This window comes from Stegostoma tigrinum, chromosome 16 (assembly GCF_030684315.1).
Source record: "Stegostoma tigrinum isolate sSteTig4 chromosome 16, sSteTig4.hap1, whole genome shotgun sequence".
Taxonomy (NCBI): domain Eukaryota; kingdom Metazoa; phylum Chordata; class Chondrichthyes; order Orectolobiformes; family Stegostomatidae; genus Stegostoma; species Stegostoma tigrinum.
This window is the reverse complement of record NC_081369.1, coordinates 64742057-64814145: the sequence shown is the minus strand read 5'-3', so window position 1 is coordinate 64814145 and position 72089 is coordinate 64742057. Positions and strand designations below refer to the sequence as shown.

The following is a 72089-nucleotide window of genomic DNA, read 5'->3' as shown; positions in this document are numbered from 1 at the left end:
GTCAGAATTACATCCTGTGTGACTGAGATTAAGGTCCCAGTGCAGCCCATCTTCAATGATTATTTGGTAGATATAATGCCTGGTATGTTACCAAATCTTACCACAAGCAGTTTAATGTTCTCAAATGCAGTAGGAGACAGGGACGTTTGTGGAGAGTTACCAGGGGCTTTTAATATCCATCACTAAGAGTGACGCGGCAGCAGTAGTACTGATCGAGCTGGTCAGGTCCTAAAGGACATAACTGCTGGACTGCGCCTGCAGCAGGTGCTGAGGGAACCAACAGGAGGGAAAAACATAATTGACCTCATCCTTACCAGTCCGCCAGCTGCGGATGAATCAGGCCAGGACAATATTGGTAAGAGTGACCGCACCCATTCAACTCCCAATATAGCCTTAGTTCAAACATGGACAAAGGAGCTGAATTCCAAAGTCTATCTGCTTTTGGCATCAAGACCATGTTTGATCAAATGTTGCATCAAGGAGCCCTAGCAAAACTGGAATCACTGGAAATCGTGGAGAAAACTCTCCACACGTTGGAGTTGAACTTCATACAAAGGAAGATGGACGTAGTTATTCAGTCATTTCCGCTTAAGGATGTCTCTGCAGGAGTTTTTCTGGGTAGTTTCCCTGGGCCCAACCATCTTCAGCTGCTTCTTCAATGCCCTTCCTATCATTATTAGGTTAGAAGTGGGGATGTTTCCGCCTGATTGTACAATATTCAGGACCATTTGCAGCTCCTGCGATACTGAAGCAGTCCATGTTCAAATGCAACAAGATCTGGACAATAAAAGGCTTGAGCTGACAAGTGGCAAGTGACATTTGTGCCACACAAATGCCAGGCTATGACCATCACGAAGCAGAGACAATATAATCACCATCCCTTGCCATTCAACCATCATTGAATCCCCCACTAGCCACAGCCCAGGGGTTACCATTGACTGGAAACTCGATTGGACTTACCTCATAAACACAGTGGCTATAAGAGCAGGCCAGAAGCTGGGAGTACTGCGACAATTAACTCACCTCCTGACTCCCCAAAGCCTGACCATGATCAACAAGGCATAAGTGAGGAGTCTGATGGAATACTCCCCATTTGCCTGGATGAGTGCAGCCCCAAAAACACTCAAGCTTGATACCATCCAGGACAAAGCAGCCACTTGATTGGCACCACATCCACAAGCATTCACTCCCCCTACCACCAATGCTCAGGGCAGCAGTGTGTACTATCTACAAGATGCACTGCAGAAATTCACCAGAGATCCTTAGATACACCTTCCAAACCCATGACCACTTCCAACTAGAAGCATAAGGGCATCAGACATACGGGAACACCACCACTTTCAAGTTACCCTCCAAGCCATGGACTAGCCTGACTTGGAAATATATCACTGTCCTTTCACTGTCGCTGGGTCAAAATCCTGGAATTCCCTCGCTAAGGGCATTATGGGTCAACCCGTAGCACATGGATGGCAACGGTTCAAGAAGGCAGCTCACCACCACTTTTCAAGGGCACCTAGGGACTGGCAATAAACGCTGGTCAGCCAGCAACCCCCATATCCCGTAAATAAATAAATAAATAAATTTCTGTAGCCCTGACTTAGCCTTGAAAGAGAGAATCAGCCAGGATTGAGTCGGTTGGCATGAGTTTCCGATAGAATTCTGTTGTGGTATTTCCTTCCATGGTTCCACTTTGTGCAGACACTTAATAACCTGATTCAGGAATTCATTCAGGTGAGATAAATAAAGAATTGACCTTTGTAAAGAAACTACCAAACCCTGGATGCTCCAGAACTTTTATGGTGAATGGAATGGTTTGTAAGTTCTGTCCACTTCTCAGAATGAGTCACCCATTTCAATCGTGTGACCAGATAGAAATTCATATTCTAAGGTAGTGTACTTTTCAGTCTATCTCAGATATTCTGAAAGAGGAGGATATCTCATAAGTTGGAACAGCAGGTGAAACTAGCTGTATCACTTAGCTATGAAACAGTAAGAGCACGAGAGTTGATCCCCATTAACAAGATGGTGCCATCAAAGCAAACAGGTGTTCTGCTTATCATATAACCTGCTGAGGTTGTGTATGAATTTTGGTGCTCATGTCATGCCAGATATGTGCATACATCCCAAATACTGGTGGATTGTATGAAACAGCATGTCCCTTCAGATTGCATCAAGCTTGCATTATAACCCATTTGGGAAAATGCAGTGATGCTCATGCATTGCTTTTCCCAGCGTTGTCACAAAGATTTGATCAAAGTAGGTAAAGTTCCTATTTTACCCAAGTGCAGAGGGAAGTGGGTTGGCGTGGGGGAGGAGAGCAGAGATGTCACAGCACTTCATAATGAAGCAATCAAGTGATGGCAAAAGGCCTGGGGAGGGGGGGTCCAGGTGGAGGGGGCATACTGGAGATGGGTGATTGGGACTCCTATTGGAAGAGTACAGAGGTGAAGACGGTGGAAGAAGAATGCAGTGTCCTATTGGGCCTGAAATTCATTGAACTGGGGATGAAAAAGGATAAGATTGAGTCCTTTGCTGAGCACAGATCCTTCAGCTTCAGTGTTGAAGGTCAGAAATTATGGTGGCTACGTAACAAGATGCAGGTGGGACATAACGGGCTGGGAAGAAGGATCCAGATGTATCAGTAACCTTGATAATTTGGAGCTTCTGTTGCTTACCATCTTGGAACCAGACAAGGAGTTTCTTGATAATAAAATGTGAGGCTGGATGAACACAGCAGGCCAAGCAGCATCTCAGGAGCACAAAAGCTGACGTTTCGGGCCTAGACCCTTCATCAGAGAGGGGGATGGGGGGAGGGAACTGGAATAAATAGGGAGAGAGGGGGAGGCGGACTGAAGATGGAGAGTAAAGAAGATAGGTGGAGAGGGTGTAGGTGGGGAGGTAGGGAGGGGATAGGTCAGTCCAGGGAAGACGGACAGGTCAAGGAGGTGGGATGAGGTTAGTAGGTAGCTGGGGGTGCGGCTTGGGGTGGGAGGAAGGGATGGGTGAGAGGAAGAACCGGTTAGGGAGGCAGAGACAGGTTGGACTGGTTTTGGGATGCAGTGGGTAGAGGGGAAGAGCTGGGCTGGTTGTGTGGTGCAGTGGGGGGAGGGGATGAACTGGGCTGGTTGAGGGATGCAGTGGGGGAAGGGGAGATTTTGAAACTGGTGAAGTCCACATTGATACCATATGGCTGCAGGGTTCCCAGGCGGAATATGAGTTGCTGTTCCTGCAACCTTCGGGTGGCATCATTGTGGCAGTGCAGGAGGCCCATGATGGACATGTCATCAAGAGAATGGGAGGGGGAGTGGAAATGGTTTGCGACTGGGAGGTGCAGTTGTTTGTTGCGAACTGAGCGGAGGTGTTCTGCAAAGCGGTCCCCAAGCCTCCGCTTGGTTTCCCCAATGTAGAGAAAGCCGCACCGGGTACAGTGGATGCAGTATACCACATTGGCAGATGTGCAGGTGAACCTCTGCTTAATGTGGAATGTCATCTTGGGGCCTGGGATGGGGGTGAGGGAGGAGGTGTGGGGACAAGTGTAGCATTTCCTGCGGTTGCAGGGGAAGGTCTAGGCCCGAAACGTCAGCTTTTGTGCTCCTGAGATGCTGCTTGGCCTGCTGTGTTCATCCAGCCTCACATTTTATTATCTTGGAATCTCCAGCATCTGCAGTTCCCATTATCCCCAAGGAGTTTCTTGATGTTGATTTTTTTTAACACCTGCCCCAATACACTTAATTTTTATCATTTACTCTTTAATGGATGTGGGCATCATTGGCAAGGCCAGCGATTGTTGTTCATCACTTTGATGCCTTTAACTAAGTGACTTGCTCAGACATTTCGGGGCTATTACAGGTCAGTCATGTTTCTGTCATTCTGAAGTCATGTGAGCCCAGCAAATTTCCTAACCAGTTTACATGATGCTGGAAGACCAAGAGTTTATTCCCTAAAGCCGACCTCAGCATCAATCTGTTACATTCTCCAACATGAGCTTGAAGGACAGATCAACAATACAGTGAAGAGAAGGCCTACCAACAGAATCCATCAAGATTAAACTGATGCAGTACCTGCCCCACGCAGCTCAAAGTAACTTTGATACAAGTTTATAAATAACGTCACCATAGTCCCGTTCTCTCATGGGACAGAGATGACCTGTGGCTTAACCAGATGGTTACCGGTGAGGTGGAGAGGTTGAGAATGAGTGCCCTTCCCCTTAACCTTAGCTAGTGTGGGAACTGAACCGATGCTGTCAGTGTTACTCTGCCTTGTAAAGCAGCCAACTGAGCTAGCTGAACCCCTGAGCTTGGAAAGTCTTGTGTTTTGGTGGTAGTCATGACTTTCACTGACTTCTGAGCCAGAGGATTCCGGTTTTAAGACCTGCCCTGGGAGTGCTGTATGTTTAGAGCTGCTACCTTTGGATGACACATTAAACTGAGACTCTGCCTTCTCATTTGAATGTTAATGACATTATTCTTAAGAGCAGGGAATTATCACAGAATTGTTACCATATTAAAAATGGCCATTAGGCCCATTGTGCCTGCATTGGCTCTTCAAATGGGTAATGTTACATGGTGGGAGGGTACACTGGTAATCAAGACCCACAGCTCCAAGAGCCACACAAAAACTGTAAATATCCTATATTTTTTTAAAAATTGGTAAAACAGTTTTTTTTCCTGGTCATCCAAAGAAAAAGAAGCTTTCTTTTGGTTTTTCAATAAGCTTAAAATAACCTGTTTGTTATAAACAAACTTATTCTTTACACAAGTAGCAAAGCTACATTCAGCAACAAATAATTACTACAGCAAAACTGGCTAACAGCTGAACAGCCATGCAGAATTCAACATTTTCCTCTTAATCCTAAAAGTACACATCCATACACAGAAAAGGCAGGAAAACATAGGTCTGTAAAGATAGCATAGGTTATTTTAAAAGAAAGGGAAGCACCCTGCTGTAGATCAAGAATACAGATTTGGAAAACCGAATGCATCGACTTCTCTCAGTTCCTTTGATCACCTGTTGATGAGATCAGACTGCTGACAGTTCAGAATGACAGAAGATCTTCAGATTTCCATCCACTCCACCAACTTGTCAGTGTCCTTTTGCAGTTCTCCCCTGTCCCCACACATTACAATGTTCCAAACTTTCAAATTAATCCTGCACTCCAACACTTAGAAAATTAATACTAATCAGGGAAAGCAAGGATTGGAATACTGACTCCATGACAAATGTACCTTCATCTGGGAGAGGCCTCAATTAAGCCAGGAGCATAGCTTCTGTAACTTACTTAGAGCTCTGCGGTGTTCGTTGCTGCCTCTTGGTTGCAGATCCCAAAGTTTCAACTGACCCCACCTCTACTTTGAGGGGCCCTGCCCAGAACCTTATGATACAATTATCGCAGTCCCCTAAAGGTTTCCCCACCACATCTGATTGATGTTGCACACCTCATTCCCAATGGCCAGATCCAGCAGGGCCTTTTTCCTTGTTGGAGTGGACACATACTGCTATAGGGAGGCCTCCCTCTTGTTCTCGTACAGGAGGCCATTCTGCTGGTTGTGTCTCTACCAGCTCTCTAAATGAGCTAAGTGATGTACTACTATTTCACTGCCTCTACTTTTACACACCTTTTACCTCCCGATAATCATGTAATGCCCTCTTGAATGCCTCAGTTGAACCTGCCTTCGCCACCTTCACAGGTAGTGCATTAAGACCCTAACTGGGTGAAAAAAACTGTTCTTACTCTCTATTTGATTCTTGTCACTTTAAATCTGTACTCAATCTGTTCATAAGCTTTTCCCTGACTACTCTATCCAGCCCAAGTCTCTATCAAATCTTCTTTCAACACCTTCTATCCAATGAAATCACTCTGTCTTGTCTTCATAACTGAAGTTTCTCATTCGTGGAAGCATTCTTGTAAATCGCTTCTGCACTATCTCCAATGTATTCACATCTCTCCTATAATGTGGCACCCACAATTGTACACAATATTCCATCTGAGGTCTAACAAGTGTCTTATATAAATTCAACATCACTTCCTTGCTCTTGTACTTTATGCCCCTCTTAATAAAGCTGAAAACAGTGTGTACTTTATTTATTGCTGTTGCCCCCTATCCTACCACCTTCAATGAGCTGTGCACATATACAACCAAGTCCCTCTGCTCCTACACCCACTTTAGAAATGTCATAGAGTCCTACAGCACAGAGACAAACTGGTCTGTGCCGACTAAAATGTTCCTCCATGTAACCACATTTCCCTGCACTTGGCCCAGATCCTTCTAAACCTTTGCTGTCCATGTATTTGTTCAAAGGCCTTTTAAATGTTGTTAATGTACCTGCCTCAACTTCTGCTGGCAGCTTATTCCATATGCGTACCACCCTCTGTAGAAAAGTTGCCCCTCATTCTTTCCCCTCTTTCCTTAAACTGATGCCATATAGCCCTCAATTCCCCAACTCTGGGGGGAAAAAGACTGAGTGCATTCACCCTATCCATGCCTCTCATGATCTTAAACACTTCTATAAGATCTCCCCTCAGTCTCCTATGCTCTAAAGAAAAATGTCCCAGCTTGCCAACCTCTCCCTATAACTCAGTCTCTTGAGTACTAGCAACGTCCTTGTAAATTTCTTCTGCACTCTTTCCAGTTTAATAAAATCCTTCCTGCAGCAAAGTGATCAAAACTGAACACAGTACTCCAAGTGCAGCCTCACTAATGTCCCATACAACTGCAACATAACTTCCCAACCTCTATACTCAATGCCCTGACTGATGAAGGCCAGTGAACCTAAAGCCTGCTTCACTGCCCTGTCTACCTGTGACTCCATTTCCACAGAACCACGCACCTGAACTCCAAAGTCCCTTTGTTCCACTGCACTCCTTAAGGCCCCACCATTCACTGTGAAACTCCTGCCTTGATTTGCTTTTCCAAAATGCAACTTATCTACATAAATCTCCATTTGCCATTTCTCAGCCCACTTCCTAACCTGAGCAAGATCCTGCTGCAATTTCTGATAATTGTATCCCCTAATTTATATTGCCTTTTGATGTTTTTGCCATCAAAATGCATCATCTCACGCTTCTCTGTATTGAGTCTCATCTGCCACCCATCACACACTGCACTGGCCTGTCAATACAGCTTTATGCCAAACATAACCTCTTAAGAGCATGAGGCAGCAAAACTGTGGAGAAAAGGAAACACCCCTCAGCAAAAAGCAGCAGAGATTTGATGTGATTTAAGCTTTATTGTCAAGCGTACTCAAGTACAGGAGTACAGTGAAAGGTGTGCTAGGTTGGCACACGTAGCGACACCGTAGGTACAAAGGTACCTAGTACGAGAATTAGGTACAAGTAATAACAGAGAAACAGAGTTAAAAGTAAAGAATTACCATTGTTCTTAGTATAAGCAGAACAATAATGAAATAATGTTAATAGTTAATGTTACAGTCCTCCCTTTCTTAAGTCAGAAAATAAAGGAACCACAAGGGCTTTGCGTCTTCTGCTTTGGCCTGATGTCCAGGAAACCTCGGGCTTCCTGCTCTTGATGCTGCAGATGTTGGGGAACCTCGCTCTGACCACGTTGGGCTCAGGTCTACAGTTGCTTCCACGCACTAGACTAATGGTTATCAGACAAACTGGTCATAGAGTCTAAGAGCCATGGGGTGGCATGGTGGCTCACAGTGCTAGGGACCCAGGTTCAATTCCAGCCTTGGGAAACTCTGTGTGGAGTGTGCAGTTTGCACACTCTCCCCATTGTCTGCATGGCTTGTGCTAAACTGTCCATAGTGCCCAGGGATGGTTTGGTTAGGTGGGTTACACAGTTATGGGTAGGGGAGTGGGGCTGGGTGGTATGCACTTCAGAGGGGCACTATGGACTTGTCAGATGGCCTGTTTCCATACTGTAGGGATTCTATAATGAAGCAGGCCTTTCAGTCCAACTTGTCCAGAGCAACCAGGTTTCCTAAACTGAACCAGTTGCATTTGGTACATATCCCTCTAAACCTTTTCTGTCCAAACGTCTTTTAAATGTTGCAATTGTACCTGTCTTCACCACTTCCTCTGGTAACTTGTTCTGTATACGCAACACCCTCAACGTGAAACCCAGGATTTCAATGTTGTGGCCATTTTGAAGACATGGATAGAGCAGGGACTGGAATGGCTGTTGCAGGTTCTGGGGTTTAGCTGTTTCAGTAAGATCAGGGAAGGTGGTAAAAGAGGGGGAGGTGTGGCTTTGTTAGTCAAGGACAGTATCACAGTGGTAGAAAGGATGTTTGATGAGGACTTGTCTACTGAGGTAGTATGGGCTGAGGTTAGAAACAGGAAAGGAGAGGTCACCCTGTTGGGAGTTTTCTATAGGCGTCCGAAAAGTTCCAGAGATGTAGAGGAAAGGATTGCAAAGATGATTCTGGATAGGAGCGAAAGTAACAGGGTAGTTGTTATGGGGGACTTTAACTTTCCAAATATTGACTGGAAATGCTATAGTTCGAATATTTTAGATGGGTCAGTTTTTGTCCAATGTGTGCACGAGGGTTTCCTGACACAGTATGTAGATAGGCCAACAAGAGGCGAGGCCACATTGGATTTGGTACTGGGTAATGAACCAGGCCAGGTGTTAGATTTGGAGATAGATGAGCACTTTGGTGATAGTGACCACAATTTGGTTATGTTTACTTTAGTGATGGAAAGGGATAGGTATATACCACAGGGCATGAGTTATGGCTGGGGGAAAGGCAATTATGAGGCTTTTATTAGGCAAGATTGAGGATGCACAAGGATGGGGAAGGAAACTGCAGGGGCTGGGCACAATTGAAATGTTGAGCTTGTTCAAGGAACAGCTACTGTGTGTCCTTGATAAGTATGTACCTGTCAGGCGGGGAGGAAGTGGTCGAGCGAGGGGACCGTGGTTTTCTAAAGAAGTTGAATCTCTTGTCAAGAGGAAGAAGGAGGCTTATGTAAAGATGAGCCGTGAAGGCTCAGTTAGGGCGCTTGAGATTTAGGAAGGACCTAAAGAGAGAGTTAAAAAGAGCCAGGAAGGGACATGAGATGTCTTTGGCAGGTTGGATCAAGGAAAACCCTAAAGCTTTCTATAGGTATGTCAGGAACAAAAAAATGACTAGAGTAAGATTAGGGCCAGTCAAGGACAGGAGTGGGAAGTTGTGCGTGGAGTTTGAAGAGATCGGAGAGGCACTAACTGAATATTTTTCGTCAGTATTTACACAGCAAAAAGACAATGTTGTCGAGGAGAATACTGAGGTACAGGCTATTAAACTAGAAGGGATTAAGGTTCATAAGGACGAGGTGTTAGCAATTCTGGAAAGTGTGAAAATAGATAAGTCCCCTGGGCCAGATGGGATTTATCCTAGGATTGTCTGGGAAGCTAGGGAGGAGATTGCAGAACCTTTTGCGCTGATCTTTATGTCATCATTATCTTCAGGAATAGTGTCAGAAGACTGGAGGATAGCAAATGTTGTCCTCTCATTCAAGAAGGGGAATAGAGACAACCCTGGTAATTACAGACCTGTGAGCCTTACATCGGTTTTGGGTAAATTGTGGGAGAGGATTATAAAAGATAGGATTTACAATCATCTAGAAAGGAATAATTTGATTAGGGATAGTCAACACGGTTTTGTGAAGGCAAGGTTGTGCCTCACAAACCTTATTGAGTTCTTTGAGAAGGTGACCAAACAGGTGGATGAGGGTAAAGCGGTTGATGTGGTGTATATGGATTTCAGTAAAGCACTTGAGAAGGTTCCCCACAATAGGCTATTGCAGAAAATACAGAGGCATGGGATTGAGGGTGATTTAGCGGTTTGGATCAGAAATTGGCTAGCTGTAAGAAGACAGAAGGTGGTGGTTGATGGGAAATGTTCATCCTGGAGTTCAGTTACTAGTGGTGTACCGCAAGGATCTGTTTTGGGGCCACTGGTGTTTGTCATTTTTATAAATGACCTGGATGAGGGCGTGGAAGGATGGGTTAGTAAATTTGCGGATGACACTAAAGTCGGTGGAATTGTGGATAGTGCGGAAGGATGTTGCAGGTTACAGAGGGACACAGATAAGCTGCAGAGCTGGGCTGAGAGGTGGCAAATAGAATTTAATGCGGAAAAGTGTGAGGTGATTCACTTTGGAAGGAGTAGCAGGAATACAGCATACTGGGATAATGGTAAGATTCTTGGTAGTGTGGATGAGCAGAGAGAGCTCGGTGTCCATGTGCATGGATCCCTGAAGGTTCCCACCCAGGTTGGCAGGGTCGTTCAGAAGGCATATGGTGTGTTAGGTTTTATTGGTAGAGGGATTGACTTTCGGGACCATGAGGTCATGTTGCAGCTGTACAAAACTCTGGTGCGGCCGCACTTGGAGTATTGCGTACAGTTCTGGTCGCCGCATTATAGGAAGGATGTGGAAACATTGGAAAGGGTGCTGAGGAGATTTACCAGGATGTTGCCTGATATGAGGGAAGGTCTTATGAGGAAAGGCTGAGGGACTTGAGGCTGTTATCGTTAGAGAGAAGGAGGTTAAGAGGTGACCTAATAGAGACATACAAGATGATCAGAGGATTAGATAGGGTGGACAGTGAGAGCCTTTTTCCTCGGATGGTGATGGCTAGCACGAGGGGACATAGCTTTAAATTGAGGGGTGATAGATGTAGGACAGATGTTGGAGGTAGGTTCTTTATTCAGAGAGTAGTAAGGGCCCTGCAACAGTAGTAGACTCACCAACTTTAAGGGCATTTAAATGGTCATTGGATAAACATATGGATGATAATGGAATAGTGTAGGTTAGATGGGCTTCAGATTGGCTTCACAGGTCGGCGCAACATCGAGGGCTGAAGGGCCTGTACTGCGCTGTAGTGTTCTATGGTCTATGTTCAAATCCCTTTTTAAAACATTCCCCTCTCACCTTAAACCTATGGTCTCCAGTTTGGACTCTCCTGCCCAGAGAAAAGGCCTTTGCTATTCACTTATCTCTGCCCCTCACGATTTTATAAACCTCGATAAGTCAGCTCTCAGTCTCCTGCACTCCAGGAGACAAAGTCCCAGCCTCTCCTTTTTATAGATCATCTGGGATTTTATTTTTAATTCGCTCATGGGATGTGGGCATCACTGACTGGGTCAGCATTTATTGCCCATCCCTAGTTACCTTAAGAAGGTAGTAGTGAGCTGACGTCTTGAACTGCCGCAGTCCATGTGCTGTGGGGAGGGAATTCCAGGACTCTGACCACCAACAATGAAGGGACAGTGATATATTTCCAAGTCAGGATGGTGAGTGGCTTGGAGGGGAAACTAGCAGGGGGTGGTGTTCCCATGTACCTGTTGCCCTTTTCCTTCTAGATAGAAGTGGTTGTGTGTTTTGATATTGTTAGAGTCCCTGAAGAGATGTTCAGGAGAAACAGGAAAATGATTGATCTTACTCATGCCAAGAAGTGAGACCAAATCTGAATCTCCCGAGGATGGGGGACAGCCTTCATTTCATACGTGAGACAATGAACAGATCTGTCAATGTCTGTGAATGCTGCCAGACCTGCTGAGTTTCTCCAGCACTTTCTATTTTTGTTTCTGATCTCTAGCACCCACAGTTTGTTTGATTTATTTGAGTGTACAAAGTGGGACAACTATCAATGCATCACCAACATCGCATTGCTGAACTCAAGTGAAACAGATCAGAGTTCCAAACTCATATGGCATGTGATATTCAGACCTACACTGGGGTTGATGAATTTGAGACAGTGTTGAAGTGATAATAATGATCATGGTAATTTAAAGTTTTTGAGAAGATTTGTAGCTCAAGTCGTGGATGAGGTTGTAGACATGTTCACCAATCCAGTGGGTTTGATTGCAGACATTTCCTCACCCTGCTAGGTAACATTGTCAGTGCGCCTCTGGTAAAACGTTGGTGTTCTGTCCCACTTGTTATTTATATGCCTCAGTTTGCTTGGGATGGTTGGCATCGCTTCCGGTTCTGTTTCTCAGTGGTTTGTATATTGGGTCCAGTTCAGTGTGTTTGTTGATGGAGTTCCGGTTGGAATGCCAGGCCTCCTGGAATTCCCTGACGTGTCTCTGTTTGGCTTGTGATATTATGGATGTGTTGTCCCAGTCAAATTCCTGTCCTTCTTTACCCGTGTGTATGGAGGACAGTGAGAATTGATCATGTCTCTTAGTGGCTAGTTGGTGTTTGTGTGTCCTTATTGTCAGTTTTCTTCCAGTTTGGCCTATGTAATGTTTCTCACAGTCCTTGCATGGTATTTTGTAAATTACGTTAGTTTTATTGGTTGCGGATATTGGATCCTTTATGTTTGTCAGTAGCTGTCGCAGGGCAGTTGTTGGTTTGTGGGCTACCCTGATACCTAGGGGTCTGAGTAGCCTTGTGGTCATCTCTGAAATGTCCTTGATGTACAGTAGGGTGATTGGCGAGTCTGGCCGTGTTGTGTCTCCTTGTTACAGCCTGTCACAGAGGTAGTGGCGGATTGTGCTTTCTGGGTATCCGTTCCTTTTAAAAACTCTGTATAAGTGCTCCTGTTCTACTTTGTGCAATTCCAGGTTGCCGTAGTGTGTTATGGATCATTTGAACAATGTCCTGATGCAGCTCTGTTTATGGGTGTTAGGGTGGTTGCTGGAGTAACTAAGTATCTGGTCTGTATGTGTGGCCTTTCAGTATACGCTAGTCTGGAGTTCCCCATTATTCTTACATTCTGTCATTATGTCTAAGAAGGGTATTGGTTATTGTTCTGTTCTCCTTGTGTGAATTTTATTCCGGTGAGGATGTTGTTTATGTGTCGCTGGGGTTTCTTCTAGTCTCGTGTGTTTGATAATCACAAAGTTGTCATCTACATTGCGGACCCAGAGTTTGGGCTGTATCGTGGGGAGCGCTGTTCATTCTAACCTTTGCACTACTGCGTCTGCAATCAGTCCTGATCTTGGGGATCCCATTGGTGTTCCATTGATTTGGTTGAATATACGGCCATTGAAGGTGAATTGGGTTATGAGGCACAGATCCAGTAGTTTCAGGGTGCTGTCCTTGTTGATGCTGTTGGTGTGTGGGGTGCCTGTCTTCCTGATTCATCCAGCAGTGTGGCAATTGTTCCTTTGGTGAGGTCAATGTTTATGGATGTAAGTAGTGCTGTTACGTCAAAGGATATCATTATCTCATCCTTTTCTATCCTGATGTCCTTGATGTTGTTGAGGGATTCTCGGGAGGAGTGGATGGAATGGACAGTGTTGTCAACTAAGTATTTCAATTTCTGCAGTAGTTCTTTGGCTAATCTATATGTTGGTTTGCCTGGTAGTGAGACAATGGGTCTGAGGGGGATCCCTGGCTTATGTCCGTTGGGAGTCCATAGCAGCAGGGTGTGTTGGATTCCTCTGGCTTCATTTTTAGGTAATCTGTCTTGCTGATATCTCCTGAGCTGTGTAATTTCTCCAGGGCTGTTGTACACCGGATCCCCAACTGTGGTGTTGGGCCGATCACCATCTGGTGGTAGGTGTTGGTATTGGCTAGTAATAATGGTATTGTAATAATTGTTAATAGTCATGTTTACGATTACAAATTTACAAATACTTATGCTTATGACTGAGACCTCAGACTGGGGTCTAATTTTAAAGACCCAGTGTACGACTTACATAAAAATTGACTTGGGAACATTGGCAGAACAAAACTCATTTGCAGCTCAGGAGCTGCCTATACAAAGCCTATTTAAATAAGTAAAACTAAACGACCTTTTAAAAGGCATTTAGACACATGAACAGGCAGGGTGTGGAGGGATACAGACCAGATGCAAGCAGGTGGGCTGAATTTGGAATCACAACGTGGTCAGCACAGAAATGGTGGGCCAAAAGGCCTGTTCATGTGCTGGACTGTTCCATGCTTCTAGGTAGTTGAATAATGTAACAGAGAAAGTTGGGGCAGGGGGAGTGAGATAATGAGATCCATATAAATCATGATAATGTTACTGGCAATGTCTGAGACACGAGTCTGGAATGAGCATGTGAAGGGAGAGGTCTTAGACACTGCACGAGTGCCTCATACAGTACAAACAGATGTGAATACAGGGGCTGAAAAGTAGCCATTAGAGATAATGAGCATGCTGCTTCAGGGACAGTGTCATCCAGGCCAGTGTCTCAGTGTTCAGGCAGGAAGGTAGCAGGAACTGCAGATGCTGGAGAATCTGAGATAACAAGGTGTGGAGCTGGAGGAACACAGCAGGTCAGGCAGCATCAGAGGAGCAGGAAAGCTGGCGATTCGGGTCTGGGCCCTTCTTCGGAAATGGGGGAGGGAATCCCAGTTCTGTTGACTCAATGTGCAGGCAGCAGTGTTGACTAAAAGCACCGGATAAAGCAAAATGCACAATCAAAAATAAAGTAATTTTTCGTCCGTTTAAGGCTGGCGTTCAAAACATTAGTCAGGGGGTGTAACAGGTGCTCCCGAAGGCGCTTGGGCGAACTTTTGCTCTGCATCTCGTACCTGTCAGGCGGTGCAGGGTGGCACGGTGTTGGGAGGTCTCGGTGGGTGGCGCTGCCGGTGGAGGCCGCTGCCCGGCTGTGGGTTTTTCTCGGCGAGAGCTTCCCGGGGCCCGGGGGCCCTTTGGTTGAACAACATGGCGCTGGTGGGTCCAGTCTCCCGCGCTCTTTCCGAGCGGTTGTCCCGGTGCCGGTTGCTGGTGGTGGGCGCGGGCGGCATCGGCTGTGAACTCCTCAAAAACCTGGTCCTTACGGGCTTCAGGGACATCGAGGTGGTAAGGAACGAAACCCCGAGGCTACTGTACGGCTTGGGCCGCGCCGACCGGGGGAGCGGGAGCCGGGGGCAGGCTTTCGGGCCTGTGCTTCACTTCGGGGCTGAAGCTGGGTTTTGGAGCCCGAAAGCGGGCGGGCGGGCCGCACACTCCTCCCACCCCCACCCCCACCCCCACCCCCAGTCAATTCGTTCAATTCTTCCCCCACCCCCACAGTCTCCCAACCCCACCCTCACCTCCCCATCCGCCTCGTCCCCTTTCCCGCAAGCCTCTAGCCCTGCCCCCCCACTTCCCAACCCCCCCCACACACACACTCACCCCCCCCCACACACACTCACCCCCCCCCACACACACTCACCCCCCCCACACACACTCACCCCCCCCACACACACTCACCCCCCCCACACACACTCACCCCCCCCCACACACACTCACCCCCCCCACACACACTCACCCCCCCCACACACACTCACCCCCCCCACACACACTCACCCCCCCCACACACACTCACCCCCCCCCACACACACTCACCCCCCCCACACACACTCACCCCCCCCACACACTCACCCCCCCACGTACACTCACCCCCCCCCACGTACACTCACCCCCCCCACGTACACTCACCCCCCCCACACGCACACTCACCCCCCCACACACACTCACCCCCCCACACACACTCACCCCCCCACACACACTCACCCCCCCCACACACACTCACCCCCCCACACACACACTCACCCCCCCCACACACACTCACCCCCCCCACACACACTCACCCCCCCCACACACACTCACCCCCCCCACACACACTCACCCCCCCACACACACACTCACCCCCCCCACACACTCACCCCCCCACGTACACTCACCCCCCCCCACGTACACTCACCCCCCCCACGTACACTCACCCCCCCCACACGCACACTCACCCCCCCACACACACTCACCCCCCCACACACACTCACCCCCCCACACACACTCACCCCCCCACACACACTCACCCCCCCCACACACACTCACCCCCCCCCACACACACTCACCCCCCCCCACACACACTCACCCCCCCCACACACACTCACCCCCCCCACACACACTCACCCCCCCACACACACTCACCCCCCCACGTACAATCACCCCCCCCACGTACACTCACCCCCCCCCCCCACGTACACTCACCCCCCCCACGTACACTCACCCCCCCCACACGCACACTCACCCCCCCCACACGCACACTCACCCCCCCCCACGCACACTCACCCCCCCCACACGCACACTCACCCCCCCCACACGCACACTCACCCCCCCACACCCCCCCCACGCACACTCACCCCCCCCCCACGCACACTCACCCCCCCCACGCACACTCACCCCCCCCCACGCACACTCACCCCCCCACACACACTCACCCCCCCACACCCCCCCCACACACACTCACCCCCCCCACGCACACTCACCCCCCCCACGCACACTCACCCCCCCCCCACGCACACTCACCCCCCCCACACGCACACTCACCCCCCCCACACGCACACTCACCCCCCCCACACGCACACTCACCCCCCCCACACACACTCACCCCCCCCACACACACTCACCCCCCCCCACACACACTCAACCCCCCCCACACACACTCAACCCCCCACACACTCACCCCCACACACTCACCCCCCCCCACACACACTCACCCCCCCCCACACACACTCACCCCCCCCCACACACACTCACCCCCCCCCACACACACTCACCCCCCCACACACACACTCACCCCCCCCACACACACTCACCCGCCCCACACACACTCAACCCCCCACACACACACTCACCCCCTCCCCACATACACTCACCCCCTCCCCACACACACTCACCCCTCCCCACACACTCATCCCCACACACTCACCCCTCCCCACACACCCCCCCCCATCACACACTCACTCCCCCACACACACACACTCCCCCCACACGCACACTCACCCCCCGACACACACTCACCCCCCCACACCCCCCCCACACACACTCACCCCCCCCACACACACTCACCCCCCCCACGCACACTCACCCCCCCCACGCACACTCACCCCCCCCACGCACACTCACCCCCCCCACACGCACACTCACCCCCCCACACACACTCACCCCCCCACACCCCCCCCACACACACTCACCCCCCACACACACACTCACCCCCCCCACACACACTCAACCCCCCCCACACACACTCACCCCCCCACACACTCACCCCCACACACTCACCCCCCCACACACACTCACCCCCCCCCACACACACTCACCCCCCCCCACACACACTCACCCCCCCCCACACACACTCACCCCCCCCACACACACTCACCCCCCCACACACACACTCACCCCCCCACACACACACTCACCCCCCCCCACACACACTCACCCCCCCCACACACACTCACCCCCCCACACACACTCACCCGCCCCACCAACACTCAACCCCCCACACACACACTCACCCCCTCCCCACATACACTCACCCCCTCCCCACACACACTCACCCCTCCCCACACACTCATCCCCACACACTCACCCCTCCCCACACACCCCCCCCCATCACACACTCACTCCCCCACACACACTCACTCCCCCACACTCCCCCCATCACACCCCCCCATCACACTCTCACCCCCCCCACACACTCTCACCCCCCCCACACACACTCACCCCCCCCACACACACTCAACCCCACACACTCACCCCTCCCCACACACTCACCCCACCCCATCACACACTCACCCCACCCCATCACACACTCACCCCCCCCATCACACACACACCCCCCCATCACACACACACCCCCCCATCACACACACCCCCCCCCCCGCACACACACCCCCCCCACACACACACTCACCCCCCACACACACACTCACCCCCCATCACACTCTCACCCCCCCATCACACTCTCACCCCCCCATCACACTCTCACCCCCCCCACACACACTCACCCCCCCACACTCCCCCACACTCACCCCCCCACACTCCCCCACACTCCCCCCACACTCACCCCTCCCCCCACACTCACCCCTCCCCCCACACTCACCCCTCCCCACACACTCACCCCTCCCCACACACACTCACCCCCCCATCACACACTCACCCCCCCATCACACACTCACCCCCCATCACACACACACCCCCCCATCACACACACCCCCCCCCCCCGCACACACACCCCCCCCCACACACACACTCACCCCCCACACACACACTCACCCCCCATCACACTCTCACCCCCCCATCACACTCTCACCCCCCCATCACACTCTCACCCCCCCCACACACACTCACCCCCCCACACTCCCCCACACTCACCCCTCCCCACACACTCACCCCTCCCCACACACTCACCCCTCCCCACACACACTCACCCCCCCATCACACACTCACCCCCCCATCACACACTCACCCCCCCATCACACACTCACCCCCCCATCACACACACACACCCCCATCACACACTCACCCCCCACACACACTCACCCCCCACACACACTCACCCCCCCACACACACTCACCCCCCCACACTCCCCCCCCATCACACTCTCACCCACCCCACACACACACACACCCCCATCACACTCTCACCCCCCCACACACACACACACCCCCACACTGCCCCCCATCACACTCTCACCCCCCCATCACACTCTCACCCCCCCATCACACACTCACCCTACCCACACACGCTCACACCTCCCCACACACGCTCACCCCTCCCCATACACACTCACACACCCCATACACACTCACCCCCCTCACACTCCCCCCATCACACACTCACCCCTCCCCACACACACTCACCCCTCCCCTCACACACTCACCCCCCCCCTCACACACTCACCCCCCCTCACACACTCACCCCCCCCTCACACACTCACCACCCCTCACACACTCACCCCCCCCACACACACTCACCCCTCCCCACACACGCTTTCACGCCCTCACATTCCCCCACGCTCCCCCCCCCACGCTCTCTCCCCCCCCACGCTCTCTCCCCCCCCACGCTCTCTCCCCCCCCACGCTCTCTCTCCCCCCCCCACGCTCTCTCTCCCCCCCCCACGCTCTCTCCTCCCCCCCCCACGCTCTCTCCTCCCCCCCCCACGCTCTCTCCTCCCCCCCCCACGCTCTCTCCTCCCCCCCCCACGCTCTCTCCTCCCCCCCCCACGCTCTCTCCTCCCCCCCCCCACGCTCTCTCCTCCCCCCCCCACGCTCTCTCCTCCCCCCCCCACGCTCTCTCACCCCCCCCCACGCTCTCTCACCCCCCCCACGCTCTCTCACCCCCCCCCACGCTCTCTCACCCCCCCCCACGCTCTCTCACCCCCCCCCACGCTCTCTCACCCCCCCCCACGCTCTCTCACCCCCCCCCACGCTCTCTCACCCCCCCCCACGCTCTCTCACCCCCCCCCCACGCTCTCTCACCCCCCCCCACGCTCTCTCACCCCCCCCCCACGCTCTCACCCCCCCCCACGCTCTCTCACCCCCCCCCCACGCTCTCTCACCCCCCCCCACGCTCTCTCACCCCCCCCACGCTCTCTCACCCCCCCCCACGCTCTCTCACCCCCCCCCACGCTCTCTCACCCCCCCCCACGCTCTCTCACCCCCCCCACGCTCTCTCACCCCCCCCACGCTCTCTCACCCCCCCCACGCTCTCTCACCCCCCCCACGCTCTCTCACCCCCCCCACGCTCTCTCACCCCCCCCACGCTCTCTCACCCCCCCCACGCTCTCTCACCCCCCCCACGCTCTCTCACCCCCCCCCCACGCTCTCTCACCCCCCCCACGCTCTCTCACCCCCCCCACGCTCTCTCTCCCCCCCCCACGCTCTCTCTCCCCCCCCCACGCTCTCTCTCCCCCCCCCACGCTCTCTCTCCCCCCCCCACGCTCTCTCTCCCCCCCCCACGCTCTCTCTCCCCCCCCCACGCTCTCTCTCCCCCCCCCACGCTCTCTCTCCCCCCCCCACGCTCTCTCTCCCCCCCCCCACGCTCTCTCCCCCCCCCCCCCACGCTCTCTCCCCCCCCCCCCCCACGCTCTCTCCCCCCCCCCCCCCACGCTCTCTCCTCCCCCCCCCCACGCTCTCTCCTCCCCCCCCCCACGCTCTCTCCTCCCCCCCCCCCACGCTCTCTCCTCCCCCCCCCACGCTCTCTCCTCCCCCCCCCCACGCTCTCTCCTCCCCCCCCCCACGCGCTCTCCTCCCCCCCCCACGCTCTCTCCTCCCCCCCCCACGCTCTCTCCTCCCCCCCCCACGCTCTCTCCTCCCCCCCCCACGCTCTCTCACCCCCCCCCCACGCTCTCTCACCCCCCCACGCTCTCTCACCCCCCCCCCACGCTCTCTCACCCCCCCCCACGCTCTCTCACCCCCCCCCCCCACGCTCTCTCACCCCCCCCCCCCACGCTCTCTCACCCCCCCCCCACGCTCTCTCACCCCCCCCCCACGCTCTCTCACCCCCCCCCCACGCTCTCTCACCCCCCCCCACGCTCTCTCACCCCCCCCCCACGCTCTCTCACCCCCCCCCCCCCACGCTCTCTCACCCCCCCCCCACGCTCTCTCACCCCCCCCCCCCACGCTCTCTCACCCCCCCCCCCCACGCTCTCTCACCCCCCCCCCACGCTCTCTCACCCCCCCCCCACGCTCTCTCACCCCCCCCCCACGCTCTCTCACCCCCCCCCACGCTCTCTCACCCCCCCCCACGCTCTCTCACCCCCCCCCCACGCTCTCTCACCCCCCCCCCCCCACGCTCTCTCACCCCCCCCCCCCACGCTCTCTCACCCCCCCCCCCACGCTCTCTCACCCCCTTCCTGTACAACCCTCTGTCCCGAACACAACCCCGCCCCCACCTCCTCTCCCCCAGCCCCCTAACTGGTCCATTCCTTTAATCTCATTCTCTGCCTTCACTCCGGTGCCTTTTTGGAAACTGTTTTGGCTTGTCTTTCTGCACAGCTATGTCTTCACAACTCTTGTTTTCAATATGGGAAATTTATGTCTTTGAATTACTAAGTCACCAATCAGTGGAGATAGTTTCCCCTCACTTTGTTTTCAACACCTTGATCAGATTTTCCCTTGACCTCTGTTTTAATGAAAAGAGCTCCAAGTTCTCTCATCTCTCCTTACAGCTGCAGCCCCTTGTTCTCTGGGATCCTAATAATTGAAATCAGTTTCTGTGGAACCTTGACTGATTTCTGAAAATGGTATACCCAAAACTGAGTAAATTGCTTTGTATTCTTTAAGGTTACCTAATTCAAATTGTCTGTAAATTCAAATTGTAATAACACAGAAAAAAATCTTTTAAACTACTTAATTTGAAATTTTAATCAAATAAATAGCTTTGGTTTAGCCATAAGTGCCTGGTTTGGCATTGAGTGTGCTGAAAGTTGGTTCTATTCCTGTGGATTTAGTTCACTCATGTGCTGTCCCTGGTAAAGATGAACTTTGTGCCAACCTATCTCTACTTGTTTCTAGGTGGATTTAGATACTATCGATGTAAGCAACCTCAACCGGCAGTTTCTGTTCCAGAAGAAACATGTTGGAAAGTCAAAAGCTCAGGTAACAGTCAAGTATCATCAAGAGATTTGATTTGCCTTTCTGTAAATGTGTAGAGCACTTTATGACTATCTGCATTCGTGGGTCTATTATATTGTCACTTACTTTAAAAAGACAAGATAATGATTTATATCTTTATTTTTTGTTTTTTCTGGAAGGCAGCCTTGTAAATGGATTCAAGCTGAGGGGAAAATCTCAATATTTCTCCTCCTCGCAGCTTTCTTTTGAGTTATTTCCCTTCCTTGGGTTGGGAGATTAGGTTGAGGAGATGCTCGGAATTCTTTTGGAATATCTGTCCTTCATCCATCTCTTCAAGTACCTTTCAGCCAAAAAAAACTTGCCTTTAATTGACACTTTTCAGAGCCTTACTTTATTAAAATCATTCTTCCTAACTATGTACTAACGAGACCTCAAACTAAATTGTTTGCCTTAGGCCACAGGATTAGAACATGTCGGTAGTTATGGGAAGTTTCAGATGAGATTTTCAAAGTCATGAATGTTTGATGAAATAATTGAGAAGCTTTTTCTTGGTAGTAAGGTGGGTAAACAGTGAACAGAGAGGCAATCAGAGTTGATTCTCTTAAAGACTAGTTTTGTTTGACCAAGGTGTTTGAGTTCTTAGAAGTGACAGAGAAGATCAGAAAGCATAGCACATTTCAACGTTCAAAAATGTTTGACAAGTGCCGCCACATAGATGTCTCACGTCGTATGGTCTTTGACAAGTGCCGCCACGTAGATGTCTCACGTCGTATGGTCTTTGACAAGTGCCGCCATGTAGATGTCTCACGTCGTATGGTCTTTGACAAGTGCCGCCACATAGATGTCTCACGTCGTATGGTCTTTGACAAGTGCCGCCACATAGATGTCTCACGTGCTGTGGTCTTAAGAAGGATAGTAGCAGGTAAGTAAGAGTAATTGGCTGGGTAAGTGGTCAGTAACATACTTGCCTCACAGGTCCAAGGCAATGACTACCTTCAACCAGGGGATTCCAGCCACCACGCCTTGACGTTCAGTGGCATTGCCAACACTGAATACATCACTATCAACATTCCGGAGGTTACCATTAACGAGAATCTGAATTGGACCAGCCGTATAAATACAGTAGCATTATGAGCAGGCCAGAGTTTGGGAATTCTGTGGTGAGTAGTTTGCTACTTGACTCCTGAAAGGAAAGCTGTCCACCAACTACAAGGCACAGACCAACAGTGTGATAGAATACTCCCCATTTGCCTGGAGGAGTGCAGCTCCAACAAAGCTCAAAATGCTTGGCACTATCCAGGATAAGTTGGCTCACTGATTGGCACCCCATTAATACTTTCAACTTGCACTTCCTCCTCCTCTGGTGCGCAGCGGCAGCAATGCATTCTGTGGACAAGATGCAGCCTGGCTCTTTTGATAGCCCCATCCAAACCTGCAATCTCTACCACCTAGAAAGATAAGGGCAGCAAATATGTGTGTGGAAACATCGCCATCTGCAAATTTCTTTCCAAACCACTCACCACCCTGACTCAGAAATACGTCACTAGTCCGAATCGTGGAATTCCCTCCCTAAAGGCGTTGTGGGTCTCTCTACAGCACATGGACTACAGCGGTTCAAGAAGGCAGCTCACCCTGCCTTCTCAAGGGCACCTAGGCAGGCCATAACTATTGAACAACTAGTGACCTCCACATCCTCTGAACAAATAAAGATCTCATTGCCTCCTGTACTGTAGTGTTCAGTGATTTTATACAGATGATGCTGGAGCTGACTACCAGTGGGAAAGGTTGAACAGATTTAAGACTTGTATTGGAGAGGACATGTGAAAGAAGTCTTGATTGTCATTCAAAATTGGGAAGTTTTGGCAGGGAGGGTATATGTTGGGAGAATGTCTACATTTATGGAAAAGTTCAGAACTGTGGACCATAACTACAAATAAGAGAAATAAGGAATTTTTTCTTCACCCCGTGAAGTAAGAATTTGAAACCTCTACCACAGCCACAGTTTCCAACAGCGTTGCAATGAAAGGAAACTCAAGTACGTAAGAAGGAAGCATAAAGATATGCTGAAAGGCTCAAATGAAGCAAGTGGGAGGAGACACGTAAGGCATACAAACATTTGTGTTGTCTATTCTATGCAGCATTGGTATAGATCTGTTACTCGGATAAATTTGAATTATATTCTCTTTGAACTTCTGTCTGTTTGGTTTGCAGGTGGCCAAGGAAAGTGCCTTAAAGTTCTGCCCTGAGGCCAGGATTACAGCTCATCATGACAGTATCATGAAGTGAGTTTTATCTTTTATTGGGCCTTGTCGTGCATTACAGAAGTTGTCTGCAGAGCCATGTGCTTCTAAGGTGGTGGTTGAGAAGCAGTTCAGCATTACCCTGGGAAATGGCAGGCCAGCGGTAAATCTGAAGAGTATGAATGTTTTCAGCTCTGGTTGTCCAAAGTTCTCTTCTAAGCAAGCAGTAGCTGTTCCTGATAACTCACTTTTAGAGAAAAACTACATTTTTCTCAACCTTAAGGGCATGTCAGAGTGTCTTTTATTTAATCCTGTTGATCTCAACATGTGCTCCACCTGGGGTCATAGCATGCTGGTAATTGTGTTTTTGGCCACTGCTTTAAAAATCCTGTGCAGCAGATTGAATATGTAATGTTACAATGGATCGACTTGCTCAAGGCCATTTCTAAGGGGGTTTACTGGTTATTATGTTGATGTGGGTTTGAAGTTGCATCTGGGTCCAAACCAAGAAAGGATAGCACAATTCCTTATGGCTGAACAAACTGGGATTTTTTAACAATAATCTTGCAGTTTTTTGATTACCTTAATTGATTTTTTTTTTAAAATTCCAAATCCTGAAGCTCCTCAACTAACAGGCCTGTTGAGCATCCTCATCCCGTAGACTACAGTGGTTCATGACACGAGCACACCTCTCCCTCCTCGAGTGACTTGGGATGAGCAGTAATGTCAACATTGTTAACGACACACTCAAACCTGAGCCTGAGTACAATTTGGCTTGAAAAATTGAATGAGACAGATTTAAATCTGTGATCCAACAACAAGTCTTTTTATTTCCTTAACCAAGATTGCAAATACATACAATGCACGGATCTGCCAGCAAAGGCTGTGACATTTGTGATCTTCAGTTCATTCAAATAAGCAATGAAAGCAGACACGATGTTTTTTTTAAAAAAAAGTCGAGAAGCAATTCTCAGCTCAAGCTTCAGTTGTGGTAGTAAGATCTGGATGTAGTCCTGTCAAACTCTGCTTTGTTGGATCAAATAGCCTTATGCAATTCTTGACTGCTGGAGCATGAAGATATGATTTTGGTTTGTTACTTGCCTAACTGAGCAGTTGGCGTACATAGTGATCAGTGTGGAAGGGAATCTTTTCGTAGAGGTAGCAGCAGTATGCCAGGCAATGCTTGGCAACATGTGCGCAGTTTTTTTTTACCTGTCCCACTTAGCATGCTGCCAACGTTTGATTGTCACATTAAACTTGCTAATTTATTGGGATGACGAACAAGGCAATGGAAATTGTGAAGAATTAGAGTGTGATATTTTGAAAGAGCTGTACATTTTTTTTTGTTTGTGGTGAACTATTTGAGTACTTTCACTTTTGTTTCCCACAGCCCAGGTTATAATGTGGAATTCTTCAGGCAGTTTACACTTGTGATGAATGCTCTGGATAATAGGGGTAAGGATTTCTGGCATTTAGGGCTCTATTGGTTTTAAGCAAGAGTAATGGATGATTGATAAATGCAAGAGCAAGTAATTACTGCATGCTGTTTCGGCCAGAAAGAGGTGTTTGCTTTCTTGGATCTAGTACTACGTGCAATAAAATTACAATCTCTAGCAACAGGCCTAACCTCCAGAAACTGGTTTACTGTTCAGTTAGATCATGACAGATCTGTATCTGAATCTCATTTGCCCACCTTTAATTTGCATTTCTTGATAACATTATCTAATAAAAAGTTCATTCATCGTAATCATGGGCATTTTTATTGATCTGAGTTTAGCAGTGCCACCTGTAAGACAGTCTTTCCTCCTCTAATTTTAAGATTGTTCTTGATTCCTCCTCCATTGTTTCTCTGTATATCTACCTTATCAAATGCTATGATCAAACAGCACAAAGGCTTTTGACACATGGTGCTTGAGTCTATTCTTTCAAAATTACTGAGAAAAGTGATATGTTGCTGAAGCTTTTCATTTTGCACTCATCATGAAAAGCAGACAGTTTCCAAAAACTGAACAAAAAAGCAGAGAGGTGTGATTCTGTGTTTAGCAGCAGTGTCCGAACAATCCTGTGTTGATAGTTACGCTAAAAATCAGTAAGATAATCAGTTGACCAATTGAGCCAATTCCATAATCAGTTATGGCTTACTTGTGCTCACTAGAAGTGACATACATTCATCTGTAGGGGTCCATTCTCTCACAACACACCAAATCTGTTAAGGACTTAGGCCTTTAGAACATAGAACATTACAGCACAGTACAGGCCCTTCAGCCCTCGATGTTGTGCTGACCCGTCATACCGATCTCAAGCCCATCTAACCCACACTATTCCATGTACGTCCATATGCTTGTCCAATGACGACTTAAATGTACCTAAAGTTGGCGAACCTACTACTGTTCCGGGCAGAGCGTTCCATTCCCTTACTACTCTCTGAGTAAAGAAACTACCTCTGACATCTGTCCTATATCTTTCACCCCTCAATTTAAAGCTATGCCCCCTCGTGCTCGCCGTTACCATCCTAGGAAAAAGGCTCTCCCTATCCACCCTATCTAACCCTCTGATTATTTTATATGTTTCAATTAAGTCACCTCTCAACCTTCTTCTCTGTAATGAAAACAGCCTCAAATCCCTCAGCCTTTCCTCGTAAGACCTTCCCTCCATACCAGACAACATCCTAGTAAATCTCCTCTGTACCCTTTCCAAAGCTTCCACATCCTTCTTATAATGCGGTGACCGGAACTGTACACAATACTCCGAGTGCGGCCGAACCAGAGTTTTGTACAGCTTCACCATAACCTCTTGGTTCTGGAACTCGATCCCTCTATTAATAAAAGCTAAAATTAATTTATTTATTGAATTAACCAGGGGCTTGGGGAGCCTCTATTTCCCAATTGTTTCCTCTACCATAATGCTTCAGCCATTCGAAGTTGACTTGTCAGCTAACGTGCTCCCTGTTCTCCTGTTGTATCAATTATTAGTATTCCTGCATTTGTCCTAGTGAGTGCAAGGCAAAAAGCTTCAGCAGTATTCAAGTTCAGCATGACCAGTTCTTTGAAAATGATTCAATTAATCCTGCTGCCCCACAATTTAATAGCAATACATTCTTTAGCCTGTTTTGACATGCATGAAATCATATCTGATCTTCAACAAGTCCACTTTCCTGTCTGATTCCGACATTCCTTGATTCCCTCAAAGCCAAAAGTCTATTAATGTCAGTCTTGGATATGCTCAGTAATCAAGCACCTATGGCTCTCCAGAATGGAGAATTCAATGTATCACAAATCTGAGTGCTACCACCGCCCTGCCGGCGCAATTTAAATGTTGATCCCTTGCCCTGACGTTATGACCCCCTCCTCTAGATTCTCCAACCCAGTAACTGTGCATCCCAGATCCTAAGCAATTTCCCTCAATTATATTTTAAATGCCTCAGATTTCCCCATCTCTGCCCCATTCTAACACAATGGATTACAAGCCAAGCTTATGCAAACCCTCTTTGTGAGAAAGGAAGATGTCACTTGCCTTCTCCTTATTCCAGTGCTGGCCCTGACCCTGGGTGACACTAAATGAGCAAGAACCAGGATCGGACCTGGGGCCTGCCAGATCTTCATGACTCAGTTAAGTCAACGTCTTAACCAGTAGACCATTGGAAAAGCAAACTTTAATGGTCACCAGAATTAGAAAATGCCAGCACCAAGAGATTGTCCAGAATGGGCGCGTTGTTAAAGTAGCAAGTGGTGAAGTCTGTGCTGCAGTGTTCTGTTGTGCTTTCAGCAAGTGGAACAGTTTCTCAGCCTTCCCATGTGTGACTGGCCTGCAAGATCAACAGCTGAATTTTAGCAAGCACCAATACTTTACAAAACTCGTTAAAGGAGCAGCCAGCTAGGGGAAGATCAAAATATGTAAATCTGTACTGGACAGTAATCTCCTCCTTTCGGTTTGGACATAACTGTCCCTGTACTGCATCAGAACCACCTTTTGTGGAACAGTTCAGAATTCTTTCTCCTCTAATTCAAGATAGTTAATCTCTCCCAGTCTGTTCCTGGTGTATGCTTTCAGAATAATGAAATACTTGATACATCTTCAATGGATATATCTTGTTTAAATTATGTGCACATTCAGTTGCTTTGTTGTACATGTGCTTTGTGATCAAATCAGAGTTTACAAATCTGATGTTGCTTCTGTTCAATCTGTTTTTGCCAGCTGCACGTAACCACGTGAATAGAATGTGTTTAGCTGCTGACATTCCTCTTATAGAGAGTGGGTCTGCAGGATACCTCGGTCAAGTCACTGTTATCAAAAAGGTACTGAAAATATTTGTTCTCCAGTTGCTGGTTCTTTTAATAAGGACAACCTAACATTCTCTCTCAAATTTTGAACTTGCCAGGAGTCTCACTTGGGTGTAACTGCCATGGATCCTGGCTGTTCGTATTATCATGTTCTGAGTCAGCATTATTCTTGTAATTGTTGAGTTTGAAACTCTCCTTTACTTGTAATGGTATGCATTAGCAGCTTTCAAACAGATGTTTCTGGATAGTGCAGGATCCTCACCTTGAAGTTTTATTCATAGTCTCATTGTCCCAAGTCCATAGGCCATTTCTTGTTTCCTATTATTCCATGTTTAACATCAGTTGACTCAAATCTGAAATAGCATAAAATGTCTGAACCTAAAAATTTGCCAATTAACAACTAGCCTCCTAGTTAATGCTACCCTCTCCGAGGATCATAAAAGATCTCCTGTCATGAGTGCTGACACCTCTTCACGTGCTGATTCCTTTTGCAAATAACACGGGGGGCACTTTCAGTGAGAGTTTGGTACCTGTCCTGATGCTGCTGACAGTAACATTGTCTTTTTGCAGGGAGTAACAGAATGCTACGAGTGCCAGCCCAAACCAACACAGAAAACCTTTCCAGGTTGCACAATCCGAAACACTCCTTCAGAGCCAATCCACTGTATTGTATGGGCGAAGTACCTTTTCAAGTAAGAAGCAGTTTTGATGAGAAGCCGTTAACCTTAAATATTAACTCTTACTCTCTCTCCAAAGATGGTGTATGGGTATTTCTGGCATTTCCTGTTGATTGTATTAGGTCTTATTGGTAGAGGAATTGAGTTTCGGAGCCTTGAGGTCATGTTGTAGCTGTACAAGAGTCTCGTTCAGCTGCACTTGGAGTATTGCATACAGTTCTGGTCGCCGCATATAGGAAGGATGTGGAAGCATTGGGAAGGGTGCAGAGGAGATTTACCAGGATGTTGCCTGGTATGGAGGGAAGGTCTTATGAGGAAAGGCTGAGGGACTTGAGGCTGTTTTCATTAGAGAGAAGGAGGTTAAGAGGTGACCTAATAGAGACATACAAGATGATCAGAGGATTAGATAGCGTGGACAGTGAGAGCCTTTTTCCTAGGATGGCGTTGGCTTACCACAAGGGGACATAGCTTTAAATTGAGGGGTGATAGATATAGGACAGATGTTGGAGGTAGGTTCTTTACTCAGAGAGTAGTAAGAGCGTGGAATGCCCTGCCTGCAACAGTAGTAATCTCGCCAACTTTAAGGGCACTTAAATGGTTATTGGATAAACATATGGATAATAATGGAATAGTGTAGGTTAGATGGGCTTCAGTTTGGTTTCACAGGTCGGCGCAACATCGAGGGCCCAAGGGCCTGTACTGCACTGTAGTGTTCTATGTTCTGTGTTCTATTCAGAGAAATGTGTGTCAGTCTACGTGCTCATGAATGTGTGAGTGCATGCAGATGTGTCGAATCGGGTTTCGTCCTGAGCCATGGTAACAACTTGATACTTATCAAAGTCACAAATGATATCCCTGAGAGTGTGACAAAGTTAACTTCTCTTCTCTCATCATGCTTCTTGATCTGCTTGCAGCTGTCGACACACTTGACCACACCAACCTTGTCCAACACCTCTCTTCCATCACGTGTATTCCTGCCCACCTACAGTACTCACGATGTGGCTTTAGCAAGGCCCAAAAAACTAGCAAGTGTGCAGAGAACATGTTGCCAGGTCTGGTAGGCCTGAATTACAAGGAGTGGTTGGACAGTATAGGACTTTATTCTTTAGAACGTAGGAGAATGAGGTGTGACTATTGAGGTATATACAATCATGAGGGGCATAAATAGGATGAATGCATATAGTCATTTTTTCCCAGGGATGGGAAATTGAAAACTAGAGGACGTAGGTTTAACACGTGAGGGGAAAGATTTAAAAAGGACTTGAGAGGCAACTTCATGCAGAAAGTGGTGAGTTTGGAATGGGCTGCCAGAGAGTGTGTTTGAGGCAGGTACAATAGCATCATTTAAAAAAAATTTGGATAGGTTCATGGATGGGAAGGGTTTAGGGGAATGTGGACCAAATGTGGGCAATTGGAACTAGCTGAGAGGGCACCATGGTTAGCACTGACCAGTTTGGGCCAAAGGGCCTGTTTCCATGCTGTGTTTCTCCATGACTCTATGATTCTGTCACCTGGTTCCATTCTTACTTACTGAACTATTACCAGAGACTGTAAGAACCGCCGATGCTGGCGTCAGAGGTAAGTGTGGAGCTGGAGAAACACAGCAGGCCAGGCAGCATCAGTGGAGCAGGAAAGTTGACGTTTCAGGTCGGGACCCTTCTTCAGAAATGGGGGACGGATAAGGGAGTTCAGAAATAAAGAAAAAGGAGGGGTGGGCTTGGGGAAAGTAGGTGGGATAGTTATAATTGAGTGCTGGTAGGCAGTGGTGGGGATTGGTCAGTGAGGTGGGAGGGGTGGATAGGTGGAGAAGATGGACAGGTTGTGTCAAGTTGAGGAGGCGGGGATGAGAGGGAGAGGAGGATGGGATGAGGCCAAGGGTGTGTGTTTGCGACAAACAACAACGCTTTGCAGTCACAACTCATTTCAACACCCCCTCCCACTCCCCGGGTGACATGTTCATCCTGGGCTGCCTCCAGCATCACAATGACACTACCTGGAAATGGAGGAGCAGCACCTCATGTTCTGCCTCAGGAACCCATAACCCAATGGTCTCAATGTGAATTTCACCAGTTTCCCACTCCCAGCCTCATCCCATGACCAGCCTCCCCCTCATCCCCGTCTCCTTGACCTGATGCAATCTGTCCATCTTCTCTCCCACCTCCCTGACCAATCCCCACCGCTTCCTACCTGCACCCACCTGTCACCATCCCAACTACCTTCCCCAGTGTGCGCTCTCTATTTCTGAGGTCTCTTCCTCATCCCCCACTTCTGAGGAGGGGTCCCCAACCCAAAATGTCAACTTTACTGCTCCTCTGCTGCCTGGCCTGCTGTGTTCCTCCAGCTTCACACTGTGTTATGTCTTTTAGCAGAGAATTATCTGTAGTGCCTTCAAATTCCCACCCCCTCTCTGCTTCTGGTGTTTCCCCAAGTAGCTATCGTTCATTTCTTGTATTTCTCATCTATATGCGTCCCCTCAGTAACATGACCAGAAAACACATTATTCACATGTTTGCTGTCAACAGCCAGCACCAGAACGGTGCATGGCATGGGGGAGCTTGCCAGTGCTGTCATTGTCATTCTGTATGGTAGATGTCACAGGCCACAGAGGTGCTGTTGGAGGAACCTTGGTAAATTGCTGCAACGCATTTTGTAATTTCCAAACGTGGGGTCCAGGATCTCAAGTGGGGCCATGAGCTGATATTGTGGAGTTGATCTCAAAGGTATCAACTGGTTGTTGTGCTGCTATGACACTCACCTGCCCACCCAAGCTCCTGCTATTCATTTCAGTGGGGCCTTTAGAGATTTTGAGTCCCTGGATCTTTCTGATAGGGAAGGGACTTGACTGGGATTATTTGGTCCGTTAAGCATACATTTCTTTGATTACTTCCCTCCCCCTCTCACCATACTTTCTCCTCTTGCCCAAGCTCCTTGTGTTTTTTTATTTGTAGCTTTCAGTTTACATTTAAATGTTCTGCTTGATAATCTTTAATGGGAGATGATTTGCCCATTGGTGTTGTGCACAGCAGAGGCACATATTACTGTATATGAATGTATCTGTCGCAACCAATAACATCCAGAGTGTTTGTTTGTTCTGTCTGCAGTCAGTTGTTTGGAGAGGAAGATGCTGACCAGGAAGTATCACCTGATACAGCTGACCCAGAGGCTTCCTGTAAGTACAAGAGTGACCCTGGGACAAGTTCACCTGAATTTAGTCCTAATTAAATGAATGTAAAGGGATGTTGTACGATGGTCGAGTGAGCCTGATTCCATTACAGAGATGGAATGTGGCTCTGACCTTTGGTTGGGAAATAATTTCAGCAAGGAACTAATTCCTGTGCGTAACTGGTAAACATCAGTCACAGACAATCACATTGACCTATTTTACTTTCCAAAGTTACTTTAAAGGAACATGCGCATCTTGCAATTTCGCTCCTTGCTCGAAAAGCTGATTAGGTTGAGGCTCTCGTTTTCCTGAAAAGGAACGGCTAATGGGTAACCTCATATAATCTTGTAAAAACAGGTTGAGAGTTAGGAGTGGATGTTTCAACTTGAGTGAGTCCAGAATTAAGTTTCAAATATAACTGATTATTTGTGAATCTCATAAGGAATTCAGAAAAAACCTCTTCACCAATAGAGTGTTGAGAATGTCGAACTTGACTGAGGTGACCATTATAACTGTTTCAAGGAGAAACAAGATAAAAGCAATAAGGAGTGAGAAATAGGATAGATATTTAGAGCAAGATAAAGTAGAGTGGAAGGTGACTTGGATGGAACCTAACATCTAATTGGCCTGTAAGTTCTGAATTCTGTGTCTCCTGAGTTTGTTTCTAAGTTTTCCTGGTTTTTTTTGCAACTGGATCAGTTGGTACATTATTTAATCAAAAATGTAGATTTCTGCTGTTCAGACCGTCCCACTTTGATTTTCTTATTGATACACACATACTGTTTCACGGATTCCTGATACGTTACCTAGTGATTGTTAGCTGATCCTTCATCAGAGCTTTCCAGCTGAAGGAAAACTTATCCTTGTGCACAGTTGTCACTGTTCATTCAGGCACCCATGAAACTTCCAGTGGGGTCACCAGATGGAGATCAAGCACGGGAGCCTTGACTGCTTTTCTTTTATCACCACAACCCATTCTTTCCCATCCCCAACAGATCCCCAGCTTATAGTATGGTTGTCACACATCACCCACTAGTATCAAATAGACCATGACAGTCTGGGTTGAGAACCTGTTGTCTTAAGGTCTCAGACACAGTGGGTGGATGACCTGAGCCATTGTGATTCTGTCTGTCTACACTCTTATCCTATTATTTGTTGCTGAACTGAGATTTGGAGTAATTTGTTGTAATTCAGAGGAACTGACATGTTGAAGTCTTGTTCAGTTCACTGCTTTGGGTATGAAATTATGCCAACAGTTTAACTATATGGTGACCTGCCAAAATGTCAAGTATTAAAATGCTCATTGTTTTGAAACATGACAGTAGTGATGAGAGACTTCAATTAAGTGCTGAGACTGAAGAAGTCAGATTTGTTACTCCATCCAGCAGGAAGAGTTCATTACAAGCTGGTTTTTAACAAAGAGATTAATAATGGTTTGGAATACAGTGCCTGAAAGAATAAGACCAGCAGATTCAATGATAATAGGAGGAGAGGGACTCTTTGAAAGAGGCAACATAGGCAGAATGGGCAAAACTGGACTCTTCTGACTGAGTCCTTGGACATTCCCTTTGGTGTTCAGCCACTGAGCAGTCCGTTTTGCATCAAGACCTGAGGCTGTATTATTTTTCAGCATTTGGGATAGACTCCATTGAAGCACTCAATCCTTTTCTAGTTTAATAGAGTAGATGCTGGAGAATTTAGATCGAGGGGTCTCAAACTAATTGGTAAGTCAGTTGAGATCAAGATAGGAAAATTTTCACTGAAGTTTGTGAATCTTTGAAATCTTTTACTCCAGAGGGTAGTAGATGCTCAATGAAATCATAGAATCCCTACAGTGCAGAAAGAGGTATTCAGCCCATAGTGCCTGACTGTCTGAAGAGCATCCCACCCAGTCCTCGTAACTCTGCATTTACCGTGGCTAACCCATCTCGCCTGCACATCCTTGGACACTGCATGGCAATTTTTTAGCATGGCCAATCCACCTAACCTACACGTCTTTGGACTGAGAGAGGAAACCGGAGCACCCAGAGAAAACCCACATAGACACAAGGACAACATGAAAATCACACAGACAGACACCCATGGCTAGAATTGAATCCGGGTCCCTGGCGCTGTGAGGCAACATCCAAACCTCTGAACAACTATGCTGCCCCTTCATTGGTGTATTCAAACCTGAGATCGATAGATTTTGAGAAGCTCATGGAATTGAGGAGTGGTGGGATTGGATGGAAATGAAATTGAAATAGATGTTCAGACATGGTCTTCCCTAAAGAGGTTTTGTATAAAATTGCTGTAGTCCTACCACATGATAGCACTGCTCTCTCATTCAAGATGAGTTGTGGTGGTTTAACCTGAGGGTCATCGTGCCTCAGGTCAGTAGACGTTGAGAAGGAGAGTCCTTCATTGTAACCAAGTCGTTACGCTGTTTCAAGAGGGGTTGCCATGGGTACCCGCATGGGCACTAGTTATGCCTGTCTCTTCGTGGGGTAAGTGGAACATTCCTTGTTCCAGTGCTATTCTGGCTGCCACCCACAAATCTTTCACTGATACGTCGATGATATCATCAGAGCTGCTTCCCCCTCTTGTCCGGAAATGGAAAACTTCATCAATTTTGCCTCCGATTTCCACCCTGCCCTCACTTTCACCTGGTCTATCTCTGACTCCTCCCTTTCCTTCCTCAACGTTTTTGTTTCAGGGGATACTGGCCACTAATATCCACTACAAAGCCACTGACTCCCACAGCTACCTGGTCTATCCATCCTCACACTCCACTTTCTGTAAAGTCTCCATCTCTTTCTCTGTTCCACTATCTCCATCGTATATGTTCAGATGAGGACAACTTCGACAAGAGAGCTTCCAAAATGTCCATCTGCTTCCTCAACTGAGGATTCACCAGCTCCGTGATTGGCAGGGCCCTCAACTCAACCCATTTCCTGCACTTCTGCCTTGACCCCTTCTCTTCCCTCCTGCAACAGTGATAGGGTTCCCCTTGTCTTTACCTATCATCCCACCAGCATCCACATCCAGAAGATCATCAGGTTCTATTTCGGTTACCTCCAGCAAGATGCCACCACCAGACACACATTCGCTTCCCCTCCCTTGTCCTCCTTCCACAGGGACCATTTCCTCTGGGACAGCCTGGTCGCACATCCTTCACCCCTGTATCAAAGCGTCCAAACATACCTTCCAGGTGAAGCAACACCTCACCTACACTTCCCGGAATCTACTGTACTGTATTGGTTGCTCATTATGTGGTCTGTTGTACATTGGGGAAACGAAGCATAGACTAAGTGACAGCTTCGCAGAACATTATGTTCTCCTTGGCAAAAAAGACCCTGAGCTACCTGTTGCCTGCCAGATTAACGCACCACCCTGTTCCCTGGCCAACATCTGTCTCTAGCTTGGTGCAGCATTCCAGTGAACCTGAACGCACGCTGAAAGAACAACACTTGCTTTTCCGCTTGGGGACCCTACAGCCCTCTGGACTCAATATTAAGTTCAATAAATTTAGTGTCTAAACTGTCCCATGTCCCAGCCCCCTCCCCCACACTCCAGGCCTTATTACCATGCAACCTGCTATCTCACACCACCTGTTGTTAGCCACTAATATCCCCATTAACAGCTTATTCACCCTCCTAGGCTAATCTCTTTGTCTCTTTGGGCTTTATCCTATCATTTACTCCCCCTCCCCTTTTTTCCTGCATATAAACTGACGTTTTCCCAGCCACCATCACTTCTGAGGAAGGGTCACTGGACGCAAAATGTCAACTCTGTTTTTTCCTTCACAGATGCTGCCAGACCTGCTGAGCTTTTCCAGCAACTTTGTTTTTGTTCTGTGCTGTTGATTTTGCTCTGTATTGGAAAAACAGCTGTCCAGCTAACTGAACCTCTGCTTTTGTGTAGGGTTTTAGACACAAAGTTATTCAGAAATGTGAACCCAAATCCCATAATAGCAATTAGAAAATGTTAATTTATTTAATTAAAGTAAATCTTTCTGTTGAAGCTTTTAATCTAACACTCATCAGAATAACTAACAAGAATATCAATGTTAAGAGAAAACCTCACATATACTGTGAGGAGAGTGCTGATTAGCTGCCAAGTGGTTTTTGATTGATTGGTAGAGGTGTTGCCACGGAGAATGTACCAATTAGATGACTACCAGTTAACTGTATAAGGTTTTGTTTAAATTTAAACCAGGCAGGTTGACTGCAGTGTTTGGAACCAGGTGGACCTTGTTCACTACATGGGGGTTATTAACCCGGGCCAGTCAGGAGGCAGTGGCTGACCGAACAGGAGGTCTAGGATCTCCTCAGTTGAGGACTGACTCTGAGTTGGCTGGTTACAGACAGTGTACTGTGCACAAGTAAATAAAGGGTAACTTAGTGACGGGATGTCAGAATGTGTGCAGTGATGTCACCCTGGACAAGACATTGATTAGTTGATGGCAGTCATCAAAATTGTTTAATTTCAATCAGGTGCAGTTAGTATGAAGTTATCTCTGTCTGGACGGACAGAGACTTGTCGGTTAATATATGTACCTTCCAGTACACCCAAGTGCCACACTGTAAGTCCAAAAAGTGACTCTAAATTGGTTGCCAGTGTGATTCCTCACACACTCTGTTATTTTAAATAATAAATGCCAGACAGGACTCCAGCAAAAATGTTTTTGTTTCCAGCAATGCTAAAATAAATCTGGAAATAAAAGCTAATATGAGTAATAATAGTAATCATGAAACTACTGAATTGTGGTATAAACCCATCTTGATTACTCATGTCCTTGAGGGAAGGAAATCCATCATTTTTGTCTTGTCTGACCTATGCATGACTCCAGACCCAAAGCAATGTGTTTGAATCTTAATTGCTGTCTGAAATAGCCTAAAAGCTATTCATTTATATGTATTTGCACATTGCCACCTTTGCAGGGCTATTGGGCTGAGCAAGAAATGCTGACTTTGCAAATGATACTTGTGAATGGATTTTAAATAAAAGATGGTTTGGAAGAGGCTTGAGGGGCCAAATTATTTTCGTCCTTCTATTTGCTCATGATCTTCTATGTCTAAAGTATATTTCCAAATTGCTTGTTGGTAGGGGAATTGTCGGATGCAGCAGCAAGGGCAGGAGCTTCCAATGAGGACGGTGGCATCAAACGTGTATCTACAAAGGACTGGGCCAGATCCACTGGGTACGACCCAGTAAAAATATTCAACAAGGTACAGATGCAAGTCATTTTCAGCCCATTGTTAGTCAGTGCACAGTCAGTAGAAGTTGTAGAGGATGTAATACATTTTAATGTTGATGGCAACTGATGGGTTTGAGAGAGTAGAGTTTGTACCTCAGAACCTTTGAATATAATGCTAAATATTTAGCTTTAGCATTCAATGTGGGAATTACTAACTGTTCCAAAGCCATGTTTGGCTGTTGCCATCCAATTAATTTCTTCAGTGGAACCCCAGAGATATCTCCCCTGCTCAGAATCCTATGCCACTGTTTTATTTAACGTGTATCATGATCCTGTCTGATCCACAGTGCTAGTGATTTAAAAAGGGCCTTCAAAATGACAAGAAACTTTGATTCTGTAAATTTGGGAGCTGCTTCCATCTGTTAGTGCATCTGTAAGTACAGCATGTAAATTTCCAATAATCCAAAGGTTCGGGATTGTTGGATGGAGAAATGTTGCAATCCACCGAGTTCACCTTTCTCAGTCTGGTCAGTTGCAAGATGGAGCAGGTAATGGAATTGTTACTAATCATAGCAATCAATGTCTGGCAATACTCCATTGAGAGTTGTAAACATTTTTCATGGGGCCTGCAGAATAATGTGAAGATTAGAGTAGTGAGTGACTATGGTCACCAGCTGTTCAGTGCACTGGGCTGATGGTATCAGTGAGACTGCCATATGTTCAGTACAGTGTAAGTTTCATTTGAAGGTGGGGTTGGGCAGGACAGTGTGAATGGAGGAGTGCTGAAAGCTGCAGAAAAGTAAACACTTTTCCTTAAAGAATTATTGGAACCATGCCTTCAAATGGCAATTGTTGAAGATTATTGAGGTTATAATTTAGACGGAAGTATCCATGGTTATTAATTTATTTGAAAAAGATTTATTCAAGTAAAAATGTTTGAGAAACACTGAATTTGCCATCAATTGCAGGAAATCTGCCACATGACGTCACATGTTCTACAGAATTAACTACTCTCGAAGAAGAAGAAGAAGAAGACTGAGCATATCAAGTCTAATCAGAGACAGTTAGGGCTGGGGAACAAATTTGGTCTAGCCAGGAATGCCCACCTACCCAGAAAAAAATGTTTGTGATCTGTTAGATTACAGCACTCCTTGATGGGGAGCGTAAGAATTAGCCTGCTCCCAATCTCTGCACATATATAAGACTCATAATTTGTATAGAATCAAAGACAACACACAGCTATGTGGGTACAATAAAAAAAGACTTGCATTTGGTAGTGCCTTTCACGCATTTGGATATTCCAAATCACTACTATGTGTAGACACTGTTGTAAATTAGAAATGCTGGCAACTGCTATATAGCAAGGTTAACCTGTTTTGGTTTGCATTAATAAATGTTAGCCAGGAGAAAACTCCCCTGATGTGTTTGAATATTGGCATTGCTCCTTTTTATATCTACCCGAAGGGCAAAGAGATTCTCTATCTGCTTAACATCACATTTTAAAGACAGCGATTCTGGTTGGTAGCAGTCTCTCAACACTGAGGGTAGAGGGGTTGACCTGAAGTTTACATGTTACAGACACTGGACTCTCAAGTTTTGTGACTCAGGTGAGTGCTGCCCACTGAATTGAGCCAGCACAAACAGAGATCAGATACAGTGTCGCATTGCTGCTAAAACTGAGATCAGTGAACTCAGCAGTGACCTAGGGTTGATCTTGAACCACTCAGTCTGTGTGACTCAGTATCGCACTAGCAATAAGCCATCAACAAAATGGAACGTTACTCTTGACGGTTAACAACAAGCAGTAGTTCCTTTGATCTGTCAATACTTTGAAATCTTGAAAATTTTTACACTGTTTTCTTAGCTTTTCAGGGATGATATAAAGTACTTGCTCACAATGGACCAACTGTGGCGCAGGCGGAAAGCACCAGTACCATTAGACTGGGCTGAAATTGAAAAATTTGGTAAGGCTACAATTGGGCCAAGGTTTGATTTTTAACTATGCTTTCCTCTCTTCACTTCTTCATATCTTGAAAGCATTGATTCATGCCAAGTGCTCTGCCATACCTTTCCTCATGTGACAGCCTTAGCAGTAAGTGCAGTTCCACCATAAAGCACAGAAGAACTGAGAGAATTTTTACATGTGCAAATCTCTGGGAGGTTCATTTGAAAGTTTACAGCACAGAAGGAGACCTTTTGATCTGATGTGACTGGCTCAAATCAAGAGCTATCTTACCTATCTGCTGTTTTAGATCTTGTTGCATATTGCTGTTATGTTACCTCAAATGCTTTTCCAGATCATTTTTGAATGAAATGAAAGTTTCTGCCTCCACCACTCTCTCCAGGCCGAGTTCCGTAGTGAAAAATATTCTCGACTTCCCTCATTTGCCTGTGTTCTGGTTATTGACCTCACTGCTCAGGGAATTCAGGCCATCCTACGCATACTGTCTAGGTGGCTCATTTTATATGCTCAATTTGATTTCCCGTCAACCACTTCTGTTCCAAAGATGATGGGGTCATGGGACTGTCTTTTAAATGCTGTTTAGTATCTTGATTAAAGATACATGGCAGAGTAATATGTTCTTCAGAAAAATACAGTCAGCCTCAAAGTATATAATTACAGAAATAGTCATAGGGATGTACAGCTTGGAAATAGACTCTGTGGGGTTCACCTCATCCATGCCAACCAGATATCCTAAACTATTCTTGTCCCATCTGCCGATATTTGGCCCATATCCCTGTAAACCCTTCCGATTTGTATAACCATCCAGATGCCTTATCAATGTTGTAATTATACCACTTCCTCTGGCAGCTCAATCCTTACGCACACAACCATCTGCGTGACAAAGTTGCCCATTCGGTCCCTTTTAAATCTCTTCCCTTTCACCTTAAACTGATACCCTTGTTAATTAAAAGCAAAGTTCTGAGAATGCTGCAAATCTGAAAGAGGAATTGGAGAGAAATATTTGGATATGCTTGATCAACCAAGTTGATGAAGTCAAATTACATAGGTTCAGAGATTGCAGAAATAAATCACGCAGTTAGTTTTATTAAAGTAAACAAAATCCTTTCCAGGAGGATTGCCATGGAGCCTGCTAACTACTAACCAATCCAAGTGGGCCTTTGGTAGAGAATACCAGAGAATTACCAAAAGGAAGCCTACTTAGAACCCTCTGGCGAATTCAGCACGTTCTCATCATCTGCACTGGAATACAGATATCACTTATGCCATGATATTGGTTTTACTTTGTTCTAAGCATCAAATCTTAACCGAACGATGACAGCGGAAACCTCATTGTGTGAATATCTCTAATTAGAACAAAGACAATTACATCACAGGGACAGGCCCTTCGGCCCTCCAAGCCTGTAACGGCATGCTGCCCGTCTCAACTAAAACCCCCTACCCTTCTGGGGACCGCATCCCTCTATTCCGATCCTATTCATGTATTTGTCAAGACTCCCTTTAAAAATCACAAGAGTGTCTGCTCCCACTACCTCCCATGGCAGCGAGTTCCATGCACCCCCACCCTCTCTGTAAAAACATTGTGCACTGTACATCACCTTTTAAGCCCTGCCCCTCGCACCTTGAACCGATGGCCCCTGGTAACTGACTCTTCCACCCTGTCTGTCCGTGCCCTCATAGTCTTGCAAACCTCTCATCGGGTCGCCCCTTGCCCTTCATTGTTCCAGCGAGAACAACCCAAGTTTCTCCAACCTCTCCTCAAAGCTAATGCCCTCCATACCAGGCAACATCCTGATAAATCTTTTCTGTACCCTCTCCAAAGCCACCACATCCTTCTGGTAGTGTGGCAACCAGAATTGAACACAGTATTCCAAATGCAGCCTAACTAAGGTTCGCTAAAGCTGCAACATTACCTGCCAATTTCTAAACTCAGTGCCCCGGCCGATGAAGGCAAGCATACCGTATGCCTTGTTGATTACTTTTGCTACCTGCGTTGCCACTTCCAGTGACCTGTGTACCTGTTTACCCAGATCCCTCTGCCCATCAGTACTCTTAAGGATTCTGCCATTTACTGTATATTTTCCATCCGGATTAGACCTTCCGAAATGCATTACCTCATATTTCTCTGGATTAAACTCCATCTGCCATCTCTCTGCTCAGGTCATCAACCAACTTATGTCCTGCTGTATCCTCTGACAGTCCTCATTGGTATCTGCAATTCTACCAACCTTTGTTATTTGCAAACTTACTGATCAAACCAGTTACATTTTCCTCCAAATCATTTATTTATTTTACAAATAGCAAAGGTTGTAACACTGATCCCTGAGGAACGTCACTAGTTGCAGACCTCTGTTCAGAAACACATCCTTACACTGCTACCCTCTGACTTCTATGACTGAGCCAGTTTTTTTAAAATCCATCTTGCAAGCTCCATTTGACTCCATGCGACCTTACGTTCTGTGTCAGTTTTCCATGAGGACCTTGTCAAAGGCATTACTTAAGTACATGTAGGCAACATCCACTGCCCTACCCTCATCGATCATCTTTGTCACTTCCTCAAAAATAACTCAACCAGGTTGGTGAGACATGACCTCCCCTTCACAAAACCATGTTGCCTCTAGTTAATATGCCTACTTATTTCCAATTGGGAGTAAACCCTGTCTCGAAGAATCCTCTCCAATAATTTTCCTACCACTTATGTAAGGCTCACCAGCCTGTAATTAGCTGGATTATCCTTGCCAGCTTTCTTAAACAAAGGAACAGCATTGGTTATTCACCAATCCTCTGGGAACTCCCCTGTCGCCAGTGAGGATACAAAGATTTCCCTCCAGGTCCAGGCAATTTCCTCCCTTGTCTTTCTCAGTATTCTGGGGTATATCCCATCAGCCTCTGGGCACTTGTCTGCCTTAATGTTTTTTCAAGACCCCCAATACCACCTCCCTTTTGGCCTCAATATGACCCAAACTATCAACATACACTTCCCCAAATTCATCATCCACCAAGTCCTTCTCTATGGTGAATGCTGACACAAATACTCATTTAATACCATGCCAATTTCCTTGACTCCCCACATAAATCCCATTCTCTGTCCTTGAGTGGGCCAACCCACTCCCTGGCTACCCTCTTGCTCTTTATGTGTATAAAAAGCATGGGATTTTCCTTAATCCTGTTGGCCACTAACTTTTCATGACTCTCTTTATCCCTCCTGACTCCTTGCTTAAGTTTCTTTCAACTTCCCTTGTATTCCACCCTTGCTTCATGTGTTCCCAGCCTCCTAGCCTTGACAAATGCTTCCTTTTTCTTTTTGACTAGGCTCATAATATCTGTTGTTATCCAAGGTTCCCTAAACTTGCCATACTTATCCTTCATCCTTACAGGAACGTGCCTGCCCTGAGTTTCCAGCAACTTACACTTGAAAGCCCCCCACATACCAGATTTGACCTCAGACATTTTCAGTTCCTGCCTAATATTGTTGTAATTAGTCTTCCCCCAATTTAGCACCTTTACCTGTCACAAATAGATTTGCATGATACGTATTGGCAGTGACTTCACTTTTATTAATCAACTACTCTATGATTTTATCCACTTCCTTGCTCTGCAGAGTGGTCTTTAAGCTGAAGGTCAAATAGCCAGTGCTTTTTCTCTTTTTGTTTAGAGACCAATATGTCGCTGCAGCATGCAGGGGCCTCACAGGCTGGCTTGAAGGACCAACAGGTTCTGGATGTGAAGAGCTACGCTTACCTATTTGCACGGAGTGTTGATCACCTCAAAGCCCGTCTAGCTGAGAAGGGAGATGGAGGGGAGCTTGTCTGGGACAAGGTTAGACTGAGCGTATCTAATATCTTTTTCTTAATTTAAAACAAAAAGTCTTAATTATTTTCAGGATTTAACATTAATTAGAAGGAATGTTGAATCAGAATGTTGTCATTAAGACCTCAGTTAAAATTCAGTCCAAAGCAAGGATTGCATATATATGGCACATTTCTTGAGCTCAGAAAATCACAAAGCACTTTACAGATTCAAAAAAATACATTTGCAATGCTGTTATTGTGCAATACAGGCAACCGATTTGTATACAGCAAACTACCACCAGTAATACAGTAATTATTGGATATTTGTTGGTTCGATTTTTAAGACAAATAAATATTTTCCAGAACACAAGGGACAGCTATAGGTTTCTACCAAAGGTGTCACAGGATCTTGTACAGCCTCCAGAGATGACACATAGGGCCTGGGTTCAACATTTTATCTAAAAGGCAGCACCCTCACTATTTCATGCCAGTATCACACTGAGATTGTTAGCCTAGAACTTGGATTCACGGGTTACAAGCTACCTCTGACTGTAAGGTACTAAGTGAAGGCATCCAGAGACATGTGAATATCTTAGTGGCTCTGTGAAGCAGAGTAATGAGTCTGTCCAGCATGCAGACAAGAGCAGCATTGCTTGTGATGCAGCCCTGTCAGGCAATTTTGAGCACACTGAAAATACGAACAAGGCACAAGAATCGGCCTCATGACCCATCAAGCCTTCTCCACCATTCAAAAAGATCGTGGCTGTTTTGAATTTAATCTCAATTCTACATTCCTGTGTATTCCCAATAACCTTTCATCCCTTTGGAATCAACAATCTATCTACTGCTGTCTGAGAAATATTTGAAGATTCTGCATTTGATGCCTTTTGAGAGAAATTCCAGAGTTGTTCAACCTTCTGAGATGAAAAAAAACCTCTCCTCATCTCTGTTTCAAATGGGCAACTCTTTTTATTTTTAACCTGTGCTCTGGTTTTAAATCAGGCAGCACTGATTTGAAATGTTGTTGGAGGGCTACATATCACCTGTACTGAACCCAGGACTTGTCACGTACTTTGAGAGCTATGGCTTTGTATGCTTTGAGTTTTGTCTATACTTACTACTGTTTATGAAATTGGCTGAACTCACTGTTTGCTTTTGAAAGCCTGTTGTCCTCTTCATTGTCTGTGGGCCATCGGATGAGATGTACATCCCAAGGAGGTAAATAGGCAGCTTTCAGTTCCTTTGGTGGAAGTCTATATTCTTTTGGGAGGGCAGGCTGATGCAGGACATCAGTCTTTAAACAAGATTTAGGTAAAAACAAAATACAGATTAAATAAAAGACATGGATGAAAGATAATATAGTACATATTTTATTTGAATATTTGTGCCTCTGAAGGAACATGCATACATGATGTGCAATGTCATTGTTTCCTTCATTGATCATGTTTGCAGGATGACCCCCCTGCTATGAATTTTGTGACTGCAGCTGCCAACCTACGGATGCACATCTTCAGCATGAATATGAAGAGCAAGTTTGATGTGAAATGTAAGGCTTGCATGTTTAAATTTTATTATAGAGATAACTCAGGCAGGATCCATTCCATCACAGTATTGCTAATATACACGGGAACTCCCTGAGTCACTGGCCAGTTTATCTGCAAAAGGGAATCTTGCTAAAGTGTCTCCTGCTTTGCTGAATTGCTCAGGCCCCTTATCCAACTGTTGTCCTGTTCCTAAGCCCTCTCTCAGGATCCAGAAATCCTGAATGTGAGCTTTACATTCAGAGTAGACCAGGAATTGAATCTGGCATGGTAATGCTGTCAGGTGTCAGGTTCATTCCTTTCATTCTTTAATCCTTTGGAGCTGACTGTGTTCAGGAATTCTGCAGCCTTCTATCCATTTCCACAAGCTAGAGACTACAATCCCTAAAGGATTGTGAGACAGAGAACTGGAGTGAGCCAAGTGCAAATGGTTTTTGTGAGAGTAACCTTTCTAGCAGATAGTCCTGAGGAATGAACTTGTGTTCATACGAATTGAAAAGCAAAATATTGTAGATGCTGATAATCTGGAAGAAAAACAGGAAATATTGGAAATACTCAGCTGGTCTGACAGAATCTTTGGAGGGAGAAACAGAGTTTGTGTTTCCAATCAAGGACATCTCGTCAGAGCACATTTATATAGCACTTTTCACATTCTCGGGACATTGAAATTGCTTTGTGGAGAGTTTATTATTTTGAATTGTAGTCGCTGTTAGTTTATAAGCAAACATAATGGATCGTTTTTATTCATGAGACTTCATCAGTGTTGGTGGTACGTTAGCTGAGAGGTAAGTTTATTGGGTGCAATTAATAGATACTAAGCCGGATTGCCAGTAGCTGGCATTGGACCAAATAATGTGCCCGTGCGGACTCTTTGATAGATGATCTAATTAGTCCCCTATTGAAGGTGACTTTAGTAGCCCTGGATTAATAGAAGCGTCACCCGTGGTTCCCCTTTCTGTCTGTCTAGTCACCCTGCCTATATGGTCGTTCATGGGTTTTGGGTGAAAACATGGTTGGATGCAGTCGTGCTGAAAACTTTTGATTAAAGGCAAACTGCCGCGGATGCTGAAAAAACTGAGTCATACCAGACTCGTAATGTTGACTCTCTACCTCCTTGGGTTGTTGTACGATTTCATTTTGCGGTATTCCAGACAAAGTAAAAGAGTTGTGATATTCTGGTCAATGGTTCAAGATTTATGCCTCAATTAACAGCAAATGTGATTTTCTGTTCATTATCGTATTGTTCATACAGCAAAGAGACAGGCCTTTTGGTCCAACTCATCCAGCCCAACCAGATATGCCGAATTAATCTAGTCCCGTTTGCCAGCTTTCAGCCTATCTCCCTCCAAACCCTTCCTATTCATGTACCCATCCAGATGCCTTTTAAATGTTGTAATGTACCAGAATCCTCCACTTTCTCTGGCAGCTCATTCCATACATGCACCACTCCCTGCGTGAAAAATTTGCTCCTCAGGGTCCCTTTTAAATCTTTCCCCTCTCACCTTAAACTTATGCTGTTTTAATTTTGCACTCCCCTACCCTGGGGAAAAGATCTTGGCTATTCACCCTGTCCATGCCCCTCATGATTTTATAAATCTCTCAATCTCAGCTTCTGATGTTCCAGGGAAAATAGCCTCAGCCTATTTAGCCTCTCCCTATCGCTCAAACCATCCAATCCTGGCAACATGCTTGTAAATGTTTTCTGAACCCTTTCAAGTTTCACCACTTCTTTCCTATAGCAGGGAGACCAGAATTGAACGCAGCATTCTAAAAGTGGCTGAAGCAATGTCCTGTACAGCCACAACACGACATCCCAATTCCTGTGCTCTGTGCACTGACTAATAAAGGCAAGTGTGCTAAACAGAGCCTTCACCATCCTGTCCGCATTTTCATGGAGCAATGAACCTGCACCCCAATGTCTCTTTGTTCAGCAACACTCCCCAGGACCCTACCGTTAACTGTGTAGATCCGGCCCTGGTTTGCCTTACCAAAATGCAACACTTCACGTTTATCTGAATTAAACTCCATCTGCCACTCCTCAGCCACTCCTAGTAATCAAGGTCCTACCGTACTCTGAGATAAATGTCTGTGCTGTCCACTACACCATCAATTTTGGAGTTATCTGCAAACTTGCTAACCGTACCTTCTATATTCATATCCAAATCATTTTAGATAAATGATGAAAAGTAGTGGACCCAGCAGCAATCTTTGTGGCACACCTCTGGTCACAGGCTTCCAGTCTGAAAAGCAACCCTCCACCACCGCCCTCTGTCTCCTTCTTTCGAGCCAATTTAGTATCCAGTTGGCTAGCTCCCCTGGATTCCATGTGATCTAACCTTGCTAACCAGTGTACCATGTGGAACCTTATCAAACGCCTTCCTGAAGTCCACATAGACCATGTCTACCACTCTGCCTTCATCAATCATCTTTGTCACTTCATCGTACTCAGTCAAGTTTGTGAGAAATGATTTCCCACGCACGAAGCAATGTTGACAATCCCTAATTAGTCCGTACCTTTCCGATTACCTGTAAATCCTGCCCCTCAGAATCCCCTCCAACAACTTACCCACCACTGGCGTCAAGATCATCGGTCTCTAGTTCCTGACTTTCTCCTTGCCACCTTTCTTAAATAAATTTCACTGACTATAAACTGTTTTAGGATCTCCTGGACTTGGAAGTTGCCATGGAAATGAAATTTGTTGACTTGCATTCTCATGTGAAAAATGGCTGCTTGGATTTTTTTTTCTGGTTGAGGAAGTTTTTAGTACCTTGGGACAAAGTGAGGGGATAAAAGTTACCTTTAAAAAAATCAGCAGTTGTCAGCAGATGGCAGCGTTGGGTATGTTAAGCAAATCTCTGTTGAAATGTTTGCCAGATATTGGCTATAAGGGAGCACTGAAAATGTTGTCTTTATCATGGTAGGCTTTGTAATGTTTGATCCACGTACCAGCTGCTGCTGCTGGCATTGACTGGAGCTGGGTTGGGGTACTGCAGTTGGCTTCAGTGATCACAATTAGAGAATAGGTAAAATCAAGCTGGATCCAATTCTCTAAGTGGTGTCTGAGAGGACAGGACCAGTTTCTGTTTGGACACAGTTGAGCTGCTGATGCTCAAAGCCCATGAAAAGGAGTCACTTTTCAGGATATTGGAGGACAAGTGCTCACCAACTGAAACAGCAGCGATGTCCGCTTCAGGAGAGAAAACAGCTGAGGCTGAGGTTAAGTGGAGCCCTCGGCTTTAAACCATAATCCAGTGTGTCACATTGATGCATTGACCAGCCTTCAAGAGGATTTGAGAGGCGCATCAGTCTTTGAATCAGTGTTTCCATTAATTTGTGTACCTTGTCCACAGCCATGGCAGGTAACATCATCCCAGCGATTGCAACCACAAACGCAGTGATTGCCGGCTTGATCGTGATGGAAGGACTGAAGATCCTCTCTGGGAATCTGAAACAATGCAGGACAGTAAGTCTTTGGAATAGTTCATGAAGAGTGGAGGGGAGGGGGTCAATAGCTCAGGTTGACCAGAGCCACAAACCTGAATGTGAACGTGAGCTCCCTTGAATGGTGATGCTTGCCCTAGAGACTTGCTCACTTTGTTTCTCTTTACAAAGGTCCTAGAAAAGAGGCTGATTTTACTGCACAGCCAACTTAAACATGGCTTCTAAGTGATGTCTGGATTTGGTATAGAAGAGCATAACTTGGCTCATAATTATCAGATAGTCGTTTTAAAAATTTAATCCAATAAGAAGTTATTTAACTCAGGAGTGCACTGAATGTTGCTATCACAGGTGACCAGTAAAGATACATTTGTGGGAAAGCTGGGTAAATAATTGAGGGGAAAATTAGAGATCATTGATAGGAAGAGGTGGATATATAAGCACTGACCTGAGGTGGTTGATCCAAAAGGCTGTTTGTGTACAATAAATATTTCATAATGGGGCTCTCCCAACATCGTTGGTGGTTGGGCTGGGTGGGTGGAGGAAGACTGGTGGGATTGGTCTCGGACCCCTGAGTAAAGAAATAAATATCCATAGCAAGAAATAAATTCTGAGTCTCCGGAGGGTGGATTGTGAATTTCCAGTTTAGTTCAACTTGAAAAGGCTTGTTTTAGCCAAGCACATTTCGACCATTGACCTTTTGTGTGTTTAGATCTTTTTGAATAAGCAGCCCAATCCTCGGAAAAAGTTGCTGGTTCCATGTATCCTGGACCCTCCAAATCCAACCTGCTATGTATGTTCCATCAAACCTGAAGTCACAATCAAACTCAACACTCAGAAAGTCTCCATCCAAGTGTTGCAAGACCGGGTGAGGCTGGATTTCTACATTAGTTGAAAGAGTACCTGGCAAATATGTCACCCTCTCCGCTTGCAGACACCATTTTGTGACATTTCCAACTTTCTCCTTTCCTCCTTTTTCTCACTCACTCTCGTCACTGCCATTCTGTCTTTCCTCTGTTTTCTCCCTCTCCTTTTTCTTCCCAGTTTTCACCATCACCTTTTTCCCCTGTTCTACCTTTCTCCCCTCTCTCTCACACTCCGTTTCCCCATTCTCCCTCACTTGTTTTTCTCCCTCTTTCCTCTCAGTGGATGCTGGTTCAATTAATAACCCAACATAATTGGGTTTTATTTGCTCAAAATGCATGTTTAATTCATAAAATAAAAGTAGTTGATTTAAACCATGATTTAAGTGAATGACTGAACCGGCACAAGGGGCTGAATGGCCTTCTGGTGTCCTCCCTCTCTCACTCTGGGGTTGAAGTCCCTGAGCCGTATTGGATGATTTTATTGTTAGGGGGAGCCTTATGCTTATTACCACTTTAAGAGACCTTTGCTTTTTGGGATTTAACTTGTACATTCAATGATCTTCAGGGTTCAATGTGAGTTGATCTCACACAACTGCAGTGAAGTTCCGTGAGTTATTTGACGTTGAGCTGAAAACCGTGTAATTTTTGCACTCAGAGTCAGCTATATGTTTTCACTGCAGATTTTGAAGGATAAATTTGGGATGGTAGCTCCGGATGTGCAGATAGAAGATGGCAAGGGAACAATCCTCATCTCCTCTGAGGAGGGAGAGACAGAAGGTATAGAGTAGTTTTGTCTATTTCATCTTTACATTTTGTAATCTAACTTTGCTCAGGTGTTAATGACACACCTCTGGGGTGGGTGGGACTTGAACCGAGGTCCCACTGCACAACATGACCAGATCTCTTCCTACGTTTGCCATTCACCTGACTGATAAGCTCAGTGATTTAGAGACAGCAAGGACTGCAGATGCTGGAAGCTAGAGTCAATAAATGTGGAGCTGGAAAAGTACAGCAGTTCAGCATCAGAGGAGCAGGGAAGTTGTTGCTCCCTCCCCTCTGAGGCAAAACACTCAGAAGTACTTTCATACTGTAATAGAATCATACAGTGCAGAAGAGGTCCTTTGGTCCGTCAAGTCTGTAACAAGATCCACACCAGTCCAACTTCCCTGTACTGGCCTTCACTGTTGTAACATTTAAGGTGCTTGTCCAAGTACTTTTTAAAGGTAATAAGGTGCGTTCCAAACAGTTACCACTCACTGCATGAAAAGGTCCGTCCTCAAATCCCCTCTAAAGCCTTTCACTTTAAAAGTGTGCCCCTTGTCCTTGACCCTTCAACTAAGGGAACAGCTGCTTTTTATTCACCCTGCCCATACCCCTCATAATTTTCTACAACCCTATCATGTCCCCCTCAACCTTTTTGGCTCCAAAGACAACCTGAGCTCGCCCAGCCTTCCTTCATTGGTGAAATGTTTTAATTCCTCGCAACATCCTGGTGAATCTCTTCTACATTCCTCCAATACAATTACATCCTTTGTTGTGTGTATATTTTATCATTCACATTTTTTTATTATCTCTGTCAGCAAACAACAACAAGAACCTTTCCGAGTTTGGGATCCGCAATGGAAGCCGCCTCCAAGTAGATGATTTCTTACAGGACTACACTCTGACTGTAACCCTTTTGCACAGGTGAGGAACAGGCGATTGCCCTGTCACAACAAGTGACATACTAAAAGCAGCACAACATCAGGTTTATCTCTAACTGCCATGCAACATCAACATGGCCTCACTTAGGCTTTTAACCACCCACCACCACCCCTCACTACCCCCCTCCCCCCACCCCAACATATGTATATGAAACAGGGGAAGGAGTAGACCCTTGGACCTATTCCATGTGAATAGATAATAGTTGATGTGATGTGGCCTCAATTGTACTTTACTGTCTCCTTCCTCTCATGTTTGATTATCTATCTTTGCCTTAAAGTGTCCACTGATTCTGCTTCCACTGGACTCTGGGAAAGAAAATTCCTAGACACTCAACTCTGAGGAGAGAAAAAATGTCCTCATCTCTGCCTTAAATGGGAGAACCCTGATTTTAACCTCCTGTGGTTAAAGTCTTTCCAGTCATGGGAAGTACCCTCACATCGTCCGTTCTGTCAGGACCTGTATGGATATTATATATTTCAATAAAGTTAACTTGCGTTGTTCAAAACTCCTAATGGCTACAGTACCACCTGTCAAACCATCCTCATAAGACAACCCTGTCATTTCAGGAACCAGTTCAGAGAGAACTAGTTTTATGGCAATAATGTCTTTGCTTATATAAGAAGACCAAAACTATCCCTTCCTCTCGTGAAGTGTATGCTCTTTGATTTGTTCGCTTCTGCTTGGGCTGTGGTACCTTGTTCAGTTGGGTTGAGATTGAGAGTGACAGTTGCAGCTGCACTGGTAGAGCACAGTGAAGTGCTCTCTGTCCTCTCCGTTGCCTGCAGCATCCTCTCTGGTGAGGGAGACACAGTCCCAGTGTTTTCAACCCAGGCATGAAAGAGCTAAACTTGGCCCCTTTGGGACTGTATGTCCCTCCCAAACAAAAACGCAGTTTATCTACAAGGGGCAGTGGTGTATTAGACCTCTCCATTTCTGTGTTTGCAATGAATTGTTTGAGCTGTTGAGTCTTTTTACATTGTGATGATCAATTGCAGTGAAGATCTGGAGAAGGACATAGAGTTTGAAGTGGTTGGAGATGCTCCTGAAACAGCTCCTCAAAAGCCAAATGAGGAAGATGGCAAGGCCATTACCAATGGCAGTGATGATGGAGCACAGCCTTCAACGTCGAAAGGTAATGGCTTTTTGTGTCTGCCTCATTTCCTCTTCCCCAGATCAAAACACGGTATATTAGTACAAATCCTTTCCTTTTGTTTGCATTGCCACGAGCGTGCAGGAGGCTTAGTTTTTAAAATTCATCCATGGAGTGAGAGTTTCACTGGCAAGACCAGTATTTTTTTGCCCATTTCTGGCCCTTTCCATCTCCTTGAACCACTGCAGTCCAGCTACACCCACAGTGCTGTTAGGGAGGTATTTCTGAGGTTTCAATCCAGTGACAGTGACTAGATGTTGATATAGTTCCAAGACAGGATGATGTGTGGACAGTATTCTAGTCTCCTGCTGACATGTACGTTGTAGATGGTGCACAGGCTTTGGACTGTCAGGGGATGAGTTACTCACTATAGAATTTCCACTTTCTAAACTGTCTTGTAGCCACTGGATTTTGCACTGCTTCTGGTCAGTTTTTTAATATAGGGATTTCAGTCATGATGTTTTTTGAATATACAGGGGAGTTGGTTAGATTCATTCTCTTCAGAGATAGTCATTGTCTGACACTTGTGCGGCACAAACTCAGCCCCAAAGTGAATGTGGATTTGCTGGTGTTTGACTTTAGGAAATCCAGTTTCACTGTGACTCTTGGACTGACACTACAGTCTCAGTGCATAACAAGCTCTTATTAGCATAATAAAGACTCTCACAACTCCAAAGCATCCAAAGTGCTTTATGATCAAGGAGATTCCTTTGAAATGAATGACTGTTGTAATACAGGTATTTAAAATCTTGAGACTGAATGGATAGGGAGAAACTGTTCCCATTGGTAGAAGGCTTCAGAATCAGAAGCCACAGATTTAGAATAGACAAACAGCAGGCTGGAAGAACACAGCAAGCCAGGCTGATCGGGAGGAAGGGAGAAGTCAGCGTTTCCGGTACTACCTTTCTTCAGGATTGAAGAAGAGTAATACCGGAAATGTTGACTTCTCCTTTCCTCCAGATGCTGCCTGGCTTGCTGCGTTCAAGTGTCCTGTTTGTCTACCTCGGCTTCCAGCATCTGTAGTTTACTTTTGTCTCTAAGCAGAATTAGAATAGTTGACAAACCAAGCACAGCAAGTGGTTAGATTTTGAGCTGTCTGAGATGTAGTAGAAGCAGGTTCAGTCGAAGCACAGAGAGAATTGGACTGCCATCTGGTTTGTGCAGGTCAATGGGAAAGGCAAGGGAGTGACATGTGACAGATTTTTTCCACTGCTGGTTCTGTGGCGCAACAGTTCAAATGGCTTCCTTCTATATTGTAACCTTTCTATGATTCTCTAATATAGCTATGATGTGGAGGTGCCAGTGTTGGACTGGAGTGGAAAAAGTCAGAAGTCACACGACACCAGGTTATAGTCCAACAGGTTTATTTGAAATCACAAGCTTTAGGAATGCTGTTTCTTCAAGGATTGTCTTATGACTTTCTCTAATATAGGGCAGCCAACTTGCACAATGCTCATAAAATGTACAAATTAGATTTAGGACTAAGCCATCCAGCCTGTCACATCTGTGCCTTTATGGTAAGATTATTGCTGATGTGGTTGTGGTCTCAACCTCTCATAATGCCTACCTCCAATAACCTTTGACTCCTTTGCTAGTCAAAAATCTTCCATACTTTGCCTTAAAAATATCCAACACCCGCTTTCTCCACTCTCTATGAAACAGGTTTCCAGAGACTGGAGAAAAGAACTCTCCTTCAAGAATTCTTATTCTCTTATATGAAAAACCCCTTAATTTTAAACATTGTCCCCTGGATCTTAGGGCGGCACAGTGGCTCAGTGGTTAGCACTGCTGCCTCTCAGCGCCAGGGATCTGGGTTTAATTCCATCCTCAGGCGACTATCTGTGTGGAGTTTGCACATTCTTCCTGTGTCTGTGTGGGTTTCCTCCCACAACCCTAAAGATGTACAGATTAGGTGGTTTGGCCAGGCTGATTTGCCCGTAGTGTTCAGGAATGTGTAGATTAGGTGATTATGAGGGATGGGTCTGGTTGGGATGCGCTGATGGGCGGTGTGGACTTGTTAGACCAAAAGGCCTGTTCCCATATTGTAGGGATTCTGTGATCTAGTCTGTCTCACAAGGGGAAACATCCTTTCAGTATCCATTCTGTCAGAGTTAGTCTCTCATTCTTCTCAACTCTGACCAATTTAGGCCCAACCTGTTTAATTTATCCTCATAAGGCAAGCATTATCTCCGTCTCACCTACACACCATCGCAGATATTCCTCACGTTAACTTTCTCTGAATGCCTTCTAAATCCTTAATCTACTTCCCTGAATAAGGAAACCAAAACACTAAATGGTACTCGAGGCGATCTTAATTGTGCGACTTTGACAAGGCATTCCTATTCGATTCTTTTCATCCCTTGAATATAAATGCATGACATTACATTGGCTGTCCTAATAATTTGTACCTGTATACTAACTTTGTGATTGATATACTTGGACATTCAGACCTCGCTACTCTGTTCTGCCATCTCTCTCTGATTAAGTAAAATGCATTTTTTTTGCTTCCTGCCAAAGTGGACAAATTCACATCTTGCTACATTACATTCCATGAAAACTGTATAGGAACAGACGCCTTATGCCTGCTCTGCCATTTAATAAGATCATGACTGATCTGATTGTGGCCTTAGTGGCACTATCCTGAAAGTCCCCTGTACATCAAAATCTGTCAACTTCACATCAAATATTGTCCATGACCCAGCCTCATTGCTTCCTGTGTAGAGAATTCCAAAGATTAATGATCATTCAAGAAGAAATTCTTCCTCATCTCCTACTTAGATTAATAATCTGTTGTACTGAAGCAATGTTGGCTTGTTGCAGTATTTCCATGAGGGATAATAGGCCTCTTAACATCATATCAAGTTTCCTCACGATCTTGTGGCCCGTCTTCATTTCTGAAGCAGGGCCATTGGACTTGAAACTGCATGTGCGAGATACTTACGGATCTGCTGAGTTTCTCCAGCAAATTTGTTTTTACTTCAGATCTTTCGTATCTGCAGTTCTTTATTTTGTGTTTCCCACACTATCTTATTTGATTTAATAAGATCGCTTATTCTTGTAAACTTCAATGAGTAAGGCCTAATTTGTTTAACCTTTCTTAAGGCATCCCTTGATTCCAGGAATAACAGCTAAGTGAATTTTATCTGATCAGCCTCCTGTACATGTATATCTTCCCTTAAATATAAAGACCAGAACTGAATACACTAATAGTCATGGTCTCACCAACACCCTGTACAGCTGTACCAAACCGTCCCTACTCTTCTACTCCATCCCCTTGAAGTAAAATCCTGCAACATTCCTTTTACCTTCCTAATTACTCACTGAAAACAGTTTTTCCCAATCTTCATAATATTGTACATTTTATTTCAAGTTGACGTATTCCTTAAATTCAATGGTTAGCTACGAATGGTTCGTCTTTGTAGAATCGTTTTTCTCTTAATATCTTCCAGGGCTCAAAGTGTCATTACAATGCTTGCTGATACTTATCTAAAGCATGAACTTTTAACCTATATCTCATTCCACTTCAGCCAGCTCATTTCTCATACTTTTCTCTTGAGTCTTATGAATCGAGGTAAACCCCGCTCTGATAACTAAAACTGAAACGCCCAGAAAGGAGCACCTCGCCCTATAATCTCTTAAAAGGCGTGTGAGTCATGGTGTAATTCTTTTTTCGCAACTTCTAGGGGTTCAGTTGAAATAAACCCTGACACTCACGCTACAATCAACAATTAACAATTTATTTAAAAACCAATAGAACTGCAGATGCTTAAATCAAGAACAAAAACAAAGTTGCTGGAAAAGCTCAGCACATCTAGCAGCATCTGTGAAGGAGAAAATAGAGTTAACGTTTCGGTTCTGGTAACCCTTCCTCAGAACTGATGGCTGGGAAAATGTCAGTTTATATGCAGAAAACACGGAGGTGGGTGGGGTAGGGAGTAAACGATAGGATAGAGCCCAAAGAGAGAGAAAGACAGTTGGACAGACAAAGGAGTTGCTAACGATCAGGCTGGGAGGGTGAGTAGTTGTTAATGGGGGCTGTTAGTGACTAACAACACGGGCTGTATAGTGGGAGGCCTGGTGTGTGGGGTGGGGATCTGGAGCCTGGGGGAGTTTGGGCCCTAAAATTACTGAACTCAGTATTGAGTCCGGAGAGCTGTAGGGTCCCCAAGCAGAAAATGAGGTGTTGTTCCTCCAGTTTGCGCTGGGCTTCACTGGAACGCTGTAGCAAGCCGGAGACACAGATGTTGGCTGGGGAGTAAGGTGGTGCATTGAAGTGGCAGGAAACAGGTAATTTTTTGCAAGCAGAACATAGATGTTCTGCAAAGTGGTCGCCAAGTCTATGCTTTGTTTCCCCAATGTAGTGAACACCATATTGTGAGCAACGAATGCAGCAGACTAGATTCTTGGAAGTGCAGAAGAGAGTGAGAGCTGACAACCATTAACTTCTGCAGATGGCAGTTCGCTGTCCTGTCTTTGCCCAACTGCTCCTTCTTTTATACCCTTGATGACATCACGGTATCTTACAATAGGATTCGTCCTATGTTGTCAAAACCATCAGATTTAAATTTAATTGGTCTTCCATATCTAAGTGCATGGTTTGAATATCCACGTTAACATTTTATCCTTAATGTCATAGCATTCTGGAATACGTTCTGATTTCTTTTCTGAGTAGGCTTTACGATATAAATCCTTTATTGTCTCATCTTCTGTTGTAACTCCATTAGCCTTTCAGAACTAAACACCTCTGCCTGATCCTCTACTTCGGTTTTTCCTTTTACCATCTCATCAAACAGTGTGTCAACTAATTGGATCTCAACTCCCTCATCTTTCTCCTTTACTTTTAACTCCTCAGTTCACAAGTTTTCTTTTTGCTTCTCCACTGCAACGGAGTTCACACCCACCTGCGATCCAGCTCCATCATTTCCAGAACAGACTTTATTCCTGAAATGCCTGATTTCTCAATCACTCCCACCATCACTTCCCCAGTCGTGATTAAACTTGCTAGCCTTCTCATACACATGGGAATACTAATTCTCTCTCCATTTATTCTACAGATTATCATTCTCTCGGGCAATATTTCAGAAGGAGTGCAAATGTTCTCATCTCTTACAGTTAGAGACTGATCAGCTCTCATATCTCTCAATATTTTAACTTCTTTACCAACTCCCCTTGTTCTACCTGAGTAAACCTTACCCATGTGCAGGCAAAGTCTTTGAAGAGATCGGGTGGTATCTTACTTTCCAGCCCCAGGCTGTGCACTCTCCTACAGCTCCTCAACTTCTTTTGGGATTTCTGTCACTATCTCAACTAATCCCACTGGTTCATCCTCTTTTACCACATCCTTTTTCCCAGTGCCTTTCTTAAATTACCAGCACTGTGACTTTGTGTGTCCCCCTCTTTTATAGTGGAAACGCCTGAGGCCTTTCACCTCTTCTGCACCCTCTTGGGCTCCTTTTTTCACGTGCGGTAAACTGTTTCCAGTGTGAACTACTTTTTCCCAATTTCTAACCCTCACAGAATGAAATTGCTGTTGGAAGCTCGGTTTTGATTTAATGCGTATTCAACAGCTCTTCTCACTGTTTTAACTTTGTGTTCCTCAACATGAGTTCTTATCACTGCTGGAAGTAAGCTTTTCAACTCCAGCAGAATAACATTGTTAAGATCCTCATATATCTTTTCTATCTTTAATGCTGCCACCCATCTATCAAAGTTGATGTGTTTAATTCTTTCAAACTTGATACATACGACGAACCTGGTTCCTTTCTTACATTTGTGAGCCGTGTACTTCTGGTATCAATTTGTAGGCACTCAGAAGTGCCTGTTTTGCTCCTTCATGTCCTCCTAACACCACCTCTGACAGCGCTGCAAGCACCTCAGTAGTCCTGCCTACTGACTTGGTTGGAATTAATGTTACCCATATAGACTGTGGCAGTTCATCTGTTTAGCCAATTTCTCAAAGGAAATGAGGAAGGGTTCTACATTTCTTTCATCAAAATTTGGTAATGTTTTGACATATTTGTACATATCCCTACCAAACCTTTGGCTATGCTGGGTTTGCTCCTCGTCACTCCTCACTAAGCCTAACTTCCAACATCATGTCCATCCTTTTAAATTGACTTTCCTGTCGAATTGGCAATTTCCCAAGTTTAAACTCTCTCTTTCTCCCTTTCTTCTTTCTTCTTCCCTTTGTTCAGCTAAGGAACTTTTTTCCCCCCCTGTCTTTATCTTCTAACGTGGCTGTTTTTTTCCCTTACTTTCTGTTCTAACTCCAGTTGTCTTATTTGTGATTTAATTTTTTTCTAACTCCACTGCAATTGATTTCTTTCTCAGATATACTAAATGCTTAGCTAACTCTGTTACAATTTCAGCTTTCTTCTTATCCCTAGTTAAACTCATTTCTAGCCTGTCTCCTTCTCCTGACTTTCTGAACTTTCTTGGTAAATTTGGGAAGAATCTTCAACCCCCAAAACCTCTTTAGCACTGTTAAGAGCCGTTTCCCCACTTCTGATTTAATCAGCAACGAGCAACCATAATTAAGCAGATTTTCCACTTCTCACTTAAATTTTATTTAATGATCCAGGACACTAATACCCAAATCTGTTTAAATCTCTCCTAATCCCGGACCTAATCTGTACAACCTGTCCAAATCCCAGACCCGAGCTGGCCAGATCTCAGATGAGCCCACAATCTGTTATAAAGCAGACATAGAACCCACCTGCCACCCCCTGATAACATCCAGGGAAGAGCACCTTGCCCTCTAACCTGTCAAAAGGAGTGTGAGAAGGGGTGTAATCTGTTTTTTCTGGCAAGTTCCAGTGGTTAAGTAAAATAAATTCCTGACACCCATTCTGCAATTGACAAGTAACAATTTTATTTATTTAACTCTAACAGTGAAAAATTAACTAAATTATTAATAAACCAAATAAATCCCTTTTAACTGCTAACTATTCTTGAATAAAACAAGATTGTAATGGTATCGAGTTTTGAGAAGATTTGTAGCTCAGGTTGAGGCTCTAGATGTGAGTTTGCCCGCTGAGCTGGAAGGTTAATTCTCAGACGTTTCATCACCATTCTAGGGAACATCATCAGTGAGCCTCCGACGAAGTGCTGGTGTTATGTCCCGCTTTCTATTTATCTGTTTAGGTTTCCTTGGGTTGGTGATGTCATTTCCTGTTCTTTTTCTCAGAGGCTGGTAGATTGGCTCTAAATCAGTGTATTTGTTGATGGAGTTCCGGGTGGAATGCCATCCTTCTAGGAATTCTCGTGCATGGCATTCCAACCGGAACTCCAACAATGAACACATTGATTCGGAGCCCATCTACCATCCTCTGAGAAAAAGAACAGGAAATGACATCACCAACCCAAGGAAACCTAAACAGATAAATAGAAAGCGGGACATAACACCAGCGCTTCACCAGAGGCTCACTGATGATGTTACCTAGAATGGTGACGAAACGTCTGAAAACTAACCTTCCAGCTCAGCGAGCAAATTTGCATCCAGAATTGTAATGGTATGCCGTTCTAATAAATACATGTCCCACTTATTAAAAAAAAAAAGTTTTTTTTAAAAAACTGGTTTCCCAAAATTACAGCCAGATTAAGTATTCCAAAATGCTCTGTGCCTTCTCCGTCGAATGTTCTGTCAGGAATATTAACTAGTTGTGCTGTGAGTGCCCTTGATTTAGATCTCTAAAACGTGGAGAAGACTGTGATAGCTAGTGATTCTCTCCTGAGAGCTGAGCGCTGTTAAGTCTTGCAGATGGCAGTTTGCGCTCCTATCTTTGCCCAACGGCCCTGTCTTTTATTCCCTTGATGACATATCAATATTTCTTAGGATAGGTCTTATGTTGTCAAAGTGATCAGATTTAAATGTAATTAGTTTTTGATATCTGTGTGCATAGTTCGAATTAATTAGCTAAATTCAAATCTTGTCTTGATAACAAAACAAAGCTGCTGCTTGGGCCTGCTGACTGTACAGCCTGTTGATATAAATGTTTCAGTTTGCGTGCTCTGCACCAGCAAACCCACAAACTCCTGCCCACAGACATCATTTTTGAATCTCTAAGTATAGAAAAAGCATATCATCTTTTAAAGGGACCACACACTACCTGTTCCCATCCCCTCCGCTGTGCCCACCACCCCCAGCATTTTACAGACACCCAATATTTTACAAAACACCAAATCCTACCATCCAATCCACAAATATTCCACCCAACTTTGCAACAATGAGCTTTAATTTGAAGACAGCTTGTTTTTGGCCTGTGTTTCTAACCATTAGACGGTTCATGAGATTGTACTATGATCAGTCTTCCCTCGAAGATTCTTTACTATGAGATCAGCCAGCAATCATGTCACATTATATGTTACTAGATGTAAATAACCTGTTCTTTTCAAAAGGCTGGATTTAAAATGCATTTATCCAAAATACACAGTCAAAACTAATCCTCAAAGCTGCCTTTGCCAGTTTGCTTTGTCGAATCAATATGAAAATTCAAAGTGCACATGATTATCGCAGAACCTTCTTTGAAAGCCCCTGTTGCCACTTGACAAGCCACCCTTCCAGTGTAGCTATCATTAGATGGCCTACAAACTGTTCTCTCAAGTGATCTCTCTGCCTTGCTATTTCTTATGATACCTTTGAGTATTTAGTTTCCAGTCTTGCTCACTTTACAGCCACCACGTCGTACCCATTTATTTCCATTTTTGAAATCTGTTCATCCATATTTTTAACAAAATGATGTATATTTTAACATAAATAGCTTTTAATTCTGTATTTTTACACATCTTGCCTGGTTCTGACCCTAATAATCTATGCACTCTTAAGCTTGTCATATTCTGATTTTCATTATTCATGTTGGTGTGCTGTCTGTTCCCCTAGCCTTTTTCAGTAACTTGCTCAATCTCTGTTTTACCACCAACCACGGTGTTTAGTTTAGAGCTTAAAGTTCTGCATGAACCTGTTAATGTAATTCGTCATCTTACTGATGTCAAAGAGAAGACTGGCGCAATGATGTGGCTTCCTTTTTTTCCCCAGCTCTAGTGTTAGGGATCCATGAACCAAATGTATTTCTCTTGCATCAATCTTTGAACCACAAGTTCAACTCCCTTATTTTAGTTTACTCACTAGTTAGTAATCTGGCAGTAGTTATCTTTGTGATTCAGTTTTTTAAATGTAGCCCTTAGTTGCTCATACTCCCTTAGCAAAGCCTCCTTAGCTCTATATGGAACACGGTGACTGATTCTTCCCCACCGCCCACTCCAGGTTCCTTTCCAGCCTCAAGGAGTTTTCCTTAACTTAATGGGACGCTCCCTTTGAGTTGCAGAGAACTTTGTTTATCCCCTTAACTTTACTGTCTCTTATATTCCTTTGTTCTCCTCCATTTGAACAGCCCTCATGTTGCTGTGGTCAGCTTGCTCATCCACCCTGCAAGCCCTGCTTTCATCCACACAAGCTGCAAGTGCCAAAAACCTGGACTAGTGCAAGGGCGAGGCTTCTCCAGTGCTACCTTCTGGATCTTGCCTCATTTGTTATGTCCCCTAGACCCTGCATGTACTGACGTACTGAATCCGAGCAGTCTGACTACCTCCTGGAACAAAGTGCCAGGTAACTTTCTTCCTCCTGATGCATTGCTGTGTCTGAAGCTCAAACTCCAGCTCATTGATTCTGAGCTGAATCTGTTTGCTGCACATGTAGTTGTACGTCACTGGTATTCGCTAGCTCCCACACGCTGCACCTGCAACACACCATGTGTCAGTCATCTCTGTTTTTTTTAACTATAACTCTAAGATTGCTGTAGGTCCTATTAAGTAGTTAGTACAAGCATTAAATCTCCCCTGACCAAGTTTAAACTATTGTGCTGGTTTAGAAAAAAAAAATAAAACCATCATCAACAGTTGCCTACTTGCCTATCTAACCTATACCTCTTGACCTTGGGGGTCTCTGTCTCTAAGGCAATGGCCAAACTAAAACTGTATCTTTTCCATCACCACACCAAATTTTCTCTCTCGTCTAGTTTCTTGTTGAGCGCTCTGTAAAGCTGTATCCTGTTGTGTTGTCACTGTGCTATCCAGACATCAACATGCCCTTACGTGTTGGGTCTGATGCACTTTGAAAGTTCATAGTAATTCCAGGCTGGAGCGTAGGTGCTGGCACACATTGCCATTAAATCTTACTTCCATTTGGATTTCCTGAATATTTTCTTGCACAGGGAGTTCTGGAATGCTCTGCTTGAAAGAGCAATTGAATCAGATTCATTAGTAACTTACTAAAGGAAATTGGATAAATTTTTGATGGGGAATTATAGACAGGAAAGAGTGGGGGATGGGACTAAATGGAAAAACTGTTTCAAAGAGCACTCAGGCATGATGCTCTGAATGGCCAGCTCCTGTGCTTTACTGTGGTGAGCCTCCCTGTACAGACCTCCCCACACACCTACCTTTATAACTGTGTCCTGTTCTTCAGCCTCAGAGCAGGACGATGTCCTTATCGTTGACTCCGATGAAGAGATGCCCTCGTCCAGTGGAATGGAGACTAACGTGGATAGCCGGAGCCTGAAGAGAAAACTGGAGGATGAGGCAGAAATTCTTGGTGTTAAGCGGATATGCACTGAGCAGGAAGAGGAGGAGGAGGAGGAGGATGATGTCATTGCGTTGGATTGAGCGACACGATAACACCTCGTGCTGCTCTTGTAGTTGTAGCACCACAGTCTGTCGTCAGTTATGGTGGGCTGGGTGGGGGAATTGACGTCAGCACAGAACCTAACAACAAGCCACAGCCTTAAATAACCGATTGGCTGGTGTGGGGTGGGTGGGGGGGTGGGGTTGGTGGTGGTGTAGGGGGTGGCTCCACCAGTGGCTGAGAGAGACACACCATCCAGCAAGTTCTGATAGCAGTGTCAACCGCATTGCTGGATATAAACTGATACCCGCATCTTCTGGTTTGCTGTTCAAAATAATTCTGTTCTCAAGTTTTATTTCCCCTGCCCCCAACCCCTCTTCCTTGGCTCTGATGCTACTTACAGCATTCGCTGTTGATGTATTAAAAATGTTCCTGTTTGTATAACAGCGGCACCATGTTTTGTAAATTGCTGTAAACACTTCATTTACCCCAAGCCCGTTTGTACTTCCTGATATTATAGTCCCTTTAATCAGATCTAGGGGCTTTTCCTTGTGTCTTGTTACAGTTTGTAGTTATTTATACGTGACTTTTGTATAACGCAAATATCTTAACTTCTTTTGTTCACACTTTTTAAGTGGATTTGAATCATCCCAATGGTCAGGCGATGGTTCCCAGTGCTGGGGTCCTGAGTCAGACTTGCCTCCAGGCAATGTCCACAGCATGATTCCTGGCAGAGTGGGAGTCGGATTGTATAATGTGGATATGGGCTGAGATGGGGACTGGGGACGTAGCATTATCAGAAGAGGAGTCACCTGCTCTGTAGTTTGGGGAGGGTAGAAGAAAAATGTAATTTCCGTTTGGACCGTTCTAGAACTTTTACTGATCCAATTGACCTGTTCAATGTTGAAAGAGAGAGGTTACTGCGGATGTGTAGCTTAAAAGTATTTTTGTAGCAAATTGAGATTGTCGTTTCAGTAGGTTTTTTTGTATCTGAATTGACTGTAAAACATACCGAAAAGCTTTGTTACAAATGGCAATTTTCATGATTAAAACATTCACTGTGTACAGTTTTTGTCTTCAGCCCACAGTTGATTTCCCTGATCATTCTGCAGCGCTCTGCAGGTACTCACTCACGCTTGGACGTACCTTTGTGGTGTTGTGTTTATCTAAATAGTGGAGCTGGAAACAGTGTATACAATTTTGAGTTTCTTTCTCCTTGTCTGGTCAGAGGGGGAAATACGCTTACGCTCCCCTTGCTTTGCTTGTGTGGCGAATTTCTGTAACCTGTTTGCAGAGTGAACACGCAGGCCCAGTGTAATCTTGTTCATACCTGCCAGTTTGATGGTGAAAGAGGTGGTGAACTCCTGCCTGTAGCCTCTTGCTTGTGACGTGATGCTGAATGTTTTCAGCCCTGTCATTAGTGGACCAGTAATCCAGAGACCCAGCATGTCGTGGGAACCAGGTTTCAAAACCCACCACAGTGGATGTTGGAATTTGAATTCAATAAAAATCTGGAACTAAAATTCTAATGACCATAAAGCCATTGTCCATTGTTGGAAAAACCCAGGTGGTTTACTAATATCCTTTTTGAGAAGGAAATCTGTCATTCTTACCTGATCTGACCTGCATCTTGGGCTGGTGCCAAAATTAGGAGAGCTGTCTCAGACTAGTCAAGTAACAGCCTGACTGTCTCGTAATCATACCTTTATAATGTCCCAGAAATCACCTTGGATTATGAACCATCCCATTGGCAAGACATGACCTGCAGCGCTAGCAGTACTGTGTGATACAGGCAGGAAGGAGTTGCCATGGACATCCCTGTGGCATCAGGTCAAACATTTCATAGATCATAGCCCCCTATAGCCCTCCTAATATACATGCCCCTGAACACGATGGGCAATTAAGCATAGCGAATCCACCTAGCCTGCACATCTTTGGACTGTGGGAGGAAACTGGAGCACCCAGAGGAAACCCATGCAGACACAGGGAGAATGTGCAAACTCCACACGCACACACGCCTGAGGGTGGAATTGAACCTGGGTCCCTGGCATTTCAAGACAGCCTGCTGCTCCTTACAATACACACTGACCTCCCTCAGTACATGAGTATACTTCTCTGTCTTGAAGGAAGTTCTGAGGGTGACGGTTGCAGAGTGTACTTGTGGATTTCAGTATCCACCACAAAGTGTGGCTTGGCAGCAGCGTTACAGATCGAGCTGTTTAAATCCTAAAGGACATAGCTGATAGATTGGGAATCAGCAAGCAGGGCAAAAGATGTTTGACCTCATCTTCATCAGTCTGTCTGTCACAGAGGCATCTGTCCATAACAATATTGCTAAGAGCAGCATAGTCCTTGTGGAGACAAAGGCCAGCCACATGCTTAAGAATACCCTCCATGGTGCTGTCTGGCACAGTCACTATGCTAAATGGGATAAATCTGAATAGATCGAACAGTTTAGCACTGGACATCCACATGGGCATTCAGTAACAGCACAATTCTATTCTAATTAAGTAACCTAATTGCCTGGCAACTTCCCCAACTCTGTTGTTACATGGCTCAATGGTGGTCCACCTAAAAATGAGGTGTTAACGTGATAAAGCTGCAAAATAAGAATGAGTGTGCTAAACAATGTCAACAATAAGTGATTCCATAACCAATAGGTCAGATCTAAGCTCTCCAGACCTGCTGCTCAATAAACAACACCATCCAGGACAAAGGAGCCCACTTGACTGGTAGTCCTTCTACCATCAACCCTCAGTCGAAGCAGTGTGTACCATCTACAAAATGTACTGCAGAAATTCACCAAGGCCCCTTGGATAGTTTCCAAACCCATGCCAACTGCCTTCTAAGAGGAGAAGGGCATCAGACAAATGGGAACATTACCACCTGCGAGCCACTCACCATCCTGACTTGGAAATATACCAGTGTTCCTTCAATATCACTGAGTGAAAAACTTGGAACTCCCTCCAACATCATTGTGGGTCTCCAGGACACAGACTGCAGCAATTGAAGAAGGCAGCTCACCACCATCTTCTGAAGTACAACTAGTAAATGCTGGCCCAGCCAGTGACACCTATATCTGGTGATTAAACTTTTAAAAATGTGGTAAGATTGGCTTGGATATCAGTGAAATTTTACGTGCCCAGCCTATATTCAATGTCAATACGCTGTTGTTTTCCAGAAGTGATTATCGAGGCTTTGTGGATATGATAATACTGTGGGTATACCACCAGACTAGTGACCCAGAGCTTGCAGTATTGATCTGAGGTTGGACTTCAATGGTTCATCAAAGTGGCTGAGCACCACCTTCTGAAGGGTAACTAGGGGTGAACGCTCAATGCTGACCTTGCTGGCAATGCCCACATCCCATGAAAAAATTAAAAAGTGTTCAAATCCCACCACTGCAGCTGAATTAAATAAAGCTGGAACAGAAATCTAGTGTGAGTAATTACCTGAAAACTACTGGATTGTTGTAAAACAAAATCATTCACTGATGTCCTTTATCGAAGGAAATCTGTTGTCCTTACCCAGACTACAGTCACAGCAACATGATTACCAGTTGGCCCCTCTGAAGCAGTTGAGTAAGACATTCCAATGTAGCAAACAACTCAGATTCCAGCAGAGCAAGGTGACTCATCACTTTCTCAAGGACAACTGGGAACAAGGAAAACAGCCCTATGCTATGCATGAGTAAAACAAAAATCAGTTATTCATCAAACATCTGAACATGGTGTCATAAAAATAATTTCCTAACTATTTCCTGCAGTAGTTGAGTCTAGATTCTTAACATTAGACTCAGGATGATGTCAGGAATTGCTTCTTTATTCAGGGTAGTCAGAATCTGCAATTCTGTTCCAGAAAGCTGTGAACCAGTTGAAAATTTCAAAAGAGATTCATGGTTAGAAAGGGCTATGAAGCCAATAAGGGCAGATGGTGTTGAGAAATGGATCAGCCAAAATCGAATTGGGGTACTGGTTTGAGCAGCTGAATGGCCTTCTGTTCCTATGTTGATTCACAAATCTGGATGAAGTGGGAGTAAGCAGCTGCTTGAACTGCTATGTGGAGAACCGGAATAGACTTGATTGGCTGAATGGCTCCTAGTTCTGTAATGACTATGACTCCAACACAAAAGGGTGACTGCTTAACCCATTGACTCTGTGTTGGCTGTTTTGAGAAGTCCATTGAGTCACGCTCCTGGGCTTTCTCCACATGCCAGCAACGTTTTCTCCCACAAAAATATCCAATTCCTTTTGGAAAGAAAGCACTAAATCTCATTGCACACACATTTGTTTTAAACTTCTCATCTGTTTTGGGACATTCCCAGAGACTGAGTTGCTCAAAACTGGGACCTGTGGAGTATAGCACAGAATCAGGAACACTTCTTCTGTGATTTTAGGTTATGCTGACAGTATTGTACAATCTCCTCAGCTCTTTTGGTGGACACACACTAATGTCCAATTCCACCTGCTCAGGCCTGGTAGTATTGGTATCAGTCAGACTGTTTGGTGCAACTTGGAATTCTGGAAGCAGAGCCTTTGTTAAACCTAAATTGAGAGTTGAAGGTGGACGTCAGCTAGAGGAGATAACAAAAGTGAGGATGAGAATATCGGCAACAGATGGGCTGAGACACGGCTGGATATCAGCAAAATGTCTGAGGTGGAAGCAGCTCATCCTGATGATGGAGAGGTTATTTGGTCTGAATCTCAGCTCAGGATCAAATAGAACACAAAGACTGCCAGCTGTCTGGTCTACCTGCAATAATTGGTATTTGTACAGCAATTTAACTCAGGAAATTAATTTTTAAAAATCTGACATTGAGCCACAAAAGGAAATATTTGGAGAGCTTACCAAATGTTTGATCAAGTACATAGGTCTTAAAAAGCATCCTAAAGTTAGAAAAGGAGATGGGGAGGTTTAGGGAAGGAATTCCAGAGGTTCTGGGTCCCAGGTGGCTGAAGGCATGGCCACCAATAGAGGAACAGTTGAAATTGGGAACGCTCAAGAGTCTGAAATTGGATGCAGGCAGATAATCCCAGGAGCAAGAGGAGGTAATAAAAATTGGGAAAAGTAAGGCCGTAGAGGGATATGAAAGCAAGGTTAAGATTTAAAATCAAGAAGTTAAGATCAAGAATAATATAAGGCAATTATCGTGAGTTTAAGGGGGAAGTGGGATTTGGTCCATGTTCAGACAATGAATAGCAGAGTTTTAGATCACCTCGAGTTAACAGAGGGTCAAATGAGCAGAGCAGTCAGCAATGTATTGGAATAACCAAATCCAGTGATAACGAAGGCATAGATGAGGGTCTCAGTAACAGATAAACTGAGGTCGGACAGAGTCAGGTTATGTTACAGAGTTGGAAATAGTTTTTATGATAGTGTGAAAGCTCATCTCAGGATCAAATATGACACCTCGTGTGATCAGCCTGGTTAGCCTCAACCAGGGAGAGGGACAGATTTACTGGTGACAGTGTGGAAAATTTGAGGAAATTTCTGCTCACCCAGTATTGGATGTTTGACGAAGAGTCTGATTATTTAAGATACAGTGGGGAATGGGTGAGGTGAAGGTGAGCAGTGCAAGATGAACTTGTGAAAATTGACTGATGATACCAAAACATGAGAACTAGGAGGGGCCAGAGATCAATCCTTGGGGAACACCAGAGGGAATGGTGAAGCAACAGGAAGAGCCTGGGTACATCAGATAAGCATGAACCAGGCAGAAACGCTCACAGCTGCCTGGGCAACAGTGGAGAGGAGCTGGAGGAGGATGGTGTGGTCTCTATGAGATCCCCACCACCCCCCCCCCCCCCCCCCCCCCGACCCGCATTCGTCTGAACTCCAGCGAATACAACCCTAACCACCTCCTCTGGCAGTGTGTTCCAGTCACTCACCACCCTTGGCCTCGCACATCATTTTTAAACTTTCCACCTTGCACCTCGAACCTGTGTCCCCTAGTAATTGACCCCTTCACCCTTGGAAAAGTTTCATATTTTCCACTCAATCCATGCCTTTCACAATCTTATAAACTTCCATCAGGCTTTCCCCTCAACCTCCTGCATTCCCATGAAAACAAACCCAGTTTATCCAACCTTCCTTCATAGCTAAAATCCCCCAGACTTGGCAACATCCTGGTAAATCCTGTCCAAAGCATCCACATCCTTCTGGTAGCGTGGTGACCAGAGCTGTATGAAATATTCCAAGTGTGACCTAACTGGAGTTCTATTAAGTTGCAGCATAATTTGTCTATCCTTATGCTCAGTGCCTCTTCCAATGAAGGTAGGCATGCCGTAAGCCGCCTTTACTACCTTACCTACTTACGCTGCCACCTTCAGTGATCTGTGGACTTGCACACCCAGAACCCTTGCATGTCAGTGCTCCTAAGGGTTGTGCTGTTCACCTGTTTCCACCTGTACTTGATCATCCAAAATACATCACCTCACATTTGTCCAGATAAAGCTCCATCTGCCATTTTTCTGCCCATGCCTTCAACTGGTCTATATTTTGCTGTATCCTCTGACAAATCTCCTCATTATCTGCAACACCAGCAATCTTTGTATCATCCACAAACTTACTAATTAGACCAGAGACGTTTTCCTCCCGATCATTTATATAGATCACAATCAGCAGATGCCCTGGCACTGATCCCTGTGGGACAGGAGCAGTAATCTGCTGTTTTGTGATGGATCACCAACATTGAAAGAATGAGGGAGACTGAATTAGCATTCGGCGACCTGATATAAAGTGACTGAATTGATGAACCCTATTACAAAATGTTACAGGTGAACATTCTATTCATACTGAAATTCCAAGCCTGTGATTCTGATGTTTGTTTCAGTGATGTCAGCAAATTGTAATCAGTAACTGTAGGGCTGTTGCATTTCATTCATTGAGTTACCTTTTGAAAGGGCTGTGCCTCCTCTAGTTGAGAGATCCACGTTCTAATCACTGAGTAAATACCTCCTCGTGACCTCATTGGATTTCGTTTTTACGATCTTGTCTTTATGGAACATAGAACATTACAGCACAGCACAGGCCCTTCAGCCCTCGATGTTGTCCCTCCTTTTCGATTCTACCACAAGTAGAAATATTCTCCCACACTAACCCCACTCAAACTCTTAAACACCTTCAATCAGAGCAAAGGGAAAGGCCCAAACAGTATAATCTTCCACAATAACTACAATCTCTCAGTTCTAATACCCTCAAACCTGTACAGGTCCCAGGTCCCAAGAAATGGTCCCAAAGCCTTAGCAATACAAAGCTTTTCCTCCTGCTCCATCTGTTCAGCCACACATTCATCTGCTGGATCCTTCTCTTTCTATAATCTCTAAGTAATCTGGAGATTATTACCTTTGAAATCTTGCTAACTCCCTAAAGTCTGCTCGCAGAACTTCATTTCTCTTTCTTCCTATGTCATTGGTCCCAGTTTGGACCATGACCTCTGGCTGTTTGTCCTCCCCCTTCAGAATACCCTGCAACCCTTGTATGATATCCTTGGGAGGCAACATACCATCCTGGAGTCACATCTATAGCTGAAGAAACACCTGCGATAGGGTGCAACCTACTCCCATCATTAATAAATCCCCACCACGGTTTCCCCTGCTAGAAAACAGTTTACAAGTGAGATGCCCTTGTGTTGACCCAAATGAGTACTGGAGATGCACTTGGGGTTTCTCTCAGTATCTGCCTCCTCCTCCTTTTACCTCTGACACCCACCCTCTCCCTCCTTGCTTGCACCATAAACTGTAGGGTTACCACGTCCTGAAATGTTCAATCCACGATGCTGTCAGCCTCAGGAATGCACCGCAATGCCCCCAAGCTAAAGTTTGGTCGACACAATCTGGAGCTTGAGCTGTTCTAGCCAGAGATATCTCCTGCACATGGTCATCCAGGCCAGCAGCAGCATCCAGGGTATCCCACAGAGTACAGGATACGATGCTGGGTCGGAGATCCCCAAATTAAATGAACTCAATAGAAGATGGGCCTTCAGTTTTATCGTACTCTCCCTCTGACATAAGCATAGACTAGAAAGGTCTTATTCTTGTTTATGTCCAAAATACCACTCATGTCCTAGGAGTGCTAGTGCAAAGCGTTGGAAAGGAAGTGGAGTTGCAGGTAGACAGGTTGGTGAAGAAGGCATTTGGCAAACTTGCCTTCATTGGTCACAACATTGAGTATAGGAGTGTATAGGTGTCATGTTGCGGCTGTACTGGACATTGGTGAGGCCACTTTTAAAATACTGTGTGCAACTCCGGACTCCCTACTATGGGAAAAGTGTTGTTAAACTTGCAAAGGTGCAGAAAAGAGCTGGAGGGTTTGAGCTTTAGGGAGAGGCAGAACAGGCTGGGGCTGTTTTCCCTGGAGTGTCAGAGGCTGAGGGGTGACCTTATAGAGGTTTATAAAATCCTGAGCGCCATGGATAGAGAGAACAACCAAGGTCTTTTCCCCAGGGTAGGGGAGTACAAATAGGTTTAAGGAGAGTGGGGACATTTTCACACAGAGGGTGGTGCGTGTATGGAATGAGATGCCAGAGGAAGTGTTGGAGGCTGGTACAGTTACAACATTCAAAAGGCATCTGGATGGGTACATGAATAGGAAGGGTTTAGAGGGGTATGGGTCAAGAGCTGGCAAATGGACTAGATCAGTGCAGATGAGTTGGACCAAAGGCTCTGTTTGTGTTCTGTGTAACCCTATGTTTGATACTCATCAGTCTGGCTCTCACCTCACCCAATCGTCCCAGCAACACTGAAGGAACGGTGATATATTTCCAAGCCAGGATGGGGAGTGGCTTGGAGGGAAGGTTGCCCATTCCCCATCTTGTAGATAGTACACACTGTTGCTACTGAGCATCAATGGTGGGGGGAGTGGGATGTTTGTGGATGTGGAGCCAATCAAGCGGCTGCTTTGTCCTGGACTGTGCTGAGCTTCTTGAGTGTTGTTGGGGCTGCACCCATCCAGGCAAGTGGGGAGTGTTCCCTCACACTCCTGACTTGTGCTGTGTAGATTGTGGGACAGGAGGTGAGTTACTCGCTGAAGGATTCCCAGCCTCTGACCTGGAGCTGAAATGACTGAGTTCCAACAACCATAACCATCTTGCTTTGTGCTAGACTTGACTCAAACCAGCAGGGAGTTTTCTCCCTGTTTCCCATCGACTCCAGCTTAGCTCAGACTCTTAGATCGGCAATGGAGAATTTAAGAAGATCATTTAGCAGCATCTATTGTAGGCTGTTTCCTCTGTTTACCATGTAAGGAGCGCTGTGGTGTGAATTCATCAGGTTGGTATCTCAGTTGTACATACCCCTGTTATCTTGTTCAACAAATAACTGCCAAGCCACAGGTGCTAGACAAAGTAACTGGTGAATGTTGTGTCTATACAAGATGAGCCACCCACTTGTTTGTTTCTGTCGTTCACTCTGAATTAGGTGAAGAGGGATTACAGCTAACACTAAAGATGCACTTTATCCCTCTGGGAGTTTGTTTCTCTGCTGTAGATTTGATTGAGCCTGGATTTAGCAGAAAGTCCTGGAACAGGTGATGATGGTGGGAGATCCAGGAGAATCAGGGGAGGGGGGAGTATTGTAATGGATTCCTGATAACTAACCTCAATGAAATTGAGAGTGGGAAGGACTGACCGTGGGAATTCTGTCTGCCAGAAGGAGGAAGCCAATTGCTTTTAGCCTCATTAATTAGCCACTTAGAGTCAATTACCGCAGGGCCCTCGGGGATTCAACAGCAGCTCAGGGATTCAATGGGTGCCAGGTGGTTTCCCCAAAGCCTCTTGAAGACTGCTGAGACTCCTGGGCACAAGGTCCTGTCCGCTGCTCACAAACAGAGGGACTTTGTCTTGCCCTTGTCCCTGTTCTGTCTCCCTCCCTGTGACCTCCCCCTCACTGACCTGTGACCTCCCCCTCACTGACCTGTCACCTCCCTCTCACTGACCTGTGACTCCCCCTCCCTGTGACCCCCCCTCCCTGACCTGTCATCTCCCTCTCACTGACCTGTGACTCCCACTCCCTGACCTGTCACCTCTCTCTCACTGTCCTGTGACCTTCCCCTCACTGACCTGTGACCCCCACTAACTGACCTGTCACCTCCCCATCCCTGACCTGTGGCTCCCCCTCACTGACCCATGACACCCCCTCACTCTCCCATGACAACCCCTCCCTGACCTGTGACCTCCCACTCCCTGACCTGTGACTCCCCCTCACTGACCTGTGACCTCCCACTCCC

General features: G+C 45.7%; 1 protein-coding gene across 2 annotated transcripts; it reads left to right on the top strand.

The window, feature by feature from the left end:
* Nucleotides 1–14531: 14531 nt before the first annotated feature.
* uba2 (ubiquitin-like modifier activating enzyme 2) lies at nt 14532–62045 on the top strand. Of its 2 annotated transcripts, XR_009446813.1 has the most exons (18): nt 14532–14711; nt 21195–21278; nt 23466–23536; nt 24885–24949; nt 27689–27789; nt 28345–28466; nt 31553–31620; nt 36703–36824; nt 38658–38757; nt 42412–42575; nt 44000–44093; nt 47440–47552; nt 48240–48395; nt 49074–49170; nt 49974–50079; nt 51093–51229; nt 60637–60851; nt 61710–61822. XR_009446813.1 is itself a non-coding variant. In XM_059651793.1 (17 exons), the coding sequence occupies exons 1-17, from the start codon at nt 14574–14576 to the stop codon at nt 61904–61906; spliced, it is 1935 nt and encodes a 644-aa protein (XP_059507776.1). In that variant the 5' UTR covers nt 14533–14573; the 3' UTR covers nt 61907–62045. The 2 variants fall into 2 exon arrangements, 1 of the variants encoding a protein (XP_059507776.1); XM_059651793.1 differs by lacking the exon at nt 60637–60851 and having other exon boundaries at nt 14533–14711; nt 61710–62045.
* Nucleotides 62046–72089: the final 10044 nt, after the last annotated feature.

What these genes read in the sequence shown, in the direction of transcription:
- uba2 (XM_059651793.1), top strand. Translation starts at nt 14,574, where the DNA reads ATGGCGCTGGTGGGTCCAGTCTCCCGCGCTCTTTCCGAGCGGTTGTCC. An exon ending in TGAGGAGGGAGAGACAGAAG is followed by an intron (nt 49,171 to 49,973) that starts GTATAGAGTAGT and finishes TATCTCTGTCAG; the next exon opens with CAAACAACAACAAGAACCTT. An exon ending in ACTGTAACCCTTTTGCACAG is followed by an intron (nt 50,080 to 51,092) that starts GTGAGGAACAGG and finishes GATCAATTGCAG; the next exon opens with TGAAGATCTGGAGAAGGACA.